Below are 72089 nucleotides of genomic sequence, written 5' to 3'. Positions count from 1 at the left end.
ATTTGATGCCCGACTCCGCCCTATCGAGCGAGGGAGCCTTAACTGCCGGGTTGATGTCGTGTTCCTCGGTAGCCGAGTGGGATGTCCGCTCGACCTTCGTCTCTTCTTGCTTTTCCTTATGAGTGTCGGAAACTCGACGCTAGGCCGAGCTGTCGAGATGTCAAGTTGGCTACTCTTCCTGCCGCTCGGGAAGGTATCTCGCCCGATCGGTCGCCTGCCCCCTGGGTGTTGACCACTTTAGCTTCCTATCATGTGGGCCCCCGTCTTACCACCGGATGACGTGCCTCCCCCTCAAGTCTACTCGAAGGAGATTGCAAGTCCGACTGACTGGACAAGTAGTCTAGTGGACGGCTGGCCGGTCGGCTAATAGCTGAGTGGGATCCCGCTCGGTCTCGGTATGACTGATCTTTCTCCCTCGGTCGGTGCTTCATGCCTTAGTACTTGGATATTTTGGATACCTTTCTTCACCGCTGTCAAAGGGACGCGAGCCGATTAGCTAATGTTGACGCCGTCCGCATCTCCTCATGATGTCCGCTCGGTCGATGATTTGATGTCCGACTCCGCCCTGTCGAGCGAGGGAGCTTTAACTACCAGGTTGATGTCGTGTTCCTGGGTAGCCGGGCGGGATGCCTGCTTGGCCTTCGTCTCTTCTCGCTTTACCTTATGAGCGTCGAAAACTCGACGCCAGGCCGAGTTGTCGAGATGCCGGGTCGGCTATGTTGGTTGCTACTCGGAAAGCCTAGAGGTTCCACTGTACAAAAATTTTGTACAAAGGTCTGAACCTTTTCCTAGCTACCATGTGTTCTTTTAAATTAAATTTTGGATCGCCTGCGGAACTTAACACGTTTGATCCAAAACTTAATCTATTTGTTCTTTTAGGTTTTGACTTGGATCTCCTGCGGAACTTAACACGTTCGACCCAAGTAACCTTAAGTTATTAATTTCATTAAATATTAATTTCCATAATCGGTTCCCAGTACTGACGTGGCGAGGCACATGGCCTTCTTGGATATGGGAGCAACCACCACCGACTAGACAAAACCTTTTATAGAAAGCTAATATTTAATTTCCTAAAATAACTTTAGGTTAACCGAAAAGAACAATCAAATCACAAGGAAAAGAAAAACAAAAGAACACTATATCGAAAACAAATTCGAAACTCTAGAATCGTATGCCTCTTGTATTTAGTATTATTTCCAAAAATAACTAGTATGATGCGGAAAGAAAAATTACTAGTTATACCTTTTAGAAAAACCTCTTGATCTTCTACCGTATTCCTCTTCTAACCTCGGACGTTGTGTGGGCAACGATCTTCCGAGATGAGAACCACCAAGCACCTTCTTCTTCCTTGCAAGTTTCGGCCATCAAAACTTCTTCTAGGATGAAGAGGTTCGGCCACCACCACCATGCTCCAAGGGATGCTAGAAACAAAGCTTTCTTTCTCTCCTTCTTCTTCTTCTTCTCTAAACTTGATCCGGCCACATATGAGTCTCCACAAGAAGGATGAGGTTCGGCCATCAAAGAGAAGAAAAGAGGAGAGGATGGCCGGCCACACCAAGGAAGAAAAAGAGAGAGGAAAAATAATAGAGTTAGTCTCAATGAAGGCACCTCTACCCTCTCTTTTATAATCCTTAGCCTTGGCAAATAAGGAAATTTAAATAAAAATTTCCTTAATTCTTTTTCTATTGATAAGGAAAATTTATTTAATTAAAAATAATTTTTTTCCTCATCAACAATGTGGCCGACCACTTTAAACCAAGCAAAGGAAATTTAATTCAATCAAGAATTAAAACTTTCCTAATTTGTTTCCGGAAATTTTATAAAAAATTTCTCTAATAATTTTCCTTTCATGATGGTCAATAAAAAGGAAATTTTATAAATTAAAATATTTCTTTTAAACATGTGGATAAAAAGAAAGTTATCTTTAAAAATTAAAATCTCTTCCAATCTACAAATAAGGAAAGATATCTAATCTTTTCTTAATCTTTGTAGAAGCTTTATAAAAGAGATATTTAATTTTTAAACTCTCTTTTAAATTATGAACATGATTAAAAGGAAAGTTTTTACCAAAATTAAAATCAACCTTTTAATCTACAAATAAGGAAAGAAATTTAACTCTTCTCTTAATCTTTTGTAGAATCTTATAAAATGAAAGATTTAAATTTTTAAACTCTCTTTTAAATCATGTTATCCATATAAGAAAAATTTTAAAAAATAAAATTCCTTTTTATTTTAATAGGGCCGGCCACCTAAGCTTGAGTTCAAGCTAGGGCCGGCCACATGAATTCACCCATGAACCATGGCCGACCCTAGCTTGGTCTCCAAGCTAGCTTGGCCGACCCCCTATAGGATGGGTAAGAAGGTGGGTATAGGTGGGTATAGTACTCTATAATTAAGAGGCTACGATAGGGACCGAGAGGAGGTGGTTTGGTCTCCGATAAAATTAAGCATCCGTGTTCCCCAACACACAACTTAATTTTATCAATAATAATTCATTCCACTAGAAAATTATTGCACCGATCCCAAATTACATTTTGGGCTCCTTCTTATTATGAGTGTGTTAGTCTCCCTGTGTTTAAGATAACAATGTCCACTAATTAAGTAAGTTCTGACAACTCACTTAATTAATATCTAGCTCAAGAGTAGTACCACTCAACTTCATCGTCATGTCGGACTAAGTCCACCTGCAGGGTTTAACATGACAATCCTTTTGAGCTCCTCTTGGGGACATTCTCAACCTAGTATCTCTAGGACACAGTTTCCTTCTATAATCAACAACACACACTATAAGTGATACCATTTCCCAACTTATCGGCTTATTGATTCATCGAACTAAATCTCACCCATTGATAAATTAAAGAAATAAATATCAAATATATGTGCTTGTTATTATATCAGGATTAAGAGCACACACTTCCATAATAACCGAGGTCTTTGTTTCTTTATAAAATCAGTATAAAAGAAACGACCTCAAATGGTCCTACTCAATACACTCTAAGTGTACTAGTGTAATTATACAGTCAAGATAAACTGATACCTAATTACACTACGACCTTCTAATGGTTTGTTCCTTTCCATTTTGGTCGTGAGCTACTGTTTATAATTTATAAGGTACTGATAACATGATCCTCTGTGTGTGACACCACACACCATGTTATCTACAATATAAATTAATTGAATAACTACATTTATCACAAATGTAGACATTTGACCAATGTGATTCTTATTTTTAGATAAATGTTTATACCAAAAGCTAGGCTTTTAGTATACACTCTAACAGGCTACTCTTCCTGCCGCTCGGGAAGGTATCTCGCCCGATCGGTCGCCTACCCCCTTGGTGTTGACCACTTTGGCTTCCTATCGCGCGAGCCCCGTCTTACCACCGGATCAAATAATATGTATGTGAATTCTATCATCAATAGAATCATAACAGGGGCACAATATTTTTTACATTCATGAGCATACAAATAGAATTCATTTATATATATATATATATATATTCTACTGTGGCACTACCTCATCTGAAAATAAAAAACCCTAAACCATTCGTCTCCCCTTTCCCTCTCAAAAACCTAAACTCTACAAACCCTCCTCCTTCAAGCTCCCTCACGCTACCCTTGGCCATCTTCACCAATCAAATCCCTTGGTGCCAACTTGCCTCACCTTGCCTGCCTACGACTATTTATCTGCATGTACATGTCCATATTTTACTATTTATCTTTTAACTCTCTACTTATACCTCGTCTTAGGATTTAGGGTTTAGCACATTGTAGCAGCTACTAAATCGTAGCTATTACAATGTGTTGATCACACCACGTTATAACAACTATAACATTCTGGTCACACCACATTGTACCAGCTACGATTTGGTAGCTGCTACAACGTGTTGGTCACACCGTGTTATAGCAACTATAATTTAGTAGTTGCTATAACATAGCATGACTAGCACATTCTAATCAAAACTAGTTGAATTATCATTTTATTGTTCAAAACTAACATTGTAACGTATCATTTTACATAATTAAATAGCATCTAGTGCATCAGCATCCCATAAAAGCTCTACTTCTCATGTATACTGTAAGAAAATACAATGGGAAAGCAACACCCCCTAGTTTAAGTCGTTCATAAAAGCACTAGAACCAAATGATCAGTAGTTGGAGCTGCTGAGTAGAAGTACGCCAGACATACCACATATTACAAACATCAGAGGCCTTGTACAAAATATGTTTGACAATTGGGACTATGATGCTAAGTGTTTCATCTTTCAAAATCAGAAAATTAGATTCACAATAAAAGATGTTGCACAGATTCTAGGACTTCCAAGATCATGGCGATAAAGTTCCTTTGCATTTGGATGTCGACTCCACCCCATTTTACTGTTAACATTATATGGATTGGGAGTATTCAAAGAAGGTAGTAGAGAGTAAGCTGATCAACATCAACAAACAACAAGAACCATCTCTTGAATATGATACTTTATTTTGTCAACTTGTTATTTTATATTTTTTATATGTGCTTTATTTACTACTACTAGCAATACATCTAGACTACCAATAAAATCACTACTTAATTATATAGATGACTTTGAAAATATAGGTAGATATCATTGGTATAAGGCTATATATGACTATATGACCCCATAGATGGAGGCCATAGGTGTGATGCTCTCTCAAAGGCTCAAGCCACAGGGGCTTGAGGGAAATCAAACTCCAATGTTAAAAGGATTTGCACACCTACTTGCTGTAAGTTATTAAATTTTACTGTAACTTCATTGATTTAAAATTTATAACCGTACTTATTGTATTACATGTTTAAATGTATGAACATGTTAGAATCATACACCACACAAGAATATTGCCCTTCTAAGAATATGCTGATGGAATTGGACAATCTCACGTGTATCTACAATAAAGATGATGATTTCCCAACTACCTTCATAAAAAATAATAGTAACTTTGGTTCCATTATATTTAGAGAAATATCTACAAGCAATTGATTTCCTAGAAGATGTGGAAGAACAAATTGATGATCAAATTGCACAACACTTTGGCATTATTAAAGCTTTTTCTGAGAAAACAGAGGATGTTCAAGAGCATGTAACAGATGATGTTTAGGAGCATGTAATAAAGGATGTTCAGGAGCAAGCTATAGAGGATGTCCAAGAGCAAGCTACAGAGGATGTTTAGGAGTAAGTAGACTGTCAATACTGCAAAGTAAAAAATGATTAACTTGCTGCTATGCAAACTATGGTTGCTAAGTTGAGCAAGAGTATCGAACAAAAGGATACAAAAATAATGGAACTATCTGCATTACTGGATAGGAATGCCAGTAATGTTAAAACTAGCAATGGTGAAAAGGATAGAATTTTAGCTGTAAAAGACAAAATCATAGCTCAACAAGAAAATAAAATTACAGAGCTTAAATTAAGCTACAAAGAAAGGTATTAGAAGAGGCAAGGGCAACCCTTACCCGGATAAAGAGGTCATAGAGCCTAATCCACTAACACATACAAGAAGGAAGAGGTGTGCTAGAAATAGTATTGGGCTACTATCAACTCTTAAATTTCCTTTAGCTATCAAGAGAAAGAGAACTGATAGAAAACAAATAACCAAGGAGGAAGGGAAAGACAAGGCGATTATTTAGGATGACGTTGTAGAAGCTCCTATCCCATCAAACATAGCTACCATAGTTTCATCAAACAAAGAAGCCACAATGTCATCAAATCAGAGGCTTGTTGAAATTCAGAAGGTCAAAACCAAAATATTGAAGATACGGTTGATTGTAATTAATTTTTGTCATTATTAATCCTTAATGACATGTTTGCGTATATATTTGTTCAACAAGCAAAGACATATTTAAGAAGAATAAAGATGATGTGGTAACAAATATATTATTGAATCTCAGCCAATTAAAATGAGTTGGTTGGTAGCATAGTTACATAAGTATGTAAAACAATGATGATTAATTTTGTTGAAGTCTCATATAGTGTATAAAACAAGAATAAAACTATTTTTATCTTTTTCATATTGTATTGACAATAATACATTTGAATGTTAAATTTCACTATCAACTCGAAAAGATATTTGAATGTAATTTTTGTTAGTTGCTATAAATGTAGAAGTTGTGAATATTATTCAATAATATTAATAACTTATAAATTGTTCTTATGTTTTTATTGGTTTATGTAGAGCTACAACACTTCCAGTATGATTCAACTCTATTTTCTCATTAGAAATAGAAGATTTAATGACAATTTTTGATTGGACTTAGTACACCTATGATGATTTCATAAATGCATATTTTATAATTATAGTAAATGAAGCCATAACCTCTGACACACCATATTACCCATCCATATTTTGTGGTGTTGAGTTTATTGTAAGTATTTGACAACCTGTACTAATCTTATTTATTTTTTTTTCATGTATTTAGTCCACTAAAAATGGATCTTGTTTACATAGGAAATGTTTGAGATGATGGATGCCAACGCATTACAACAAACTATTCAAACTAATGAATATAACACTATTAGATATATCTTTTGTCCTTTTAATAACAAAGATGATCATTGGCATCTAGTAGTCATAGACATGGAAGAAGGTTTATTTATACATTATAACTCTCTCAGTGACACAGAAAATACACTTCTATGTTTAAGACTACTGTAAGTATTGAGTTATATATATTCTTTTTTTCTTTACATTAAGCTTTCGATATGTATTGATTACTAATGTTATTTACATGTAGATGGAGTTTTCTAAGAGTTTCAACACCTTATACTTTGAGATGTGGCATCAAGGTTTACCACCTATTTCCTCAAGAGAGTTTCAAACAATTCAAGTAAAGGGTCTCACACAAAGCAAATCGCATGTAGTTGTTTATTTATCATATTCTTAATTGCAATTGATTCTTACAAATAAATATATTTTATCTTGCAGGTTAGATTGTATTTTTTTTGTGATGCACTATGCCAATAGTGTTGGTGCAGCGGAGGCCGGCAAGAGGGGGGGAGGGGGTAAATTGCTGTAAACAAAAATAAAACTACCCTCCTCGTTCTTTCAACTCAATTAATGCAATAGTAAAATAAAGGCAGAAATAAAAGCAGAAATCGAATTTAACCTGGTTACAACCAAGAGAGTTGTTAATCTAGGGCAGTAAGAAAGCACACTAAGAAAATTCTCCTTTGCTGAAGGCGGAGAAGCCTTTTACACTCTAATGGCTCAGAACTACTGCTAGGAAATGCTTACAGAGTTGAATGTAGAAGTTGTTATTAATTCCTAACTCCAGGGGTCCTTTTATAGCCCCTGGAAATTCTATCCCGAAGCTCCAAGGCGCCTCCATTAAGGGTCTAAGGCGTCTCCAAGCTGGGTCAGCGGATAAAATTTTATCCGCGCACGAACGGTCTGTTTGACCAGGTTGAAGGCGCCTTAAACAAGGTTGAAGGCGCCTTCAACTAGATTGAAGGCGCCTTCAAGTTGTTGAAGGCGCCTTCAACTAGATTGAAGGCGCCTTCAAGTTGTTGAAGGCGCCTTGAGTAGTGATTCCAGCACTGCTTCTTTCCGGCTTTGGCTTCCGATGCTCTGATCTTTTGGGTGATTGCGGCCAACCGGAATAGGGCTCACCCGAACCCAATTCCCGGCCTTCTCCTTGAGCAGCCTTCCGTCCTGGCTTAACGTCCCTCGAACGCCGTGCAAGCTCATCACGCCCATCAGAGTACTCTTCCGCAGCTCTCTCGTCCTTCGGACGCACCGAGCCCGTCGGCTCCTTTCCCGTGCCGTCCTTCTCGCTAGCTGCGTCTTCCGCTCGACTTCCTGCACTCCTAAGCTCCTGCACACTCAGACACAGGGATCAAACACAGCAGGACCTAACCAACTTGGTTGATCACATCAAAACACCTACGGGGACCAACAAATAGTTTAATGTGTTAGAGGTCATCTGAATTCCAACACACTGAAATGAAGGCTTATAGATTTAGGATTGTACATAAAATTATGACAGACAAAAATTAGCTAGAGCAAGTGAGATGTTGTGGTCTATGTAAAATTCAAATTATATATTTATTTTAAAAATATATGTGATATAATGTTATAGTTATGATATAGTGTTCACATGATGTTGATTTTGTTGTATCAAATTTTAAGTCTGTATTGGTTAAATCATATTGTAGCAGCTACAAGACTATAGCTGCTACAAAGTAAAGTCTGTGTTGTAGCAGCTACGAACTCGTAACTGCTACAAAGTGGTTATGATTAAATCATATTGTAGTAGCTATGAACCCTTTGTTGGGACCTTGACGTCCGCTAGAGGGGGGGGGGGGGTGAATAGCGTCTCACCCAAATCGATCGCTTCCTATAATGTTAGTTCACAGCGAAAATACAAAAACAAATACTAACAAGAGAAAGCAAACCTAACATGTTGATTTAACGTGGTTCGGAGATAAAGCTCCTACTCCACAGCTGCTTGTAAGGTGGACGATCCTGATCCGTCGGTGGATGATTTCCCGGAAAACCTCCGGCTAGCTCAAGCTCCTTGTCGGTGGAGAAACCTCGCCACAAACACTTGAATACAAGCACACCAATCACACGAAGGCTTGAGAGACTCTAATAGGCTTTAACCAAGTTTATTTCGTCAACCATGCCTAAGCACCCGAGCTCTATTAAATAGAGCTCGAGAGGAAAATACTAAGTTATTTTCCCGCTATCAGTCGACTGCTACAGTATACCAGTCGACTGCTACAGTATACCAGCCGACTGCTACAGTGTATCAGTCGACTGCTTCAGTGACCGGTCGACTGCTACATTGCTACTACAGTGTCACAACAGTGCTGCTACAGTGTCACTACAGTGCTACTACAGTGAACCCTAAAACCATAAGATTTCGCCCCGAGTACAATCACTCAGCACTCGTCCTCGCCCGACCAACCTAGACCTAGCTTTCTGGCCTCCTCCATCAGCCTCGCATCCCTCGGATGTCTCCCCATCCTTCATGTCTTGTCTTCTAGAGCTTCCTTTAGCCTTGTCCTTATTGTCGGGTCTTCCTTTGCCAAGAGGCTCCTCACCTCCGGAACTTCATCCATTGCCAAGTCATACTTGGACTTACGTTGCCAAGACTACATACTTGAACTTATACCACCAAGACTCATCCTTGGACTTTTACCCTCTGCCAAGATTACACTTGGACTTTCCTTATTGTACATGTATCCTGCACACTCACAATGCATATCAAATACAACAATAAACCTAACTTAAACTTTTTCCCAAACATCAAAACCTAGGGCACCTAGATTGCTCCAACACCCTTAGCTGCTATAACGTGAAGTTTGTGTTATAGCAGCTGTAGACCCGTAGCTGCTACAATGTGATCTTTGAAAATTGATAAATCTCGTTGTAGCAGCTATGAACCTATAACTGCTATAACATGGTCTTGATTAATTAAATTTCACTAACTCCTCTCGTTGCATTTAATGGGCTATAACTTTGGAAATGATGTTTCAATTCCCTAAATTAAATTCACCATCTCCTCCCTTGTATTTAATAGGCTATACCTATGAAATTGATGACATCACACCATTATAAAGATAACATCCAAAACCGATTACCCTTTATTATCCTAAACCCTTAAATTTCAGATAATGACTTCTCCTTCGCAAAACATGGCACATTTGGGAGGCAAGAAAATAACATGTTCTCTTGGTTCCATGATACTGGTCAATGATTCAGCATCTTCCTTTTCTTTGGGATTTTGAGAAAACTCTTCGCCATCCCTGACTTCTAAACAAGCGAAAACCTTACAGCAAAAGTAGGATTAAGCAGTGAGCTAGTTGAAGGGAGCCCTTGAAACACTGGAGGTGACCCAAGTAGCTTTGAAAGAGGCCATCGTTATGCTGGAAAGCAAGGATTACTAGGGGCTTACTTTATAAGATCGTAGGTCAGAAGGATCATTTTGTTGATCTTCCTTTTATTTTGTTGATGTTCATTTTGTTTTATTTTATTGATGTCTTATAACAACTATCTTCCATATTTTGATCATCTTATAGAATGTGGAATTTTTTACTTTTAAGTTTTAATGTTGAACGATGGGTTGATCTATCTTAGCCTTGTACAAACACATTATAGCAGCTACGGTTCCATAGCTGCTATAACACAAGTTTAACATTGTAGCAGCTACAAAACCGTAGCTGCTACAATGTAATTCATAGCTTGTACAAACACATTGTAGCAGCTACGGTTCTGTAGTTACTACAACGCATGTAATATATCGAAATATAATAAAGATTTAAATATAAGTCAAATATGACATAATTAGATTATTTTAAGGAAAATAAATATATTTTAATGGATGATTTATCAGAAAATAACTTTATACGAATTTATGGAATTTACTAAATTTTTTTAAGATTTTAAATAAGACATTTTAGGTTTTATGGGGATAAATGGATAGAGCTTAGAAAAGCCTATTTAGAATATATATTTAATGTGGGAGTTGATTGAAAAATAAACCTAAGTTTATTCTATTAAAACCTAAGTTGATGGTTCTCTACTGTGAATCTCTCCGCAACGCTCCCCTCCACCCCGTCGCACGCCGCAATCTGGCTGCAGTTCATGCCCAAGCACCGGCGCAGTGCCTCCGACCAAGTGAGAAGCCAATGTCGGCGGCTCTTTTCTCTTCCCCCTCGTCATATACTCGCTACTACCTTCTTCCCATGTGCATCTGAGCGTGATCCTTGCCCTTGACCGTCGGTGCTACCTCCTTTTCTCGATGCTTGCTTGCCCTTCCTCGCCGTGAGCCTCCTTCTCTACTCGTTGCCATCATTACCAACTGTGAACAAGCTACCCCTCTACGTCTCTTTCCTCGCGTGCTCGAGGCATGGTGCCACCACGCGATGTTGTCATCATCGAACCTTGCTGTTGCGTAGCCATTGACGTTGCCTCCTCATTTTTGTGCTATCGTCTATGCTTAACGCCGCTGCCTCCATGAGTCACCAGCCGACGTCGCTATGTCCGAGAAGGTCACAATCCACCATCGCAGGCAAACCAATGTTGTTCTAGTCGCCGCCACATCCTTTGTCGTGGCTGTCGCCGACCTCTCGGTTCACTTCCCACGCCAGTTACGACCGACCGTTGCCCTTGTTTCGGCGATGGCGTAGAGGTAACAACACTTTAATTACACTATGCTGATTTAGTAATTAGGATTAGCTAATCAATTAATATTTGATTAATTAAATATAAGAAATTAATGAATAGTTAGTTGATTTAACTATGTTAAGTTTAATAATAAGATTAATTCATCGGTAAGGATTGATTAATTAATTAATTAATAGACAATTAATCAATAAATAGGTTGATTATTGGGTTACTTCTTAGTATACCTTACATGTAGAGATTTGAGCTAGAGACATGCTCTTGGATTTGAAGACGATTGGGCTTCATTTTCGATACATGTAGGATTCGAGTTCAATGCAGACCCTTGACTTGAAGAAAGGACGGTCTACGATAAAGGTGGGTAGTTTTGATCATAGTTCATGTTTGTTTACTGCTATGTTTGATGAGGTTATAGTTACTGGCTTATCTTATATCTGTCATATATCACTCCTGAGTTTAATACCTTATTGTTTATCCTTACATGTTGATCTATTGTCGATAGCTATGCAGTTATGTTTGGCATTCATGATTGTATTTATAAATATGCAAGATATTATCATACCATAGTGTAGGACGTTGGATATTTTGTTAAACTCCTTGGTAGATTATTTGAGTTTGTACGTATTGTTAGGATGATCACATTGAACATAGGATATCGAGCATCTTGCTAAACATTTATTTGTTATTTTATACCGTTGTGTAGGATATTGAGTATTTTAATAGCCACTTGTTGTTATTTAGGCCTACAACTTATGTTTGTGAATTTATAATATAGTATGGTTATACATTTAGGCTTGTGCCTATAGGTCACTGATATTATGTGTAGAATAGTTGTATACTGGTGTGAGGACATATACTTTAGTGAAATTATACCGACCTATACTTCATGGAAATCACTTCCTAGTAGAAGGGTAGCGTATTTCACTAGGCTTTTCCCTTTTAGATCAACCCATAGGATTTCTTGATCTCGATTTATTGCTTATTATATGTGTGATGATATCATGTAATTAGTTGAGATATTAATAGTAGATAACTAGTATTCTTTTGATGAGATTGGTTTACTAGTGTTTTGGGAGTTTGATTGTCTATTTTTGGCCTATATATTAGTAGGATTACATCGTAGTATAGGATACCGAGTATCTAAGTACACCCTTACTTGTTATATATGCTTATGTCTCTACGTTAGTAAGATAATACCATAATGTAGTATTTCGAGTATCTTACTAGACCTTTAATTAGTATATCCTGTTGACCATTATCTCCCATTCATGGTTGAGAGAGTCGTCAACGATCATGATATATACTACAGCCCACGAGACCATTCGTGGTAGCGAGTTGCATGCAATCCGTAGCTAGACAGCTACGTATATACCCTGTCTGCCCATGAGATCATTCGTGGTAGTAGGTTCGCCTACAGATAGTGATGATTTACTTATCTTGTCTGCCCACGAGATCATTCTGTTGGTTGCTACTCGGAAAACCCAATGGCTCCACTGTACAAAAATTTCGTACGTGATCTGAACCTTTCCTAGCTACCATGTGTTCTTTTAAGTTAAACTTGTATCTCCTGCGGAACTTAACACGTTTGATTCCAAGTTTAACTTATATGTTCTTTTAGGTTTAGATTTGGATCTCCTGCAGAACTTAACACGTTTGATCCAAATCACCTAGGTTATAAATTCAATTAAATATTAGTTTCCAAAATTAGCTTCCAGTGCTGCATGGCGAGGCACTTGGCCTTCTTGGATATGGGAGCAACCACCACCGACTAGACAAAGCCTTTTAAGGAAAGTTAATATTTAATTTCATTATATAACTCTAGGTTAACCAAAAGGAACAATCAAATCACAAGGAAAAAAGAAAAAGAACACAACATCGAAATTAAATTCGAAAAATAAGAATCGAATGCCTCTTGTATTTGGTATTTATGCAAAGAAAAATTAACTAGTATGATGCGGAAATTAAATACTAGTTATACCTCTTCCTTGTATGCTAAAAACCTCGAGATCTTCTGTCGTATCCCTCGCCTCCTCTTGGACGTCGTGTGGGCAACGATCCTCCAAGACGAACACCACCCGGAGAGCTTCTCCTCCTTCTCTAGAATTCGGCCACCACCACCACAAAGGAGCAAAAGAGAGCAAAGGGAAGAGAGGGAGAGGGGCCGACCACTTGATGATCTCCAACAACACAATATCAATTGTTATATTTTTCAAGGCCTCCCCTTCCCCCCCTTTTTATATTAGTTTCCCAACGGAAAATTATGGAAAGAGTTTTATAAAAAATTAGACTCATTCCTATTTCCTTTTAATTTTTTCTTTTTCTTTCCTTTTAATTAATCAATCCTAGATTGATTTATTAATTAAACAACTATTTGTTGATGTTTAATTATTTGACCGGGCCCTTGCTTGGGCACCAAGCAAGGTGGCCGACCACTTATTAAAAGGGAAAGAAAGAAAATTTTTTTATAAAATTTAAAAGAAGAAATCTTCTAATAAAATTTTACAAACTCTTTTTTTTTCTAATGTGGATATTAAAAGGAAAGTTTTAAAATTTAAAACCAAGTTTTAAAATTTAAAACATCTCTAATAATATTTCTTTTTTTTTTAAAAGAAAGTTTTATAAATTTTACAACTCTCTTTTAAAACCTTGTGGCCTAATTTAAATTAGAAAAATTTTATAAATTTTTAAAATCTCTCTTTTTACAAATTGTAAATATCTGAGGAAATTTAAAAATTCAAAAACAACTTTCCTAATTTAAATATTGCGATCGGCCGTTTTGCCCAAGGCAAGGGCCGACCACTTCTAGAGAATATGTGGCCGACCATTGCTTGGTCACCAAGCAATGAACCGGCTCCTTCTTGGACACCAAGATAGATTTTTCTTTGGATGGACTTGAGGCTTTATTGAGGCTACAACAGGGACCTAGAGGAGAAATTGGTTTTGACCTTCCGATGAGCTTGAGTATCCCGTGCTCGCCCCGAACACACAACTCAAGTTCATCGATAATAACTCATTCCACTAGAGAGTTATTACCGCACTACCGCACCAATCCCAAATTACATTATGGGCTCCTTTTTATCATGAGTGTGTTAGTCTCCTTGTGTTTAATATTACGAATGCCCACTAATTAAGTGAGTTACTGACAACTCATTTAATTAATATCTAGCTCCAAGAGTAGTACCACCCAACTTTATTGTCATGTTGGACTAGGTCCACCTGCAGGGTTTAACATGACAATCCTTATGAGCTCCTCTTGGAGACATTCTCAACCTAGATAACTAGGACACAGATTCCTTCTATAATCAACAACACATACTATAAGTAATATCATTTCCCAACTTATCGGGCATATTGATTTATCGAGCTAAACCTCACCCTTTGATAAGTCAAAGAAATAAATATTAAATATACATGTTTGTTATTATATTAGGATTAAGAGCACACACTTCCATAATAACTAAGGTCTAGTTCTTTTACTAAGTCAGTATAAAAAGAACTTACCTAAATGATCCTACTCAATACACTTAAAGTGTATCAGTGTAATTTATTAGTCAAGATAAACTAATACTTAATTACACTACGTTTATTATGATGGTTTGTTCCTTTCCATCTTAGTCGTGAGCAACTGTTTATAATTTATAGAGAACCGACAACATGATCTTCTAAGTGTGATTCCACACTCCATGTTATCTATTATATAAATTAATTGAACAATTACATTTAACATATAAATGTAAACATTTGACCAATGTGATTCTTTATTTCAAAATAAATGTGTACAAAAGCTAAACTTTTAAGTATACACTCCAACAATCTCCCACTTATACTAAAAGTCTAAGCTGCCATATCTGTTGCCATACATCTGATTCTCATCCCCTCCACATGCCGATCAAAAGCTTTCGCCGGAAGGGCCTTAGTGAAAGGATCTGCCAGGTTATCTGCTGATGCTATCTTGGCGACGACAACTTCTCCTCGCTTGACGATGTCTCGTATCAGGTGGTACTTGCGCTCTATATGTTTACTTGCCTTATGGGCTCGTGGTTCCTTCGAGTTTGCAACTGCTCCACTATTATCACAATAAATTGTGACGATCTGGGCAAACCAGGAATCACATCTAAGTCCATTAGAAAGTTCCTGAGCCATACAGCTTCTTTGGCTGTCTCAAAGGCTGCCACATACTCAGCTTCCATGGTTGAGTCTGAGACGCATTTCTGCTTAACACTCCTCCATGCAATGGCTCCACCTCCTAAAGTAAACACATAACATGATGTAGACTTACTGTTGTCCCTATTTGATTGGAAGTCCGAATCCGTGTAACCCACAGGGAGTAAATCGTCTGCTTGGTAAACTAGTATATAATCTCTAGTCCTTCTCAGGTACTTTAATATATGCTTTACTGCAGTCCAATGTCCTTGTCCAGGGTTACTTTGATATCTGCTAACCATGCCCACGGCAAAATAGATATCAGGTCTCGTACACAACATTGCATACATAAGGCTTCCTACAGCCGAAACATAAGGAACTGCCTTCATGTCCTCAATCTCCTTTGATGTTTTTGGAGACATCTTTTTAGATAAGGCTACTCCATGCCTAAAAGGTAAGAAACCTTTCTTGGAGTTTTGCATGCTAAAACGAGCAAGGATTGTATCTATATATAAAGCTTGAGATAGGCATAACATTCTTTTCTTGCGATCCTTTATAACTTTGATCCCAAGGATGTGTGCACATTCTCCTAAGTCCTTCATATCAAATTGTTTGGACAACCATACCCTTACGTCCGATAATACCTTGACATTGTTGCCAATTAACAAAATATCATCTACGTATAGTACAAGAAATACCACCATGTTTCCGTTACACTTCTTGTATACACAATACTCATCCGGACACTGAATAAATCCATATGACTGGATTACTTCATTAAACCGGATGTTCCAAGATCTTGAAGCTTGCTTCAGTCCATAAATGGACCGATTAAGCTTGCACACTAGATGCTCTTTGCCCTTTTCAATGAACCCTTCTGGTTGCTTCATATGGATGTTTTCTTCAAGACTTCCATTAAGGAAAGCTGTCTTGACATCCATTTGCCAAATCTCATAATCCATATGAGCGGCAATGGATAAGAGTATCCGGATAGACTTAAGCATAGCTACCGGTGAAAATGTCTCCTTATAATCGATTCTCTCTTTCTGAGTGTGCCCCTTCACAACAAGCCTTGCTTTGAAGGTTTCTACCTTCCCATCTGTCCCTCTTTTCCTTTTATAGATCCACTTGCATCCAATGGCTTTTACACCATCAGGTGGTTCTACAAGCTCCCAAACCTTATTAGAATACATAGATTCTATTTCGGAATTCATTGCCTTTTGCCAAGATATTGCATCTATATCTTGGAGTGCTTCATCATATGTCCGGGGATCTGGTTCATGTTTACCTGGGATCAAGTCCGAAGACTCATCCAAAAACATGAATCTCTCGGGCTGCCTTACAACCCTCCCACTTCGACGAGGCACCGTCTGTGGTTGTGTATCATGTGTGACACGTGTTGTAGTCTCTTGTGATACTTCATCTTGTACTATTGGTACTGAAGTAGACGTGTGCTCTTTAAGTTCTTCTAGAACAATTTTACTACTAGGTTTGTGATCCATTATATAGTCTTCTTCTAAAAACTGGGCATTGGTGCTAACAATGACCTTCTGGTCTTTAGGACTATAAAATAAACCGCCTTTCGTTCCTCTGGGATACCTCACAAACATACGAACTTCTGTACGAGATTCTAACTTATCAGCATCTTGTTTCAGCACATGTGCTGGACTACCCCAAATCCGAATATGTCTTAAACTGGGCTTCCGCCCATTCCATAATTCTGTGGGAATAGAAGATACTAATTTAGAAGGTACTAAGTTCAGAATGTGCGCTGCTGTTTCCAGAGCGTATCCCTAAAACAAATTTGGTAATTCTGAATAACTCATCATCGATCTAACCATCTCCATAATAGTCCTATTCCTTCGTTCTGCCACACCATTCTGTTGGGGTGTACCAAGTGCGGATAATTGGGATTGAATCCCGACCTCTGATAAGTAATTCCTAAACTCTCCTAAGAGGTATTCACCACCACGATCAGACCGTAGTGTCTTGATACTTTTACTTAGACGTTTCTCCACATCAGCCTTGTACTCCTTGAACTTATCAAAGCACTCAGACTTGCGGCGCGTTAGGTAAATGTATCCATATCTTGAATAATCGTCTATAAAAGAGACAAAATATTCAAAGCCACCTCTAGCCTGGATAGACATAGGACCACACAAATCAGAATGAACCAATTCTAACGCTTCTTTGGCTCTATACCTCTTGGCCTTAAAAGGTCTCTTGGTCATCTTACCTTCCAAGCAGGATTCACACGTTGGAAAGTTTTCCAACTCTAATGGACCCAAGAGTCCATCGGCTACAAGCTTTTGAATCCTACTTAAGTTAATATGACCAAGCCTTAGATGCCAAAGATGTGTTTGGTTCATTTCTGAAGGTTCTTTTCTCTTATTAGAGTTAGAAGATGTGTTATTAATTTCCATATTTTATTTTGTGCGAGAAATTAGATTTAAAGTATATAAATTGCCAACCAATGCACCAGAACAGATAATCACTTTATTTCTCTTTATAACCACATTGTTACTAAAGGAAATTGAATATCCATCCAAATACAGTTTAGAAACTGAAATTAAATTCTTTCTAAAATTGGGTATATAAAGACAATTCTTTAAAACCAATTTCCTATTCCTATCAAATGATAAGTAGATGTCTCCCACTGCAACAGCCGCCACCTTAGTAGCATTGCCCATGTAGACAGTTATCTCTCTATCGAATAGTCGTCGGGTTTCCTGGAACCCCTGCAAAGAATTGCATACATGATCAGTGGCTCCCGTATCTACACACCAGGTGCTGGTAGATAACACCGCTAAACATGTTTCAACTACTAGAGTATGAGATATACCTTTATTGTTCTGTTTCCTACGAGGACAGTCCGCCTTCCAATGTCCAGTCTGCTTGCAAATAAAGCACTTGCCCTTCGGCTTCTTTATTCCATCTTTTTGTCCTGCACCTTGAGGTTTATTCACCTTCTTTGCTGAGCCATTTTGTTTCTTCTTCTTCTTGCCTTTCGGCTTAGAAGTAGAACCATTTTCAGCATAGTGAATTTGAGAATGTTGACGAAACAACCCTTCGGCTGCCTGAAGTTCTGTCAGAAGTTCCGCCAATGAATACATCCTTTTATTCATATTATAGTTCAGGCGAAAATGCTCAAAACTTCTGGGCAGCGTTTGGAGGATGATATCGACCTGGGTTTCCCCATCAATTTCCCCTCCAAGAACTTGTATTTCGTTTAAGTAAGCCATCATCTTGAGAATATGATCCCTCACGGGAGTCCCCTCAGTCATGGTGGCTGTCATCAGTTTTCTCATTGCCTCTTGCCTAGCAGCCCGATTCTGATGTCCGAAGAGTTCCTTGAGATTGTTCATTATATCATAGGCTGTTGGTAAGTCCTGATGCTGATGTTGCAATACATTTGACATCGAAGCCAAGATGTAACACTGCACCATCTCATCATCTTTTACCCATTTACTATGATGCTGAATCTCCTCTGGGGTAGAATCATTGCTAGGTGTTTCTGGGCATTCCTCTGATAGTACAAACTTATAGCCCTCATCAGTTAAAACAATGTCCAGGTTTCTTTTCCAATCTATATAGTTGGGACCAGTAAGTCTGTTTTCTTTTAGAATAATGGCCAGTGGGTTGAAAGTCATCCTAAGAATCACAAAATAAATTTTGGTCAGAACTCTAAATTTAGAATAATATTGATTCCTCAAACAATACTATTTTAAATTAACCAACACCTTAAAACACCGTGAATTTTGTATGCCACAATAGTGTGGACGTATACAAATTCAACATTTGTAAAAGGAGGGTATATCCCATTAATTTTATTATCTTGTCAACCTAACTTTTTGACAAATAAAATTAATAGTTGGTTTCCTTCGGTCACACAAATAATAGCAGTGACTCCGATGGGGAGGATACTATTAGACGTGCCTAAGTGTATACCATTACTTGACACTAAGTCCATTAATAAGATTGTGCCCCTTCCGATGGGGAAGATCACACGCTCTTAATTAATTTCATATAGTCATCCGAAATGGAAGTTTGATCTAGTGATCCGCAAAAAACTCATCCGATATGGAGGAAGGCACTTAGAGCCAACGCGCAAGTTTGTTTGCATCACTTACAAACTAGTAATGGAGACCGTGGAATTCACTAAAATAAATTCCTCTCCCACTTAGTTATTTAAAGTGAGGAATTTTGATGATGCTAGCCTACTAAACATGTACACTAACATTCACACACAGCACAATACAAAAGCAATAAATAGAAAAACTAATTTTCAACTATTATGGCTTTTATCTATTGTTGTCCTCCGTGTGTCGTCATCCCTAGCTGCTGCCATCTTTGGCCATGGCCACCGGGTCTAGTTGTCGCATCCATCTTGCTCCTTGTTCCATTGTGTCACTCTGATTCTCAAAAGGTTCCACGCCTTGCAAGATTCGATCCGCGACATAAATAGAATTTTATATTTTTCGATCCTATATTCCTCGAAGGAATGTACATGTAAACTAGATCGAACATAAAATAAAATTTACATCCATCGATCCTATATTCCATAAAAGGAATGTACATGTATCTAGATCAAAAAATAAAATCTTAATAAAACTAAATACAGCTCCTGCTGTATTTTATAATACAATCATGCACACATAATAAATGCCCTTGACATGTCCAAGGGTCCAATCACACACATAATAACTATAAGCCATAATAGTTGGATCCTGCATCCACAAAGTTAGCACATCCTACTATTAACCTGCCTAAATTATGTATGACATGTGCATAATTAAACTAATACCAAATACACAAAGGCAAAACCCTAGCTCTGATACCAATTGTTGGTTGCTACTCGGAAAACCCAATGGCTCCACTGTACAAAAATTTTGTACGTGATCTGAACCTTTCCTAGCTACCATGTGTTCTTTTAAGTTAAACTTGTATCTCCTGCGGAACTTAACACGTTTGATTCCAAGTTTAACTTATATGTTCTTTTAGGTTTAGATTTGGATCTCCTGCGGAACTTAACACGTTTGATCCAAATCACCTAGGTTATAAATTTAATTAAATATTAGTTTCCAAAATTAGCTTCGAGTGCTGCATGGTGAGGTACTTGGCCTTCTTGGATATGGGAGCAACCACCACCGACTAGACAAAGCCTTTTAAGGAAAGTTAATATTTAATTTCCTTATATAACTCTAGGTTAACCAAAAGGAACAATCAAATCACAAGGAAAAAAGAAAAAGAACACAACATCGAAATTAAATTCGAAAAACAAGAATCGAATGCCTCTTGTATTTGGTATTTATACAAAGAAAAATTAACTAGTATGATGCGGAAATTAAATACTAGTTATACCTCTTCCTTGTATGCTAAAAACCTCGAGATCTTCTGCCGTATCCCTCGCCTCCTCTTGGACGTCGTGTGGGCGACGATCCTCCAAGACGAACACCACCCGGAGAGCTTCTCCTCCTTCTCTAGAATTCGGCCACCACCACCACAAAGGAGCAAAAGAGAGCAAAGGGAAGAGAGGGAGAGGGGTCGGCCACTTGATGATCTCCAACAACACAATATCAATTGTTATATTTTTCAAGGCCTCCCCTTCCCCCCTTTTTATATTAGTTTCCCAACGGAAAATTATGGAAAGAGTTTTATAAAAAAATTAGACTCATTCCTATTTCCTTTTAATTTTTTCTTTTTCTTTCCTTTTAATTAATCAATTCTAGATTGATTTATTAATTAAACAACTATTTGTTGATGTTTAATTATTTGACCGGCCCCTTGCTTGGGCACCAAGCAAGGTGGCCGGCCACTTATTAAAAGGGAAAGAAAGAATTTTTTTTTATAAAATTTAAAAGAAGAAAACTTCTAATAAAATTTTACAAATTTTTTTTTTCTAATGTGGATATTAAAAGGAAAGTTTTAAAATTTAAAACAAAGTTTTAAAATTTAAAACATCTCTAATAATATTTCTTTTTTTTTAAAGAAAGTTTTATAAATTTTACAACTCTCTTTTAAAACCTTGTGACCTAATTTAAATTAGGAAAATTTTATAAATTTTTAAAATATCTCTTTTTACAAATTGTAAATATCTGAGGAAATTTAAAAATTCAAAAACAACCTTCCTAATTTAAATATTGCGGTCGGCCGTCTTGCCCAAGGCAAGGGCCGGCCACTTCTAGAGAATATGTGGCCGGCCATTGCTTGGTCACCAAGCAATGAACCAGCCCCTTCTTGGACACCAAGATAGACTTTTCTTTGGATGGACTTGAGGCTTTATTGAGGCTACAACAGGGACCTAGAGGAGAAATTGATTTTGGCCTTCCGATGAGCTTGAGTATCCCGTGCTCGCCCCGAACACACAACTCAAGTTCATCGATAATAACTCATTCCACTAGAGAGTTATTACCGCACTACCGCACCAATCCCAAATTACATTATGGGCTCCTTCTTATCATGAGTGTGTTAGTTGTAACGCCCGCCCTCCCTGCTAACCCTAAGGGACGGGGCTACGATACTCTACGTACGTACTACAGCGGAAGACTTAAAATTTATTTTTCTTAACTTAATTAAAACCGAACTACACTAACATGGTTTCATAACATGATAACGAAATAAATAAAAACTTAGTATCAAGTCACTCATATTGTATTACATTTCACAAAACCAAAGCATAGTTCTTAAAGGTTTTAAAGCAGGTTCTTAATTAGTTGCCTAGCCACCGCCACACACATCTTTGTTGCCCCTCCTGCTGCTCCTTTAACTCATCCAGCTTTTTCCTTTATCTGTGGTATAAGGAAAGTAAGCTATGAGCACTCATGGCTCAGTAAGTTCTTTTCCTACTCACTAAAGCCAACAATCAGCACATAATCAAGAATGTATCAACAAGTCATAATCTCAGCTAATCATGGCATAACATAGCATTCTATTCAAGCTTATCATGCATCATAATATAATCACAACTAGTCATGGCATATCAAACATCATCATGGCCGAAACATATACATAGTGCATTGCATAAAACATAGCTAGACATAGCATAACAAACAAGTATCATGGTATATCAAAGCATGGCCGAAACATGTATATCAAAGCATCATAACTATGGACGAATATGTACATCAAGGTATCATCAAATCCATGGCCGAAATCTATATATATCAGGCATCAACATATCCATGGCCGAAACATGTCTATAAGGTATAGCATGAACATAACATAAACATACCTTATCATGGCATATCATAATCAAGAGCATAGCATGAAACATAGCATAATCAAAAGGTGTATGCAATATGATTTTGGAAAACATGTATCCGAAAAACATGTGTATGTCTCATGATCTTTAAAACCATTCTCTTTTATATGTATATATACTTGAAAATAATCTCAACATAAGGGGGATCCCGGCTATGTACCACTTACATATTGCGCGCAACCTTGTAGGTCCAAGGTAGCAAGTCTTGAACCCTACGAGGCAAACATACTAGGCCCTTAGTCCTAGGGGCACTTAGGAGCCCATCCCTAACGAGGTCCTTAGTCCCCGGGGCGCTTATGGAGCCCACCCTTGGTACAAGCCACTCACACATAAAGTAAAGTACATGTCATACATATCATGTATCATAAAAGCATGCATCACTTAGGCACACATCATAAAAGTATGCATCACTTAGGCATACATCATATCATAAAGGTATGCATCACTTAGGCATACATCATGTCATAAAGGTATGCATCACTTAGGCATACATCATATCATAAAGGTACGTATCACTTAGGCATACATCATGTCATAACAATATGCATCACTTAGGCATAGATCATAAAAACATGCATATCTTAAGCATAAAGCATATCATCAAGCATGCATATTTTATCCACATAGCTTATCATAAAAGCATACATATTTTAAGCACAAAGCATATCATATCATAAAAGCATGCATATCATATCATAAGTCATAAATCACAAGCGTACATATTAAGCATAAGGGTGTATCTTGTGATTATCCTATCATAGAAAACATGGTATCATATTTATCTTGGTTCTAAGCTTCCTAAACCCTTGTGGCTGAAACCCCTTTAGAGCTCAATTTAGGCTAAACACAACATCCAAGCATGTGGTACCTAAATTATCATCATAACATTTTCATAGGAAGCATTATAAACATGATTAACTTAGTTTCTAAGTTCTTCAAGTCCCTAATTTCATGTGGCCGAAACCTTAAGGTGTGAAACAAGGTTCCATATGACATAAAAACATAGACAACTTGAAATCATATCTATAACATTTTTACCAAGAAATAAGGTAAACACATTTGACATATTTGAATTAGTTCCTAAGTTCTTTAAGCCCTTAACATATGACATGGCCGAAATTTAACAAGTTCTCATTAGGGCTACAAACAAGCATACAAGCATGTGAACTTGGACTAACATTATGTATAAATTCATACAAAGCATCATACAATAGTTATGGCCGAAACATACCCTAGCATCATTTTAGGTCATAAAACAACATATAGCAATTGATCCTTGGCTTTCTACTTATCACATTTCATGTAGGGTGACATGAGCATATTTAATTTAAGTCCTAGGGTCCCTAGGGTGTCTAACCCTCCATGGCCGAGACTTACAATAGTCCTTTTAGATCATGGAAAATTATACAAGCATGTGACACAATCAATAGGTTATCATATTTTCATAAGAAGCATTTTAACACCTTTGGTTTAAATTCTAAGGCCTCTAGGTCATTTAAACCCTACTTGGCCGAAACTCATCAGTGCTTAAACTTGCTTCAATAACATAAAAAAAACATGTGAAGTCATACGAGTTTCATAGCATGTGTAAAGACAAGCCTAATGAGTATACATATGAATTGTGTCTTAGGCTTTCTAGGTTTCTTTTTCTCTTTTTCTTTTATTTTTTTCCCATGGCCGAAACCTACCATTCTTTAGCTAGGTTTTTAAGTGGCCTAAAGCATGAAAAATCTAAGTAAGTTTCATGGCAAAAGTTACTAAGAAACATATATACAAATTGGTTCATGAGTAAACTAGGACCCCTTGTGGTCATACATGATATATGTTATGCTACTAATTTTTCCACACCCTAATTAAGCATGAGGGCATTAAACAACTTTCATATCTAAACAGCACAGAGGTCTTGAGCATTTTAAAATTTTTTTTAAGCTTTCTAAGCTATCCATCTCATCATGGCCGAAAAACCCTAAGAAGGAGTTCATGAAATTCTAGCAATATTCAAGCATACAAATCCTTTAAGATCTTTGTATTCTATAGCATGAGCATGGTTATTTAAATTTAAAGGCCTTTCTAATCCTAAACCCTTCCTTGGCTGAAACATATGAGTGGGTTTTCTTTTAGTTTCAAATATCTTCTAAGGAAGAAAAACCAATACATAATCCTTAATATTTCATAGGGAGTACCTTGTACTAGTTGGGTAAAACAATAAATTTCCCTAGCCTCTTAAGAATATTTTTGGACGAAATTCTAGGGTTCAGTACTCCTCTGATCAAGCATCATATAGGTATAAAAGCATGAAGAAGAACCCCTCTACATAGCATAGAAAAATCTATCATATAGTGAAGACTAGTTAAACATCATTAGATTTTGAAAGCTCTTCTTGGCCGAATTTTCTCAAACTTGTTTCTAGGTTTTAAAATCTTCATAAAATCTGAAAAGTACATAAAACGCCTTGTACCACAGGTGAGGGGAAGCTTACATCCTTTTCGCTTGTGGATCTAAGGTATGGTGAAGAAGAAATAGTCTCTTCTTCTAGTTCCTTTCCCTTGATTCCTTTGCTAAGTCCTCCTTGTATCTTAGGCTTTCTTAGGGACAAACTTGGCTTTGGGGTGAAAGATGGAGGAGAGGGAACTGTGGTGTTCTCGGTGAGGGAGAGGATGAGTGAAAGAAAAATGAGAGAAAAATAATTTTCTCTTTTCTTACTCCCTTTTATGTTAAGGGGGAAGAGGTAGCAAACTTGATTTTTGCTTTCCTTTTCCCTTAGCCTTTTTCTCTATTTTTATTTTATTTATCTTATTTTCTATTTATTCTCACCATTCATGATAAAATAAGGGGGAATGAATCCCCTTAACTCCTCTTTAAAATTTTGGCAAGATCAAAGAGGAAGAGGGAGAGAAAGGGAGGAAGGCAAGTTGCCTTTCTCTTGCTCTTTTCTTGTTTTCTTTTGGCTATCTTTTATTCTCACCTTTATCATGAGTTTCCCTCCTTTTCTATCAATATCTTCTCTCTATCCCAATTGGTTTCTACTAATTAATTCTATGAATTATAATATAAGAGGTTCAAGGTTCAATCCTTGACCATCACTTCTTTTTATTTCATTTTATTTCTTTTTACTTCAACTCACTTCTTATTATTTTTCTAAGGCAAATTCATCATTCTCATATTTATTCTTAAAAGCTTAGTGGGTGTTACATTAGTCTCCCTGTGTTTAATATTACGAATGTCCACTAATTAAGTGAGTTACTGACAACTCATTTAATTAATATCTAGCTCCAAGAGTAGTACCACCCAACTTTATTGTCATGTTGGACTAGGTCCACCTGCAGGGTTTAACATGGCAATCCTTATGAGCTCCTCTTGGGGACATTCTCAACCTAGATAACTAGGACACAGATTCCTTCTATAATCAACAACACATACTATAAGTAATATCATTTCCCAACTTATCGGGCATATTGATTTATCGAGCTAAACCTCACCCTTTGATAAGTCAAAGAAATAAATATTAAATATACATGCTTGTTATTATATTAGGATTAAGAGCACACACTTCCATAATAACTAAGGTCTAGTTCTTTTACTAAGTCAGTATAAAAAGAACTTACCTAAATGATCCTACTCAATACACTTAAAGTGTATCAATGTAATTTATTAGTCAAGATAAACTAATACTTAATTACACTACGTCTATTCTGATGGTTTGTTTCTTTCCATCTTAGTCGTGAGCAACTGTTTATAATTTATAGAGAACCGACAACATGATCTTCTAAGTGTGACTTCACACTCTATGTTATCTACTATATAAATTAATTGAACAATTACATTTAACAAATAAATGTAAACATTTGACCAATGTGATTCTTTATTTCAAAATAAATGTGTACAAAAGCTAAACTTTTAAGTATACACTCCAACACATTCGTGGTAATGAATTCACTTGCAGACAGTGACTATTTATTTATCCTGATTGCCCACGAGACCATCTGTGATAGAGAGTTCTCCTACAGTCAGTGCTTATTATATACTTGTTGTATGTCGATCATATATTTATTCATGCAGGTTGGGATGTATTGTATGTACTCCCGATTTGTTGGTTATACTTGGTTGAGTAGGTTAGTGAAGTACTATGTTATTTATTATACTTTTAGTTAGTTGATGATTATGTTGGGACACCTACATTAGTTAGTAAGTATTTTACCTAAGACTGCATCCTTTGATCTTCTATCAGTATATTATTCATGCACTATCTTCTTCTACCCACTGAGTGGTTGTACTCACTACCTTTATTTTTCCCTTGACTTTTAGGTTAGCAGATAGAGGAGGTGTTGTGTCACTCAGAGGTCCTGGCTGCCAACCCCTCTCGAGTTGGATTTATGTTGAGTTACTTCATTTTATTGTTTTCATTGCTTATAGTTATAGTTCTTTCCGTATTGAATTTTTTAATGTTTCACATGTACATGCATACATATACACATTATCATTTGTGACTTGGTGTTGTTATATTACATCGGTATTTTTATATTGGCTTGAATTGGTTCGATATCGTATTTTCTATATTATCACTAGGGGGTACCATCCGATTTAGCGGACAAATATACCCTTAGGGTGTGACAATTTTATTGGTATCAGAGCATGATTCAAGTTCAAATGATGGGTTTTATGTTTTTAGAATTTTGATCTCGTTTAGATTTATGATTTTTCTAGTTTGGGACAAAACAAGCTGAAGGACATCTCTGAGTTATAGGAAGTAAGGTATACCTCTGATGATTATCTTATCTTCTATGCTCACTATCTTGTTAGGTTATGGTTAGACACTCTCCAATTTAGTTGGATTGTGTATCTATTTCTATATCTGTCTAGTAGGTATTCATTGACTAGGTGTACCATGATGACACTTAGTCAATCAACCCTATTTGTAATTGTGGTCAAGGTCGACCATGGAAGCGACTAGTGATCTGTTGAGGACTCAACCTTGATGAAGGGAATGTTATTTCTCTAGTAGTGCCGACTGATATCGAGTAGGAAAGCAAGGGTCAATCTTTTAACAACCTAGTGGAGATCAAGGAACACAATCTCAGGTCTTCCCTTGTTATTATCGGTTTGGTAAAGGACAAGGAATATATACCTATACTCATAGTTAGTAGAGGATCGATGCATCTTAGCATGGGGACTTTGATTATGAATTGTTTGTACTTGGTTAGCTAACCTAGAAAATACCTCTAGTATGTGATCTGCACTGATACGAGAAAAGTATAGAGCTAACTGCTTAATACTTATGAGATACATCTGGGTACATTACTGGACCTGATGCGAAGAAGGATATAGACCATATATCATTGTTGGCTTAGTCAGTAAAGGATCGATTTACGTTGTTTCATAGAGTTTCAGACCTTGGGTAGGTTGTGCCTGGTTAGGTAACTTGGAGGACACATTTGGAGACATGATTTGTACAAATATAGACAAGGTGGAATTAACTGCATACCATCTATGGAATCAGGCTGCACTTGATGGAAAATGCAGAAGATGATATTTGGGGAACAATGCATCACTTGGTTTTATTTCAGGATGCCTTGTAGAGGCAATACTTTCCCGCTCCATAGTGTAATGGATTTCAAGGTGATGGTTAGTCAACTCGCCTAACACTTTTCTATAGGAGACTTTGACTCATGGATCGGTCATGCATGGTGGATAACCTTGATGGCACATTGGAACTTACGACTCACAATGATACAGAGGATGTGGTGTTTAGCTATTTAACACATGAGATTGGACCATAGTTGAGTGGAAATTTACGATGATGGTCTTCGAGTGGAAGAAAGTTGATTAACAGTTATTTCGACTGGCCATCTAGTGTTAGTGCTCCTTTGTAGTGGGATGGATTACAAGATAATGGTTAGTTAATCCAACTAACATTGTCTCCATCAACTAGTTCAAGAACTTGAACACATGATTATTTACCCAAGGTCTTGAAGTCTATATTGTATTAGATTAGTCGACACTTTGTTGGCATATGTTGGAGAATATTTTTGGGATAAGATTAGTAGAGTTTTTATACTTATATTGTATGGATTAGCCGCATCTTTACCACTTGGAGATGGATGATTATCAATCAGGAAGTCTAGGGATGCCCCTTGGACTTCAGTAGTCATGCACTTGTAGGTGGATAACTTTATTTTGCTCTATCATTATTTAGGAAGCGATCAAATTTGATTGATGTTGAGGATGATGTGAGACATTGATGGATATTATGAGATCAGATTTATTGATCTACCGATTTTTGATGGTTTATTAGTGGATATGGACTTAATGGTCTATCATTAGGTATTTGTCGTTGATTATAGCATAAGGAGTGACACGGGGTGATATTTATAGATTTGATAATTTGTTGTTGGTGATCAGATTATAAATCCGTTGCCAATGATATTATAGTTGAGTGTGTCTGGGTGCGAATTTGATGAACTTTAGACTAAATATCTTCAGTACACGCTTATGTTGTTTGTAACGCCCACCCTTCTTACCCAAGGGCGGCGCTATGATCTTATACTACTTACGTACATGCTTTAGTTATACTATAACAGCGGAAAATTTTAAATCATTCCTTTTATTTAAATAAGCATGATATCACATATTCTGATTAGTTCGAATGTGCATATATTGATCATATAACTAAAAATATTAATTTGTCCGAATCGTTCTTGCCGAGCCACCACCACACACATCACTATCTGCTCCTCCTGCTGCTCCGTCGTTCCGAATATCCGTCCCCCATATCTGCGGTACAAGGAAAGTAAGCTATGAGCACTCATGGCTCAGTAAGTTCCTTTCCTACTCACTAAAACCGAATTCATATCATTGCATATCAATATCATGCGAGGTATCATAAGCATATGACATACAAGGGTATCATATTCATATTCATATCATAATATCACATGACATTATATCTATTTATCAGATAATTTAAGCACATATGTAGGCAATGCATCATGAATTTGAAAACTTATACTTATAAGTACTTGAAATTAATATCATCATTAGAGGGGATCCCGGTTTGTACCACATACATAATGCGCGCGCTTCATAGGTAGGTCCAAGGTAGCAAGTCTTGAACCCTACCATGCATACATACTAGGCCCGAGTCTTACTCCATCGACCTAGGGCATTCAGAGGCCCATTACTGACGAGGTCCGAGTCTTACTCCATCGACCTAGGGCACTCAGAAGCCCATTACTGACGAGGCCCGAGTCTTACTCCATCGACCCTGGGGCGTTTACGGAGCCCACCCTTGGTACAAACCATACAAAAATAACTTATCATGCATAACTATCATATCATGTCCCTAACAATCTTTCATGCATTTCTTTTTTCATTTCTTTTCATTATGTATAGCATTTCCTATGCTATAACATATCATGGCATATTACATAATATAATTTCATTTCTTCTCATTATGTATAGCATTTCCTATGCTATAACATATCATGGCATGTTACGTAACATAATTTCATTTCTTCTCATTATGTATAGCATTTCCTATGCTATAACATATCATGGCATATTACGTAACATAATTTCATTTCTTCTAATTATGTATAGCATTTCCTATGCTATAACATATCATAGCATATTACATAACATAATTTCATTTCTTCTCATTATGTATAGCATTTCCTATGCTATAACATATCATGGCATATTACATAACATAATTTCATTTCTTCTCATTATGTATAGCATTTCCTAGGTTTCTTTCCCTTTTTCTTTTATTTTCCTTCATGGCCGAAACCTACCAGTCCTTAAGCTAGGTTTCTTAAGTGGCCTAAAGCATGGAAAGCCTAAGTAAATATCATGGCAAAAGTTACTAAGAACATCATACACAAAATTGGATCATAAACAAGCTAGGACTCTTGTGATCTTACATGTCTTATATCATGTAACTAATTTTCTACATTCCAATTAAACATGAGAGCATTAATCAACTTTCATATCATAATATCACAGAGGTCTTGAGCATATTAATATTTTTTTTTAGGCTAATCTAAGCTATCCCTTTTATCATGGCCGAAAAACCCTAAAAAGAGTTCATGAGTTTCTAGCAATAGGAAATCCTTTGAGAAACTTTATATCCTATCATATGAGCATGTTTATTTAAATTTTGAAGGTCTTCCTAACCCTTAACCTTTCTGGTCCGAAACATACAAGTGAGTTTTCTTTTGGTTCCAATTAATTTCCAAGCAAGAAATCCATAGAAAGGTCCTTAGCATTTCATAGAAGGAACCTTGCACTAGTTTGGTTAGACAATAATCTTCCTAACCTCTTTAAAATATTTTGGTTGAAATCCTAGGGTTAGATACTCCTCTGATCATACATCATATCAGTATAAAATCATGGAAAAGAATCCTTCTACATAGCATAGAAAATCTTATCATGAAATGAGGTCTTGTTTAAATCATCCTAGATTTGAAAACCTTTTCTTTAGCCGATTTTTTCTTAAATTCTTTCCTAGGTTTTCTAATCCTTATAAATCCGAAAATCACATAAGCCTTGTACCACAGGTGAGGGGAAGCTTACCTTCTTTGCTTAAGTTTCCTAGAGTTGAGAACTTGCTTGTGGACCTTTCTTCCTTGCTTGCTTTGCTCGGCACCAATGGAGGAAGAAGTGGCTAGGTCTTTTGGTGGAGAGGAGGAGGAAGAAGAGACTTCTTCCTCTTGTGTTGCTCGGCAACAACAAGAAAGAAAAGAGGGAGAGAGTGAGGAGGAAGAAGAGGTTTCTTCCTCTTGTGTTGCTCGGCAACAAGAAGAAGAAAAGAGGGAGAGAGTGAGTTCTCGGCACTAATGGAGGAGAGGAGGAGAATGAGTTGAGGATGAAGTTGAAGTCACCCCTCCATGCCTATTTATACTAAAATGAGGGGAGGAAAACTTGACTTGATTCATCCTCCTTATTTATTTCTCCTCTTTAATGATAAGAATATTCTAGAGAAATGATTCTTGAGTTCTCTCTTTTCTTTCCTTTAATTTCTCTCTTTTCTTTCCTTTAATTAAAATTCCTATCTCTCCTCTTACAATATCCTCTCCTATCACACTTGGTTAACATATGCATGCATCCACAAGAGAACCAAGGATCAAAACTTGGTTATGTATATTTTTACTTCCTTTTCCTTTTAATTAAAAAGAATCCTTTCTTATTCTTAACTACTTAGTCATTTCTCTCCTTATCAATAATTCTCCTATCCCATTTGATATCCTATACATGTTCCTTACAAGAGATCCAAGGTTCAATCTCTCTTCTAACATTTTATTTTCTTTTGTACATAATAATTCATATATTACAATATTATGCATTATGCATAAATATTTCATACATGTATATATTATCTCATATTTCTTCCTTTTGTCTACATTAATTCCATCCATTATAAATCATGCATAGATGATTTATATTCTCAACTTTATTTTCTTTCATAAAGTTTTAATCATCTAAATCCTTCCCATCTTAATATTTAACTTAGAATATCTACACCTTCTTTTCACTACATTCGTACTCTCATTACCCTTACTTTCTTATCTAGGCTTTCTAGGGGTGTTACATTGTTTACTCTAGTTGATTGGATGATTGACTCTATGTACTGTGTTGGATTAAGGGACGAAGAAGGATGCATGGTTAAAATGGTCTAGCAGGTTCAAATGACTTAACACCAAGACCATTAGGAATAAATATCCCTAGTGATAATAGAGGATTTATTCTTTCGAGTGTCACTCGTTGGGGAGCATCGGTCTTCTTTGTTGAGAAGAAGGATGAATCGTTGATAATGTTTAGCAAGATGAGACAACTTAATATAGAGACCATCTAAAGGATTTGTTTGATCAAATCAAGGAAGCATAGGTATACTCTAAGATCACATTAAGATTTGGCTGACATCAGTGTAGAGTAAAAGTTACAGACGTATAGAAGATGATGTTCTGCATACGGTTCGAACATTATGACTTTTGGTGATGTCATTTGGGCTTACTAATTTTCTAACCAGCTGCATGGATTTGGCCAACCTAGTATCCTTGGAGTGTTTAGATCAATTTGTTATCATTCATAGAGGATATCTTGATATTCAAGATCAAAGGAGAAGTATATACAAAACATTACGAAAGGAGTGTTGATATGCGAAGTTCAGTAAATACACATTTTAGCTATCTTCCGTGGGACTTCTTGGATATGGGGTTCTGGCAAAGACATTTTCGTGTATCCTCAAAATGGTAGAAAGCTATTACTAGCTAGGAAGTTAGATCACTTATGGGTGCCTAGGGTTATTTAGTCACCTTTTTATTGCACACAACAAGGAAGCCCGAGTTAGTAAACATCACCCCATATTTTACAATGATGAACGGTATTCAAGACTGTCAATAAATTTTCACGCGATAAAGAGGAGACTCTCCATTTTCGAGGAAGATTGTGTATTCCCGAGACACATCCGATTATAGAAGACCTACATCGAGAAACATATCGATCATGATTTATGGGTCGTTGGGGGATACCCATATGTATCAAGACCTAAAGTGCCCCTACTAGTGGGATAGTAGGAAGAAAGATATTGTGGACTTTAGAGTCCAATGCTTTGTGTGTCAACAAGTGAAGACAGAATATCATAGTAGCATTGTAGAAGGGTAGTGGGCCCCTAACCCACTAAGAGTATCAGAGATCAATAGACTTGTTTTGGATGAGTTTGGTACATTAGAGGGTGCATGATTCGATTTTGGTGATCGTTGATCGATTAACCAAGTTTAACCAGTTTCTATTAACTCTCTAGACAGACTCTTTGGATTACTTGGTGGACCTTCCAACGAGTTATGTGTACAAAACTTCATTTGTGAATAATTTTTGACGAAGAGACGGACGGAGCACACCATTCATTAACTGGAAGACTTACTTCAAGCATGCAAGATGGACATAAAAGGCAACTAAAAGATCATTTATACCTAGTGGATTTGACCCACAATAGTTAGCTAGATAATAAAGTGGGTGTACCTGTAGCAGGTGGGCTCATAACCTCCAAAGTAATCATTCTCCACCTGGAAATAGATCATCAAATAATATAAGGAAACTCTTATTTTCTAATAGTTAGGACCTCCTATGCTATGAGAATGGACTAGTATAGGGATGTATTGCATAGTTGTTACCTTTAAATAAAGATATCGTAGTAGAAAATTTAGGGATCAAATTTTTATTAGTGAGGGAGAATATAATATACCAAAATATAATAAAGATTTAAATATAAGTCAAATGTGACATAATTAGATTATTTTAAGGGAAATAAATATATTTTAATAGATCATTTATCATAAAATAACTTTATACGAATTTATGAAATTTACTGAATTTTTTTAGGATTTTAAATAAGACATTTTAGATTTTATGGGATAAATGGATAGAGCTTAGAAAAGCCTATTTAGAATATATATTTAATGTGGGAATTGATTGAAAAATAAACCTAAGTTTATGCTATTAAAACCTAAGTTGATAGTTCTCTACTATGGATCTCGCCACGACACTCCCCTCCACCCCATCTCACGCTGTGATCTGGCTGCAGCTTATGCCCGAGCACCAACATAGTGCCTCTGACCAGGTGAGAAGCCAACGCGGTGGCTCTTTTCTCTTCCTGCTCGTTGTATACTCGTCGCTACCTTCTTCCTCTTCCCATGGGCATCTGAGCGCGATCCTTGCCCATGATCGTCGGCACTGCCTCCTTTTTTGGCGACTGCTTGCCCTTCCCCTCCGTGAGCCTCCTCCATTGGTTGCCATCATTACTGGCTGCAAGCAAGCTACCCCTTTGCATCTCTTTCCTCGCGTGCTCGAGGCGTGGTGCCGCCATGCGATGTTGTCACCATTGAACCTTGATGTTGAGCAGCCACTGACGTTGCCTCCTCTTCTATGTGCTATTGTCTATGCTTAATGCCACCGCCTCCATGAGTCACCACCCGACATCACCATGTCCGAGAAGGTCGTGATCCACCATCGCAGGAAGAACAATGCTGCCCTAGTCACCGCCACCTCCTTTGTTGTGGCTGCCGCCGACCACTCGGTTCACTTCCCATGTCAGTTTCGACCGATCGTCGCCCTTGTTTCGATGATGGCGTAGAGGTAACAACATTTTAATTACACTATGTAGATTTAGTAATTAGGATTAGTTAATCAATTAATATTTGATTAATTAAATATAAGAAACTAATGAACTGTTAGTCGATTTAGCTATGTTAAGTTTAATAATCAGATTATTTGATCGGTAAGGATTGATTAATTAAGTAGTAGACAATTAATCAATAAATAGGTTGATTATTGGGTTACTTCTTAGTATACCTTACATGTAGAGATTCGAGCTAGAGATAGACATGCTCTTGGATTTGAAGACGATTGGAATTTGTTTTCGATACATGTAGGATTCGAGTTTGATGTAGACCCTTGACTTGAAGAAAGGACGATCAACGATAAAGGTGGGTAGTTTTGACCATAATTCATGATTGTTTACTACCATGTTTGATGAGGTTACAGTTACTCGCTTACCTTATGTCTATCCTATATCACTCCTGAGTTTGATACCTTATTGTTTATCCTTATATGTTGATCTATTATTGATAGTTATGCAGTTATGTTTGACATTCATAATTATCTTTATAGATATGCATGATATTATCATACTATAGTGTAGGATGCTGGATATTCTGCTAAACCCCTTGGTAGATGATTTGAGTTTATACTTATTTTTATGACGATCACACTGAACATAGGATATCGAGCATCTTACTAAACATTTATTTGTTATTTCATGCCGTAGTATAGGATATTGAGTATTCTAATAGACACTTGTTGTTATTTATGCCTACAGCTTATGTTTATGAATTTATAGTATAGTATGATTATATAGTTAGGCTTGTGCCTATAATATTATGTGTAGAATAGTTATATATATATTGGAGCGAGGACATATACGTTAGTGAAATTATATTGACCTATACTTCATGGAAATCACTCCCTGACAGAGGGGTAGCGTATTTCACTAGGTTTTTCTCTTTTAGATCAACCCATAGGATTTATTAATCTCGATCTATTGTTTATTATATGTGTGATGATATCATGTAATTAGTTGAGATATTAATATTAGATGACTAGTATTCTCTTGATGAGATTGGTTGACTAGTGTTTTGGGAACCTGATTGTCTATTTTCGGCCTATATAATAGTAAGATTATATCGTAGTATAGGATATCGAGTATCCAAGTACACCCTTACTTGTTATATATGCTTATGCCTCTACGTTAGTAAGATAATACCACAATGTAGTATTTCGAGTATCTTACTAGACCCTTGATTAGTATATCCTGTCGACCATTGTCTCCCATTTATGCTTGAGAGAGTCATCAACGATCATAATATATACGATTGCCCACGAGACCATTCATGGTAGCGAGTCGCATGTAGTCCATAGCTAGACAGCTCTGTATATACCCTGTTTGCCCACGAAATCATTCATGGTAGTGAGTTCGCCTGCAGATAGTGAGGACTTACTTATCCTGTCTGCCCACGAGATCATTCATGGTCGTGAATTCGCCTACAGGCATTGATTATTTGTTTATCCTGGCTACCCACGAGACCATCCGTGGTAGAGCGTGTTGGAACCCCAAGGTGTTTTGATGTGATCAAACAAATTAAGTTAGGTTCTATTTTGTCTAACCCTTGTATCTAAGTGTGCAGGAGCTTAGGAACACAGGAAGTCGAGCGGAAGACGCGGCTAACAAGAAGGACGACACGGGGAGAGAGCCGACGGGCTCGGTGCGTCCGAAGGACGAGGTGACCACGGAAGAGTACATCGGTGGACAAGAAGAATGTACACGACGTTCGAGCGATGAGAAACCGAGAAGGAAGGCTGCTCGAAGAGAAGGCCGGAACTTGGGTTCGAGTGAGCCCTATTCCGGATGGCCGAGATCACCCAGGCTACTGGAGCCAGAGTTGAAGACCCGGACCGAGACGAGCTGAACCAGAGCAGCGGTCCCAGACAAAGAAAGTCAACTTTTGTTAACCTTAGGGCTCCGGGCGCCCGGATCGAAGTTTTTGACCGGATCGAAGTTTTTGACCGGATCGAGTTGAACTCGATCTGAATGTTGGGGGATAAAGTTTTATCCCCCCCAGGGCGCCCGGAACCCTTCGGGGCACCCCGACTAGTGCTATAAATATAGCACTGATCTGCACAATTTATTCAATCAACTTGTAATCCATTTTCTCTGTGCTTTACTATTCATTTATGCTGTCAATGCTGTAAGAGGCTACTCCGCCCAGAGGAGATCATCAGATAGTACGCCATCCTTTCCTTGGATTAGAAATCCTCTGATTACAAATCAAGTAAACCCTCTGTGTCTGAGTTTGTTTTTAATTAGCCTCTTTTATTTGAAGTTACAAGTTTTATTATTAAGTTGAAAATCCGAGAAAGGTGTAATTTATTTTTTCAGGGCAATTCATCCCTCCCCTCTTGCTGGCCTCCAAAGGGACCAACAAGTGGTATCAGAGCAAAACACTTCAGGAGGACTAACCGTCGATCGAAGCAACGAGATGACCGGACCAAGCATTGTTCCACAAAAATTCGAGGGGGACTTCGCACACTGGAAGCATCGTATGGAAGTATTCCTGAAAACTGATTTCGAAATTCGATTAATTATAAAGTATGACTTTGTAGCTCCGACGAATCAGAATGGAGAAGAAAAAGAAGAGAGTTAGTGGACAAAGAAGGAGCAGAATGATTCCGTAGCGAACAACCGTGCGGAATATCACCTGCTGAGCGTGTTCCCGCCTCAAGAAGTAAACCGCATCGGAAGCTACTTGTCGGCCAAAGAACTCTGGGATAAGTTCCTGGAACTCCACGAAGGAACATCCGAAGCCAAGCTAGCAAGGAGAGATATCCTTCGGAACAGACTGACGAACATTCGTCTAGAAAAAGGCGAGAAGGTAGCCGATCTACACGCAAAGGAAAGGAATTGATTACTGGTCTCGAGAACCTCAGTGAAACGATAATAAACTGGGACACCATACGCTATGCACTCAATGCATTTCCCAGAACTCCAGAATGGACATCAATTGTCGACACCTACTATATTTCAAAAGACTTGGAAGTAAGTACTTTAGAAGAATTGTTCTCTACTCTTGAATTACATGAAATCAGGTGTGCAGGGACAACAAAGGAATCAAGCCAGATGATCACACTAAACGCAACCAAGAAGGATGGACCCGAGTCAGATTCAGAAGAGGATCAGGAAGCATATATGGTAAGAAATTTTAAAAAGTTTTTTAGATCTATAAATTTAAAGAAATATAGAACAAAAAGAATCCAAGAAATAGAAGAAGGATGCATTGCTACCAGTGTCAAAAGGAAGGGCACTTAAAAGAAGACTGCCCAGAACTAAAGAAGGACAAAGTCAAGATACCCAAGAAGCACAAGAATCTAAAAGCAACTTGGGACGATAGTTCATCATCTGAGTTCGAGATTCAAGAATATGTCGGGATAGCACTGATGGCAAGCTATGAAGGGCAAAGTACATCAGAACCCAACATCGATGAAGGGGGAGGGACGTCAGATGAATGCAGTGAAGCAAGGGGAGAATCAGGCTTCAAGTCTGATATGGTAAGTGAGGTATGCCTCTTACATCCTGATCAACTTTACTTTGGTATTAAAGTTATGACAAAATCCATGTATAAATTAGAAAATAAAAATACCAAATTAAAAAAAAAAAATAGAAACAAAAAGAATTTTGGCAAAATCATGTCTAATAGAGGATTTTGATAAATTGAAACTTGAAAATGAAAAATTAAAAGAAGAAATAGAAAGATTGAGAAAGTCTAACGGTTCAAATATTTCCGCTTTTAAAAATTATAGAGGATTAAACTGGTACTATAGGTTTCACCAAAATCAAATCAGAAAAATATCAAAAGCCTATATACCTAGAAAATATTTAATTAACCATGTAGGAAGGAACCTCTATTAGGTTCCAAAAACTTGTTTAACTTAAAAATTAAAATTAGACTTGGCATTTTCAGCAAGAGAATTAAACATGTAATTTCTTTATGCGGCTTTGTCTAGAAAGTGGTTGTTGCTCCAATAACCAAGAAGGTCTAGTGTCTCGCTACTGCCTAGAAGCCAAGTATCGAAATGAAAAGTTTAATTGACTAACTGAAAAGGCATTAATTTAAATGACTTAATGCTTTAAAAAAGTTATTTAATTTGTTTTAGAAAACATTTTCAAAAATATTCATGTTTAAAAAAAAATATTATTTTTGGAAATTAGAAATTTTTTTCTTCCTATGTCTTTTACTTAGAAATTTTGAAAGTTTTCCATTGCATAAAAATTATTTTTAAGTTTTTGCTTAGAAATTTTTTAAAATTTTTAACCTAAATTTTTTTTAAAAAAAAACTTAAATATTATGTTTTCAAAAACATTGAAAATTTTTTCCTATTGCAATTTGCCTTAGAATTTTTTTTATGAATTTTTTTTTTAGGAATTTGATTACTTAATTTTTTTTTTTTTTTGCCGATCCTTAAAATTTTTTTTAAGAAAGTGTTTAAAATTTTATTACTTAGAAACTTTTTAACAAAGTTAAAATTTTCACCTTAGACTTGTTTAGAAACCCCAATTTTTTATGTGATCAAAGGGGGAGAAGTATGTTAAGTTTAGGGGGAGGTATAATAATTTTTTGAAAATTATTAGCAAATTAATTGTTTTTATTATATTTATTTACCCTAACTTAACTTGGGTTGTTCACATCAAAAAGGGAGAGATTGTTGGAACCCCAATGTATTTTGATGTGATCAAACAAGTTAAGTTAGATCCTATTTTGTCTAACCCTTGTGTCTAAGTGTGCAGGAGCTTAGGAACACAGGAAGTCGAGTGGAAGATGCGGCTAACGAGAAGGACGACACGGGGAGAGAGCCGACGGACTCGGTGCGTCCGAGGGACGAGGTGACCGCGGAAGAGTACACCGGTGGACGAGAAGAACGCACGCGACGTTCGAGGGATGAGAAACCGGGAAGGAAGGCTGCTCGAGAAGAAGCCAGAACTTGGATTCGGGTGAACCCTATTCCGGATGGGCGAGATCACCCAAGTTAGCAGAGCCGGAGTTGAAGACCCGGAATGAGACGAGCTGAACTAGAGCAGCCGTTCCAGACGAAGAAAGTCAACTTTTATTGACCTTAGGGCTCCGGGCGCCTGGAACCATTCAGGGCGCTCGGAACAGCCCAGGGCACCCAGAACTCTTCCGATCGCCCGGATCGATGTTTTCGACCGGATCGAGTCAAACTCGATCTGAACGTTGGGGGATAAAGTTTTATCCCCCCAGGGCACCCGGAACCCTTCGGGGTGCACCGACCAGTGCTATAAATATAGCACTGATCTGCACAATTTATTCAATCAACTTGTAATCCATTTTCTCTGTGCTTTACTATTCTTTTGTGCTATCAACGCTGTAAGAGGCTACTCCGCCCAGAGGAGATCATTAGATAGTACGTCATCCTTTCCTTGGATTAGAAATCCTCTGATTGCAAATCAAGTAAACCCTCTGTGTCTGAGTTTGTTTTTAATTAGTCTCTTTTATTTGAAGTTACAAGTTTTATTATTAAGTTGAAAATCCGAGAAAGGTGTAATTTATTTTTTCAGGGCAATTCACCCCTCCCTCTTGCCGGCCTCCAAAGGGACCAATAAAGCGTTCTCCTACAGTCAGTGCTTATTATATACTTGTTGTATGTCGATCATGTATTTGTTCATGCAGGTTGGGATGTACTGTATATACTCCCGATTTGTTGGTTATACTTGGTTGAGCAGGTTAGTGAAGTGCTATGTTATTTATTATACTTTTGGTTAGCTGGTGATTATGTTGGAACACCTACATTAGTTAGTAAGTATTTTACCTGAGACTGCATCCTTTGATCTCCTGTCAGTATATTATTCATACATTATTTTCTTCTATCCACTGAGTGGTTGTACTCACTATCCTTTACTTTTCCCTTGACTTTCAGGTTAGCAGATAGAGGAGGTGTTGTGTCGCTCAGAGGTCCTGGCTGGCATTCCCACTCGAGTTGAATTTATGTTGAGTTGCTTCGTTTTATTGTTTCTGTTGCTTATAGTTATAGTTCTTTCTGTTCTGGATTTTTTAGTGTTTCACATGTACATGCATACACTCATTGTCATTTGTGGCTTGGTGTTGTTATATTACATCGGTATTTTTTAAATTGGCTTGAATTGATTTGATATTGTAGTTCCTATATTGTTACTAGGGGGTACCGTCCGGTTTAGCGGATAAGTATACCCCTCGAGGTGTGAAAACATAAGTTTGACGTTGTAGTAGTTATGAAATCATAACTGCTATAATGTGGTTCGTAACTTGTACAAACACTTTATACCAGCTATGGTTCCGTAGTTTAATGTTGTAGTAGTTACGAAATTGTAGCTACTATAACATGGTTTGCATCTTGTACAAACACATTGTAACAACTATGGTTTCGTAGTTGCTACAACACAAGTTTGATGTTATAGTAGTTACAAAACCGTAGCTGCTGCAACATAATTCATAGCCTTGTATAAACTGAAAATATAAGTAGTAAACCACAACCACAGAAGTAGAGAACAAATATTTGAAAGAACCATCAAGATCAAATAATGAAATAAATGACACTAAGTGTAACTTAGATAATATGCATTAGGATCTAGTTCCAATTGATTATAGTTAATGGAAGACAACCACTAATTACAACAGATTATAGTTAACTGTTTGAATTTGATCAACTAATACACACAACATTGAAAGCATTATGTATCTTCAAAAGATGTAGAACTAGAGTATGTTGTTAAAACCTATAACAATAAAGATAATTATTAACTAAAATTCTAAATCAATAAACTATTATAATTAAATAAAATAAAACTTTGATAGTACTAGCTATAGATGCTAACTCTTCTTCATATGTATCATCATCGTTGTTATGTTGATTATTTATACCTGATTTGCCAATCGACACATCGTCACATTTAGAAAATTTCCTAAAATTACTTAATTTGTAAATAAAATTATCACACAAATGCATAATTTATCGACACATAACCTTGTTGTAAAATTAGACAGTTGCACTTGTCATGTGGCACACCTAGATGTCTGCATTCACGACATAGCCTGGACTTTAATGTCGACTTCTCCTTTGATGATTTTAATCTCTTTGTTTTTACTAAAGAATGATCAATAATACCATAGGCTTCATCCATAGATTTCTTCCTTTGACTTTCATCACTACATGCTCTACTAATGTTTTTTTACATGTTCTACTAATGTTTTTTTACATGTTCTACTAATGTTCATCTCTTTAATTTTATTGTAAATACAATCGAATTATTCATCCAAGAAGCTTGTCCCCTCATCAGTCAAAGATGCGTCATCAATTAATATTGAAACTTTATAGGATAACCTCGAGTGTCTTGATATCAAAAAATAAAATTCGTCGTCAAATAATAAACCTGTAAGTGCACAGGCATCGTCAAATAATAAAATTTATATAAGTCAATCCTACGAGGACTGAGGATCAAATGCTAATTGGTTTCACACTTCGAATTTATCTAGATAGAATCGATTTTATCGTTTGATTTGAGATTTTCAACTAAGATGTGAAAATAAAAGAAAAGAAAGATAACCGAGAAAGTCTTGAATTCAGAGGATGTTCTAGACCGTTGGTTTCATTGTAATGGTGAATGTTGTGATATAAATTCGCCCATTTCTAGTTCTCCACTTATATGTTTACAGGACAATCTATATTACTATTCAATACCATCCTGTGATGATGTATCTGAGTACTTCTCCTACCAGTAACCAAGAATACCATCAAGTGAAGAAGTAACTTAGAGAGTCCGAGTTTTCAGTAGAGTACCTCCTGTCACAATGCCTCTTAGGATTTACGTCTCTAGATTACGTAAGTCACTTCCATAACATATGATTAGGGAAAGTTTCATTAGGCCAAGTGATAGACTCATCCATACATAGAATTGTTCTCCCTTAGGAGGTTACGTTCCATAGAGAAGGATAGTTACCTTAGATACTTAACATTAAATAAGCATCCTAAAGCCATGCCGAGTTATATTAGAGAACACACTCAAAATAGGTAGCAATCTATGCATCTATTCAATAAAAATTCAAGTTCATACTCAGATATAGACACACAACAATGTATCTAGTTCAGAAATTAGATCTATGCATATAGAAATATAATCTAAATAGATAAATTCATGTTCATAGAGAAAGCCTACTTCAAGCATTTCATCAATAGAACAAGTGTCATACAAGCTTCATTAAACAAGAAAATTGGCAATTCAATAGAGTTTATATCATCCACACATTATAATTACTTCCTATGTATAATACAAATCTACTCCATAATTGAAAGAAATACAATCCAAGAGCTCAAAATCATAGAAACTTTAGAAACCCTAAGGAAGGGGAGAAGAAACTTATCCTTTGATGTCAAGTGAAGCCCTTCGATGTAGATCTTGAAGTGTCGATGAGGATGGAGCAGTAAGACTGCCTCGGATCGTCCAGATGACATCTTTGGATGCAAGGATTTGACATAGAGGGTCTCCACCCATCTTAGAACTTTCCTCCCTCTCCAAGGAGATAAAGTGCCCCTTATATAGAGGTGAGGGCAAAAGGTGGTCGTGCCCTTGGCATGCCCAAACTTGTCTTTGGTGTCTGGTTGTGCCATTTGACATAGCCGGAGCCAAATTGGCTCTAGCTAAATAGCTTGGTCGTGCCATTAGGCATAGCCAAAGCTATCTCTGGCTTCTTGGTCGTGCCTATTGGCACGGTTAGAGCAAAGGTTGCTCTGTTTCACCTTCTAGGCCATGCTATTTGGCACGACTAGTTCTTTAAATCTGTATTTTCTGATTTTGTGGAGACATGGTTGTTGTGCCTCAGGGGATGACATAGTCCATTTCTACTTTGAAAATCTGCAAGAGTTGGCTCCTGTCCATACTTTGAGATATGGTCGTGTCTAGTCTGGTGCTAATTCTTCTTCCTGGTCATGCCATTTGACACGGCCAATGACTTTTCTGGTTCCTTAGTCGTGCTATTTGGCATGACCTCTTTCAGGGGCTCCTCCTGGTCGTGCCTCAGGGCATGGCTAGGTATAATTTAACTCTAAAAGTCTTCTTTTGTGTCTTTTGAATCCTTTACCGCTCCAAATTGCTTCTGAAAATGAAAACAAACACTGAGCAGATATCTAAACGTAAAATAGTAATTATGCTAAAATTAACATGATTAAGAGTGTGAATGCATAGATCATAGGTAAAGAATACAGTAAGATGTGCTTAAACAATACAAAATAACATATATAATCTACGCATATCGAAATGTCATCGATCTCAAATTTGCTACAGCTACATAATATGTAGTCTCTTTGTTTATCATGTGCAAGGACCCTTGGTTTGGAGGAAGGACAACTTTAAAATTTCATTACATAGTAAACTACTAATTCAACTCCTATAGATGTTTGTTACATATAATAATCATAACTTTCACTCATTTGACTTTGAAACTCCACTCATTTATTTTTCAAGTACACCTTAACTATTTAAGTTTCCATTGGTTAGTTTGTCTTAATCGTATGATGCTCATTCATATTAATATGGTAAGCAACTTAACTCATTGCATTTTGTGTCTCAATGCCCTATTGAAATGGGTGATAAAATTTATCAATGAGTTCTTATTTAAGACATATCTCTTAAAAAATGAATGTAAGCCTTCAGATCTTTGACTATTTGACGTTCCAACACAAAATACATGGCTAAAATATGTTTGCACCCGCTTGTATTACAATTTGTACATTAATGACAATCAATCAATTTTCTCAAAGTTAGCACACTTGATAACCTTTTCCCATGAATCTAATTTATCTGTTGTAGACTTTCCAATAACATTTTTTATGCTTTAATAGTAGTCACAAAAAAATTAAAAGGTTCAATTTATCTAGAAATTTGGTAAGTACATGCCATAACGATATTGATGCACTGCCTGAGGAAAAACTTGGGCAATGACTTTCGTCATAGCAAGATCCTAATCAGCGATGATCACATTTGGTGCACCTTTAAGCATGGCTTGTATAAAGTTGTTAAGCAGCTAAACAAAAGACTCAGTTTTCTCATCACTTATAAGACGCAACCAAAAGCAATTATCTGCTCATGATGATTAATGCTACAAATGGTGCAAAAATAGACCCTTATTTGTTGGTGTTATATATTATATCAAATATAACTACATCATCAAATACATTGTATGCCATCTTTAATATATGATCCACCCAAAAATACCTACTAAATCTATTATCTGAATCAGTCTCGTAGTCAAAGGAAAAAGATGAATTCTTCTTTTTCTCATATGAAAATAACTCGATCAATGTTTCTGCATCAATACCCTTTTGTTCATCCCTTAGTTCTTTCTCAAAATTTCTAATATCTCTTTCTATGCAACCTGCCCTCTAAGGCCCTCCAAACTCTATCTCTAATAATCATATTTATTGATAAGTTGGTACATTATCCTCTGAAAACTCTTGAGTCAATGCTTTCTTTACTATCAAAATATTACAATGTGAGCATAGCAAATACACCTTTGAAGGAGTCAAGAGTGAATGATTATGGTTTTCCATGAAGTTAGTGACAACCTAATTAGATCCAGTTTGTTTATTGACAATTGAAATCTTTGATATACAACCAGTTCTAACTTCACCACGTGCTCTTTCCTTTTTTCATTGATCCTCGTTTGCCTATTTATTTTGTTGATCATCTGTATCACCTTCTTTAAAGCATATAAATGTTTTCCAAACAACTTCATTTATCCTCTTATTTTTCTTACCACTGTTCATCGTTGCGTTAAATTTGGCTTCTCGTGCATATTGGTTATAGAGTGAAAATGCATCCTCTAGTAATAAGAATTTCATCCCAATTTTTGGCTTTTGATCATCTGTAACTTGAGGAATGTATAGCTGCCCCTCACCGCCATTTTCTTCCATTGCTAGGAAATGTCATATTTTTCAATTATCTAAAATTCTAAACTAGGTCTTGTTGCAACACAAAGATTCAAGCTTGTACACCAGAAGTAGATATTCTGAACTAGCTTTAAGCATTACATGATAATAGGTAACTCAACAATAACATATCTCATATATTGATTAGAACGTACTGGTCATTGCTTTTCCTTTGTATTTTCTTATGGTATGCACGAGAAGTAGAGCTTCTGTGAGATGTTGATGTACTAGATGTCATTTAATTCTATAAAATGATATATTACAATGTTAGTTTTGAACAATAAAATGATAATTTAGCTAGTTTTGATCAGAACGTGCTGGTGTGACCAGAATAATGTAGCAGCTATGATTTGGTAGATGCTACAACGTGGTGTGACTAAAATATTGTAGTAGCTATAATTTGATAGTTGCTACAACGTGGCGTGACCAGAATGTTGAAGTATCTACGATTTGGTAGTTTCTACAACGTGGTGTGACCAAAATATTATAGCAATTACCAAATCATAGTTGCTATAGCTTGGTGTGATAAACACATTGTAGATGCTACAACGTTCTTATTTTAGGATTTAACATGTTGTAGTAGCTACGATTTGGTAGCTTCTATAATGTGATGAACCTTAACCCCTACGATGAGACAGGAGTAGAGAGTTAAAAGATAGACAGTAGAATATGGATGTGCACATGTAGATGAATAGTCGCAGGCAAGCGAGGCAAGGCAAGTCGGCACCGAGGGAGTTGATCGATGAAAACGGTGAAGGGTGGCTAGAGGGAGCTCGAAGGAGGCGGGTTCATAGCGTCTAGGCTTTTTAGAGGGAAACGGAAGATGAAGGTTTTTATTTTTATTTTTTGGGAGGATGGTGTTACAGTAGGAAAAAAAATGATGGGACACTACTACAGTGAAATATATATAGAGGTGTTACAATAGGAAAAAAAATGATGAGACACTGCTACAGTGAAATATATATATATATATATATATATATATATAAAATGAACATAGATGAACTTTATCAAACCGAAGAATACACTTGTTCACAAACATCCAATTCATTTACAACCTTATTCATAAGGGATCATCTCCTATGTAGCTCATATATATATATATATATATATATATATATAGTAAGTGGATATATTGTATTACTTCTTTATTTATTCTAATTCGATTTCTTATTTCTCACTATTTTAGCATTTATAGGTGTGAGCAATATTAGTCTTACATTGATGTAATTTTCACTAATGTAATTGTAGTAGAACAATTAGGATGGTAAATGAGTCAAGTCGCGTTAAATTTTTGGATATTCAAACTTATTTGATAAGGTAATCGAGCCAAGTTAAGGTAACTCGTGCCTAAAATGAATCAAGCTATTAAAATAATTGTTCAAGTTTGACTTAGTTTTTTTTTTATGAGTTTGAACTTAGTTCAAACTTGACTTAAACTTGGTTCATTTAGATGTCATTGAACTCTCAATTCAAATTTATTTGATTATTTAAAACTTTTATATTTAAATCTTATTTGCTTGGTTATTGAGTTTGATAATACAAATTTATTTGTTCATTTTAAAAGTTTATTTATTTATTTAACATGTTAATAAAAATTTTATTAATAAATATTCATGAATATTAACAAGCTGATCACATATGTGTTCAAGTTTTTTCGTTTAGTTTAACGAATTGTTCAAACTTATTCATATGATCATTGTATTAAATGAACATAAATAAATTTTTATTTAGTCGAATACCAAACTTATTCCGAATGTTCAATTCATTTAATGTCCTAAGAATAATTTTTGCCTCATGAAAATTTAATTCTTAGTATATATATTTTAACAAATTTTAAAGTAAAGAAAAAGTACACTATTTATGTTTGATGTTTTAGGAATAAACTCTTGGTAGGCCGTTACATCAATAACATCATGACATCGATTGTCATGACTTGAAGTCTCCCTTATCGTTAGATGAAGTGTGGACTACTTATCATAATTAGACGATCGAGTTTACGATTTTACTTAGCACCAAATGTAGGACCATGTAATATGGCACTATACATCATAATCACATGATTGATTCAAACTCAAGCTGGACACCAAAATGAGCATCAACCATAAAATAATCAGGCACTTAAACAATTAGTTTCAATAAAGAATTATATGTAATTACAAACTGATGAATGCTAAAGGAAAATTCTAAGAAAGTGGAAATAACAAAATGACAAACTCTACTAATTTGGTAGCAATAACTTTATCGAGACAGCCCAAATTTTAAAATGATGTTTTCTCACGAATCTATGTGGATTAACATATATCAAAGAGTACTAAAAATATTCTATAATTTAATTTTTTTATACTAAACTTAGTTTCTAAGAGTTTGAGAGAGAATATGAGCGAGCCCTTGTCACTATTTACTTTATCGTTTAAAAAAAGAAAAAAAATCCCCTCGGATTTACTGTACAATTATTAGGCTCTACACGTGATTAATTAAATATCTTAGAAGTCCGTGCTTTCTAATTTATCGTAGTCACCGATAAAAAATTTTAATCGGATAAAATATATATAAAACAAAAGTATGGTTATTGAACCTTACAATTTATAGACTACGATAACAATGAGAGGCGTGACCTCTCTTCTACCCTTCTCTAAACCTACCCATTGATTAATTAATTTATTAATTATTCTATTTTTTAATAATAATAATAATAATAATAATAATAAGCTGTCCACCGCCTCCTCCTCACGTGCCAACCTTCATATAAGATTTTTGGAACCTTCTGCTCTTCCTTTCCCCTTTTTCCCCCTCATCCCATGTGCCCTCTCTCTTTCTCGCATTACTACTTCCTAATCACTGATAATTGCCACCTTAAACTGATTTTTATAATTAAAGCCTTGCATATAAACAATTAAAGACTAATTAAAAAACTTCACTTGGCTTTTGACCATGTTGATGCTTTGAAGCATCCTTTTCCTTCAAAAATGTTAGATGTGGCTGATTGAAAGGGTCTCTCTTATTTTTTTTATTATATAAAAAAAGACATTATAAATTTTAAAAATATTAAAAGAGTGTCTTATCCTAATTATTCTTTCTAAAATTATTAAATTTAATTAACAAAGTTAAAATAATTTTAGCTAATACTTGAACAAATAGTAAGTAGGGCATAATTTTTTTAAAATTATTTTTTCTGTCATGGTGGAAATTATGAGCAGTGGTCCATCCTAAATTTAGCAGTCCCTGGCTCTTTCTTTCGGATCAAGGGCCCCACCCGACGTCCGGTTGTGCTTTAATTATTCGGCGTTACCGTTGTCAAACCCATGCGATCGCAAGCAGACAAAATCTCCTGCGAATCTAATATTAAAAAAGCCTTCTTTTTTTTTTATTGTGGCAGTTTTGTAATAAAAGAGTAGGAGCAAGGGCGCTTGTGAGACGGAAATACGCTGCGCCATTTAATTTGCTGTCTCTGTGTCGCTCTCTTCTCTTGGTCTGCACACTCCCCTGAAGCAGCTTGGTGTTGGGGTTGCTGTCATCTCCATGGTCTCTGTGCTGCAGTAGCAAACCCTAGATTTGTTTATTTATTCCTTTTGTTTATTGTGGATCTTTAGCTTCTCCGCGATCTCAAGTCCCAAGGCGAACGCCCGTTTCATCTCCTTTCCCTTTCTTTGATTAAGTGCGTAGATGAGGCGGCGGCGGAAGGCTTCTTCGTCCGCGGGCGGAGCGGAGCACCACCCCCATTCGCGCCGCCGGATGCGCGGTCGGGATCTGTTCTTCTGCTTCGGCTCCCAGCCGTCCTCGAAGTCCGTCCTCAGTCCCGGCCGCGGACGCGAGGCCTCGGCGGGGCCGTCGCTCTCCTCCTCGCTCAGCCGACGACTCCGCAGTAGCGGGAGCGTCAAGGGCGGCCAGTCGCCGATGTTTCCCTCGGTGGTCGGGGGGAGACGGAAAGGCGTCGCCTTTGAGGCCGCCGAACCCTCCTCGCCCAAGGTCACCTGCATCGGCCAGGTCCGCGTCAAGAGCAAGAAGAAGGCTGCCGCCGCCGCTGCGGCCGCTGCTGCCGCCGCCGCCAAGGGCAAGGGCGTCGCAATGCGGTCGCGGTCGATGAGGGGCAGCGAGATCGAGGCCAGCTTCCGGCGGACGGAGGGGATCGGCGGGGTGCGCGAGTGCCTTCCGATCAGGAGCCAGAGGTGGGCCTACCAGCTTCCTGTGAGCATTTGCGAGGCGCTGCGGGCGATCGGGTCGGAGTTCAATTGCTTCTCCCCCTGCAGCGGAAGATCCCTGTGTTCCTCTTTGCAGTCCGGCAAAGGGAAGGAAGCCGAAAAGAGGTCGAATTCCTGTGGCGCCGTGTTGACACGGTGGCTGATGGTGGCTCCCGACCGCAACGACGGGAAGAGAAGGGAGATGGTTAGCATGGTAGTCGATAACCGGAAGCAAAGGGAGACGACGACGCTAGTGAAAGAGCGCATAGACGGTGAAGATTTGGAGCTGGAGATGAGGGAAGAGGTGGTGATGGTGTTGGAGAAAGGGAAAATTAAAGAAGAGGAGGAAGCTAGGGTTAGCATTTGCATTCCCCCCAAGAATGCTCTACTTCTGATGAGATGTCGATCCGATCCGGTGCAGATGGCCGCACTGGCGAGCCGGTTCTGGGAGTCGCCAGCGATGCAGGTGCGCGTGGAAGAGGGCGACGGGAAAGGGAAGGAAGATGGTGCAGATGGAGCATCAGAGGGAGAAAAGAGGGATTTTGAAGTTGCTAAAGAGGAGCTGAAATCTGAAAGTGATCAAGTTGCGATTTTGATAGCAGAAGAGGCAAAAGAAGAGACGATGCCACTCGTTCCTGATGAATCGAAGCCAAGCAAAGATGAAGATCGATCGAGAACTCAGGAAGAACTAGCTGTAACTGATGCAGAGAAAGCAGAGATCGAAATTAAGACTCCCTTGGAGGATAAGAAAGCAAAAGGAAGGGAAGATGTAAAAGGAAAGAGAGACGGTAGCTGTTCATCTGCGATGGAAAAGGAAGAGAGGAGATCCAATAGGCATTCTTCCAGATCGAAGGAGATGAGCAAGAGACGCAGTTCGGCTTCGAGAGAGAGGGACAGGCGGCGGCATAGCTTCTCCACTGACAGGGAGGTGGGGAGGTCGACCTGCAGCAGTGACAAGGAAACAAGGAGAGCAAGTTTCTCCGGCGAAGCCAAGGGGAGGTGGAGTTTCTCCATTGAGAAGGAAGATAAGATGGCTAAAGAAGAATTCTCAGCCAAAGAGAAAGGAACAACTAACAAGGTTGTGGCTCAAAATTCTCCTCGTGCCGAAGAAAAAGAGGACTACAGTGAAGTAATTGATCGAGATGGAGGGGAAAGGGCAGTAGGATCGGAGACTGGAGAGAAGAAAGAGCCGGAGAAGAAGAGCATGGCGTTGCCTGAGTGCCTTCTCCTAATGATGTATGAGCCAAAGTTATCCATGGAGGTTTCCAAAGAAACTTGGGTTTGCAGCAACGACTTCCTACAATGGCAGCTTCACCACCCTAATTATCGTCCTCGGCACCCTTCTAAAGCCACCGCTGCTATTGGCAACATGACTGATACCTCCACAAGTGCTGCTGCGGCGGCAGGCAGCAACAATGACACAAGAAGCACTACACTGAATGAAGCAAAGAATGACGAGGTAAACAATGGGATCAATAGTGACAGAAGCATGGGGAACAAGGAAGGTGTTATTTCGATCCTGGAGATACCTCAGCTGCATCCACCACCATCTCCTCCTCCACCGGCAACACCCTCAGCTCCAGAGGCAGAGAAGAAGTTGAGAGGCAATGCGGTTGCAGTGCCCACTCCGGTGCCACCTTCTGTGTATGGGCCACTAGTGCTAACGCGATGCAAGTCAGAGCCAATGAGGCCATCGGCGAAGCTGACACCGGATGCCTGCTTTTGGAAGGATCGACATCGGCCAATCGGATCCACCGAAATTGGATTCTGAGTTGATCTACCAATCTGATTTTAGGCAAGCTATGCAAAACTGTATTATCCACTGCTTGTAATGTCGATCACATTATGTGGTATTGTTGTTATGTAGCTTGTACAATAACAATAGCAAGGGAAACCTTTGTCATGACTGAATCTCTCCATGCAAATTTTGTGATCTTGTCCTTTTATTTTTCACTCATGATCATCAACTCAAGATGAAATTCCTGCAAAGTGTTACCTTGATCATCCTGCCTGCCACTTCTCAGTGGTAAAAAGAAGGCAAAGAGGTGGAAAGCTTATGTATGATTGGAGAGCGACCTGAAAATCATTTCTCATCTCTGCCATGGCCATCCATGTTTTCTGCTCAGGTTCATCACCTTTGGGCTGTGAAAGCTTATCACTGTCATCTCCTTTTTCTTACGTCCCGTCTTTTTTGTGCACCGCAGCATGTTAATGGCACAGATGGAGCAAAAGAAAACATGGAGAAATTGAGCTGAAGCTAAAGTATGTAACTTTTACAGTCCACTGAGCAAAAGATATACCAATCTTTTTAGATTTCTTGTTGCGATGCCGACAATGCATTTAGACTTTACAACAGCCAGGTCTTTCCATTGCACGGCTTTGTGTTAAGCAACATCAGCTCAGCTTTGATAAGCCATGGCAGATGTTCTCCCAGCCATTATGACCAAAAGATAAGACAACAGCTATGCTTCATGAATTTAGAATGAAAGCTGTACTAAATTTCACAAAATAGACAACATTATATGCCTCTCTGGCCCCTTTTGTCCCTCATAAGACTACAATACGTACATTTACGTACATTTATATGTTTATCAGTAGTGTAACTGTTGAAGAAATTTTTGTCTGCAAAACAGTGACTAGCATTCTGAAATAGCAAAAAGATCCATCAGATGTCAACTTCTCAAGCTCCTGTATTAAAGAGACCCCAGTCATGGACTTTGAAATTTGTGACTGCGAGTTTGAAGACTTCGGCCAAAGGTAGACATCCAGCTTGGGCAGCGGGTACAGTTGGACCAGCACCCACAACGTTTGCACTTTCGCTCAGTGGGCTAAAATCACAAGGCATAAGATAAAAAGAATTTCAGATGCAATGTAATTGCCAAAGAGTTTAAAAATATTAATTACAAATTTTAACCATTAAAAGATAGACTCACATCATTTCGCTATAATTGCACAATTTTTTTATTGAAAATTTCTTTTATTTAGTTGGTTGTTTAATTTAAATTACCCTTTTTCATAAAAAAAATAATATAGATGGTCTCTTTACTATTCTTAGTTTATCAATCATTCATCCAAAAAATAGAAGAAATAGATACCCTTCTTTATTTTATTTTTTTATACATCCTAGTATTGTTACTTATCAATAATTGTAGATTAACATAATGAAAGAAAACTCCGCTGATATTATGAAATATGAGAGATATAAATTCTAGCTACAAAGGTATTAAAATCAAAATAGAAGATGAACTTAGATGTAGGAGAACTAACTTGAACAATCTAATCTAATAGAAAAGAATGAAAATGAAATATTTGTTAAAAAATGGACTATTAGACAAAAGATGAAATGAAAGAAAAATTAGAAAACTTGACGTAGTAAGATAATTAACTTCACCTACACTAGATGGCACATGAAAATGCATTAAATTTTGGACAAAAGTCAAAAGAACACCTTGTTTTTTTCAAATCATCAAAAGGGCGCCCCATTTTAATTTTAATTTCTTTTTATCAAAATGACACTTCACCCCATTATTCAGCCATGTACATACCACAAATGCCCTCTAGTACTATTTCGCATTATTCTCTCTTGCCTAAATCTTGAGTCGATCAAGTGTGTCGTAATTGTTATACATATTGTAGGAACTACGATTTCGTAACTGTTATAACGTATATTAAACCTGTTCAAAAATATTCATGTTATAATATTCACGTTGTAGCAACTACAAAATCGTAGCTACTATAATATGTATAACAGCTACGGTTTCATAAATGCTACAACGCATATGATCGATTCAAAATTTAGACGGGAGATAATAATGGAAACAATTATTGAAGGGTAGTTGGGGTGGAATACCCTTTTGATAAAAAATCAAAGTGGAACGTCCCTTTGCTAAAAAATCAAAGTGGGCAGCCCCTTTAATAAAAAATCAAAGTGAGGCGCACCGCTTCGATGATTTGGAGAAAAAAACACCTTTTAATTTTTACCCTTAAAATTTCCATACATGCACATTATATGAAGACAAACAATACAAAATTGTCATGCATAGTGAGAGTTATTTTTCCCATGAAAGCCCTTATCATACTCACATCAAAACATCACATGAGTCATTTCAAAGTTACATGGATAGACTAAATATCCCTTTTGGTCACAAGGAAATGTTTGATTCTTATCCAGCTATGCTCCTATATTGATGAGAAAATTTCCAAAAAAAAATGTATGTAGGCAGTATACAATAGATTTATTGTTAAGATGTCTGTGCCCATTTATAGTAATTTTTTGAGTCACAAAACTCATCAGCCAATTGCTTGCTTTTATCCATTAAACTAAGAAATTTACTATGTGCATATGAGAACCATGTCAACTTTAGAAGAATTGCATAACTAATTGATTGCTATAATCTTGATGCATCCAATAGACTAACCATAACCTGTCCACCTTTATCAATACAATTAAATTTAACTTTGTATAAACACTTGGTAAAGCACGAAAACCTTTTTTGAACACCTGGCACAATATTGAGTCATTTTGTGTAACCACTCTCACTAAGCTATTAAGCTTCTCTTGTAGACTCACTCTAAATAAACTATTCTAAATTGTAGAATCCATCCAAGAGTGAAAAGCTTATCAAAATGTCATCTGAAAGAAAGCTCTTCAAGTGATACACAAGATTTTTCAAGGATAGCAATAAATCTTCAAATTCTTTAAGAACTTGCACTCCATTATTATTTGGGTGATATTAAACATTTTTTTAGAAAATAATTTCTCCCTTGAAGTTTCAGCAGAGTGGCTAGGGGGAGGTTAAACAAATTTGAATTTTTGAAATAAAGAACAAGGATCCAGGAAGGGAGACTTCAAATGCAAACAGCAAAAATATGAAAAAATTACTATGAGAAATTCTTTGCGGGTATATTTAGGCTTTTGATGTTATACGTACAACAGGAGGTTGAGTTGACAACTTGAGTATAATAGGGAGTAAATATTTGAAGTTGATTGTGAACAATTCTAAATGCAGGCTTGGATGTAGCAATGCCAGCCAATTTGGTGTCCAGATAACTATACATCGTTGTATATCATTGAGCTTGCCTATCTTGTCTTGTTGTGCTTACTTGTATATTCTTATGTTTTTGCTTTGGCAGTGTTTACGATATCGTTACATCCTGCTCGCATACAATTACCACTTCCTTTCAAATAGCATGCATAACTAATGTTGTCATATTTTGGAAAAGATCCATATAGCCAAGTAGCCAACTTCAAATAGTTGAGACATATGGCGTATTATTTTTACCTTAGTAACTTAGGAAATGATTGATGGAAAAGGAATGAGTAAAGAAAAGTAAAATAAAAATGGTACTAAAACTTACTTTATTAATAAGGGCTCATATGCAGTAATTAGCACATCAGTTGTCACTTCCCTAAGACGCAAATTTGCTAGATATACCTGCAAGAAACAACTTGAATATTCAAGTCTCCCTATACCTAGCTAAGACATTAGATGCAAAAGTGAACTTACTCGAACCAAATTCTGTGCCTCCCTCCCTTGCCTTCCCTTAGCAATGGCCTATAATAATATTATAAATATCTCACAAGACTAATAACAAAAAAAGAAAAGAAAGATAGGAAAAGATGAACAAAAAATAAATCAGAGAACAATATAGTTATAATCAGAGAAGGAAAATTGCGTAAATGTACGATGTTAACAGAAATCAATTATGATATGCATCTCTTAGTTGTCTGGGTCTGGGAATAAAGCTAATGCAGTAAAGGCCTACAGTCAATTCAAGGATCTCATCTTTCAATAAATATCATATGATATATATACTGTAATTGCATTTGCAAGTTCAAATTAAGTTGAAACTGACTAATGTATTGATTGTTTGTCAATCATTCAATTGCTGAAATAGTCAATTTACAGCTGATGACAAGTTCAGCAAGCAGTAAATGAATAGAACATATTAAAAGAATATACAGAAAACATGTGATAAACATAATCTATGGTATTGGAATAATCTCCACGATAGTTAATCTAATAACTGAATCTAAACAAGGACAGAAGTTATGATTAAAACTAGTTTATATTCAATGTTGACACTAATTTCAATATGACCTTGAAAGATAATGGAATAAATAAATGTGCTATAAAGTTGTTAAAGAGCTAAAAGAATAGTGACGATAGAGGCGTATTGAGAATCTATTAATTCTCATTATTTCCAAATAGGGTTTCAAATCATGTATTTATGTTTATGCATTGTTACACTATCTAAGATTTAGACACATGAGTAGGGTATACCTGCTGGACAAGTCCCTGTTTTTTTTACAAGTCAGAATCGCAGACAAGACAAAAAAAAGTCACATTTAAACAGTTAATAACCACAATGTTTAAGTATTTTTCTTTTAAGCATGTAGTAAAAATCCATATCCCAAGAAACGGTACCCCAGTTAACATCAAGAGTAGCTTACCATTTGAGCAACTGCAATTGAAGCTATTGCAGGACCATTGGTGCTGGTTAAACCAATAGCCTCAAGAGTACCAGACTGCTCAAGGACCTGTGTCAAGAGCCATGGAGGAAAACTATAATAAACAGTTTATTCTTCTTAGATTCTGAAAATATATATATATATATATATATATTTTAAAAAATGTATTTTAAATCTGATAATACTGCCTAGTATGGGCAAGTACATACCAATAAAATGGATTAGTTTGCAACTTGAATGCTTAGCTATGGTTTTATGTTAACAAAAATAATAATGGATAGCAAAACACTGGATGAAGAGTAATTTACCATAGAATCCTCTGCATCTTGTTCTCCTGCAATGTCACGTAGAAACCAAACTGCACTTTCATTATCTCCAACCTCATGCTTAATATCTAACAATTCAAAAATAAGGCTCTCATCCCGGTTGGGATCTGCAAACACTTCCTTCAAATTTCAAAAAAATGGATACTCCAATCTTAAACTCAAATTTGAAAAATCTGAGACTTAATTTGGTAACTAGCAAAATTTGGGTACCTGATGATCGGGCACTTCTCGAAGGTTGCTCACATCCTGATGAGCCAAAAGCAGCCATCAATGCATAATCATTGCAAAGTGAATTTTAATCCTTGCCTAATAATAAAGTTACCTGAAACCTCAGAGGAAAACAGCTAGAAATTGAACCCCCAAATAAAGGATGCACAACACAATCTTCTCCACTCATATTGCTACTGCTTCTCAAGTGCTTCCCTTTCCCAATGGTCTAAAAATCCAAAACTGCAGAAATATGCATAAAGCAAGTGAGTTGCCCTATTAATATATGATAAACAGTAAGTTGGAAGAAATTTCAACCAAAAACACTCTTGAGGGCCATCAAAGCTCAAGTTCATCGTTAAATCCAAGTAAAAAGGCACAACATCCATCTGCATATAATTATGTTCATGGAAGGTTGAAGTTTTAAACTATTTCCTTTAATCAAATAAGGAATTGACGGGCAATTATACCAAAAAATCATTCTCCCTATGGTTCTTGGACAAGCTTTGACATCTTTTACTTGCAGTTATAAAATTTGTCTTCCCTGTTGCTTTATCAATCCTTTTATCCAAGAATCTCAAGTATGTTTCTCAGTCAACTTAAACTAAATGGCATGGTATTTTCAACATATAACATTGTCAATAGAAAATAGTTCATGGACTTTTAACATCAAAATCATCAATCAGTACCATTATTTCAAGTGTCAATCAGCAGCCGGCACGACAACATGTTTTTCCAACTGCCAACAAATACCTAGACTATATTAGCATGGCTAAGCGTCATTATGTCGCTCATGCTGATGCATTTTCAGTGTTGTAGACCAAAATAAGGCCTATTTCAGCCCACTCTTTGGAACTGACCGAGGAATAAAAACATTTTCTCTCCATCACTCTTCCTTTAATTTCATCTTCAGGTCATAGGAGAAGATGAAACACAATAAAAGGAGAGTGGAGGGGAACTACCAAGTGCACGCTTCAATTTCATCTTCTAATCAGGGAAGGAAATGAAACACTATAGCAGTAGAGTGAAGCTCGAGAGCCACCAACCGAGTAATAATAATAGCAAAGCAAAGTGACACTGGAATCAGGGAAACTAAGATGCATATGTATCATGTAGCTACGCATGCTTTCAATCGTATTCAAGTGCAACTTCTAGAGGTTACTAAGATATATTTATAGACATGTGGAGAAGCATTTCCAATACCAAATATCCGGAAGTATTACTTATGATCATTCTAAAAGTATAAATCAAGACAATTATGGGTTACTCACACTAGGATGTTATAAAAATCACTGCTCTAATCTGATAGGCAACGGTCTTTCAAGATGGTAAGCTATACTTGCTAGTTGCTAGCTGATAGTTTGTTATATTTTTGCAACTTGTTGCTCTAAAATTTTTGTTTAATTGACTTTCAATTTGCAATTGGCTTATACTTGGAGTAACTAGTTAAGTGGATTATAAGATTAAAAATTACTTGAGTTGATTTAAACTTGATGAGAATTAGCACAACATGGAACCACACCAATATTGTTCCAGCTGAAGAACAAAATATGGAATGAAACTTTAATCCTTGGTTTCGACAATATGCATAGTTCTTTTATCCAGATCAATTCACAAGAATCCAACAATTGTTTGACTGATATTTTCATGCATTTTATAGGCCAAAGAGCACACATTCAACCAATATAATATCTTAGACATGACAACAAAGACATGGCATCAAACGTCAATCGATATCATCGGCATGACTGCAACATATCATTTCACTGCTGAACAATAACAATACTATTTTGGCATGGGTAAATGTCATTGTGTTGCTCATGCCAACATAGTTTCAAGGAATTAGTGCTATCTTAGACTGACCAAGACAAGAAGATTCCCTTTGTGTGACTCATCCTTTAATTTCAGCACTGGAAGAGATTAAAAACTATGAAAGATTAGGGAGGGAAAGGGGGGAAGCACCAACAAAGATAAATGATGCAAAAGTTAAAAGGAAAAAAAAAAAGAAAAAAAAGAGAGATATTCAATAGTTTGGCCTGTTTTTTAAAAATATTGAAAAATACATGACTAAGAACTTGGACATGTTATCAATACAATCATTAACTAGAGAGATAGGTTGTTTCATACATGTTCTTTCTATATATTTAGATTTAATTAGATATATTGCACTATTGAAAATGATTGACTAATAAACCACATATGCATTTATTGGATCTTATAATATATAGTACTTTTTCTATGACACTAACCATGAGCATCATGCTCATAACCCGTCGTTATTGTCCCTCCATGAACTTCATGGTGCCATATTGTGAGCATGTTGTGTGGCCACCAAGTGTGATGGAAGCCCCTCCCTTTCCACAAGAGGTATTAGCACTTCAACAAAAATTCCTTTTACCATTAACTCTATAGAATGTGTTTTTTATCTTTGTTAAAATCTACTCATAAATTCTAATTAAATTGAAATTTTCCTTTAATTACAACCACAAGCACCATGTTTATAACCCCTGTCATTATTGTCCCTCCATGAACTCCATGGTGCCATATTGTGAGCCTGTATGGGATATGTGATGTTCGCCAAGTGTGATGGATTCCCCTCCCTTTCAACAAGAGGTATTTGATAGACCGCGTATGGCGTACTACACAGTTACAATTTACATTAATACCGAACCCCTCTACACTAATATAGTATAAAGATGACTCGGATCATCTCTTACAAGGAATGTAGAGTGATAAACTTAGGAACCAATGTTATTGCTTTTGGGGTTTTATGTTGTAACTGGGGGATTTGGATTTTGAGTTATAAGACTACTAATTAAAAGACAATGTGAGTAATCAAAACCTATTCTAACTTAAATTACAATTGCACGTGAATTAAAAGCAACATCAAGAAAACATCTAATGAAACAAAACCTAGATCATGTAGCAAAACCTAAACTAATCTAACCTAATTGCATTCAAGTGAAGGGCACAAACATAATGGACTCAACATTAACAAAGCAATGCAAACAAACTAACTAAAGGAATTACCAAACTAAAGTCTAAGAAACATTTCATCGAACAACTTGCAAGCATCATCTAAATCGAATAAAATTCATGAACTCTTAAGCATGAAACATTCCATCGAACAACTTGTAAGCATCATCCAAAATTAATCAACATAAACTCATTCAAACAACCAATGCATCGAAGACACAATCACACATCAAACAATCAACCCAACACAAAAGATATCAACCAAAGCTGTCGGGAATCGGAAGATGAAGCTGCTGCTCGGATGTGGAAAATTCCAGCTCGGATCTAATAGCGGAGGTGATGAAGCACTGTGGAGGTGGCCTGAGATTCGGATAGGCGTGCGGATGAAGTAGGGGTCCGCCCCTTGCTTCTCCGATGAGGATGATGTGGGGAGCTCCGGTTGATAGCGTTCGGTGGAGGAGAGGTAGGGAAGAGGAGGAAGGCTAGGTAGGGAAGCCCCTGGTGGATGAGGCGATTGGCGACGACCGGAGGGATTCCTCGGTGTGCCGTCGATGGAGATGGGAGCAAGGTGCTGGCGGAAGAAGGTGAAGCCGTCAAAATGGAATAGGGATTCCTTGCTTCTCATCCGGGTCTTGGATCCGGGTTTGGGCAGTCTTGAGTTGTGGATCCGGACTTGGCTTTTTGGATCCAAATTAGGGATGAGGTTTGACTCTCTTCGTGGGCTGGGTTTCCCTCTTGGATTGGGCTCCCTTAGGATCTTGGTTGCCTCCATTAGGAAGTGAACCCATTGATTGGGTTGGATGGATCCAATCTCGCCAAGTGATTTGATTGGATTGGATAAACCATCTTTCCTAAGTTGAACCAAACTCAAATTGGACCCAGCTTCATTTGAACCGACCTCGTTCTTGATCCCTACAAAACCAAATTAATACCATAAATATAGAAAGAATTAAGCCTCAAAATAAATTCGAACTTATAAAATATAATATGAATCAATTTTTAACTATACCAGATGATGTAAATGTCAAGTACACCGCTAAAATAAAATGTCAAAATATTAATTATCAAATTCTCCTATATTTATTCTTACGTGTTTTAGATAAGTAAATAAAACTAAGAAAAAAAAAGAAAGCTCATCTCCTTAATTATTGTTGGGTATTATAAGGTTACACGTGAAAAAAAAGAAAAGATATTTATATTAGTATGAAATATTTTGAATAAAGTTTAAAAATAAAATAATAAGAACTTAGGTCTAAAATGAACAACAATATATTATTATGGAGATATCTAAAGTCCTTCGGCTCCAATAATTGGTATTAGAGACTGAACTACCAGAAGGTCTAACTACCGACTATACACAAAAGTTATGGTCTAATAGAGTCATGTGAGTAGAATATTGACTTCGAAAAAAAAAAGTGAGACCCCCGTATCTGGATCAAGAAGACCAAACACCATGCAAGAAGTTCTGGTGGATTAGGCAAAGAAGTTCTAGTTGCAGTTAGACAAAGAAGACCTAGTAAGTCAATTAGATTGAGGGACAAGGAAGTCCTAGTTGATCAGATGGATCAATGTGCAGGAAGACCTAGTAGATCGGTTGGACCGAAGGGCAGAAAAACATAATGGGTCAAGGATCAGACGTCAAACGGATAAGCTTTTTGCTTGAGATGACATGTGGTCTTTCATTTGAGAGGGGGATTGTTAAGGTTGGAAACAAAGTCCTACATTAAAAATATATGGAAAACATCATCGGTTAATAAAGGAAAAATATCTCCATTGATATGAGGTCTTTTGGTTAAAATCTAAAAAATAAAACTATGAGGACTTAAGCCTAAAGTGGAGAATATCATACCATTATGAAGATATCTAAATTCTTTCAGTCATAACAATTATTCTCTAGTGATACCTAGAAGATATTAAAAGGTAATTACATAGAACCATCAAATTTATAAAGATCAAAATATTCATGAATCCAAATCTTATACTAGCCAACAAGCATAGTGATATCAAACTACTTGAGTAGACTAAGTATGAAAAGAGCCTCACAAGGTAATATTTCATCTCTCGCTCTCAAAAACATATGTGAAAATGGAATTCCACTAGAAGGCCTTGTTCATTTTCTATTCTCTACCACTATAACATACACAACTCAAATGAATCAAAATTATTTATAAAGATTTGAAAAGGGAATCAAAGAGAACTAAGTGAAGTGAGTAAAATGGGAAAGAGAAACAGAATTAATAAGTTAGTAAGAGTATTGAAAGAATAACCCAATTACTTAACCAAATGATTTCAAAAATTATCATTGTTTCAACTAACACTAATACATTTCCAATTCCATAAATCTATTTCAAGGAAAAAAACCCTTCAAAATTCAGACTCAGACTAAATCTTAAGAAATTCTTGCATATCAGTGTTGGAACACTCCGAGGCTAGGGGTGAATAGCTCATCTTACTCACTTGCTTTCTTCATTGATGTTGTTGTAGCGGATAAATTTGAAGCAAAACTCCCCAATGCTAACACAAAAGATTTACTTAGTATCCACCTCAAAAAAAGATAACTAATCCAAGGATCGAGACTTGAGTACACTTTCCACTATGAAAATACTTTTTCTCAGAACAATCCGGAGTTGGAGAAACCTCGTATAAGCTCACACAATAATACAACTCAAAACAAGAAGTAAATGTACATAAAACACTAAAAACCTCTTCTTGTTTGATCTCTTGTAGCTTGTAATCTCATTCGTTAGTCACTATTCAAAAGGCTAGTAGTCACCCGTGATTTACCTCCTCCGTGTTGGCCCTGGGACTGGTTGGCGAGGCGCTGGGGGCGAGCGTAGTTGCCTTTTGCCGCCTTCTTGTAGCTTGTAATCACCTTTTGAATCTTAGAAGTGCAACAACACTTGTCTTCAAGAAGCTTTAAGAACTGGTGACAATGATGAAGAAGAATTGGTGAAGAGTTACTTGTGTTTGAACTTGTCGTCGCCTTTATATATGTGATTTTAGGGCTTCCAATCGATGGGACCTACTCCCAATCCAATCGATCTCAACCGTCCAAACCTTGCAACCTGCGCAACGGTCATATCCCAATCAATTAGAGAGGCTTTGATCGATCAACTATCGATTCAGAGCGCCTCTGTGCTCTTTGTGAGAGACGCGGAATCGATTGGCCAATCGATCTCATTCTCTTCGCAATTTCTTATGCCTCAATCAACCAACTGATCGATTTAAGCATCCCAACTGATCGATTGGGAATGTTTCTATGCTCGTGAGAATGACTCCCAATCGATCGACTGATCTATTGGTTGCCCTTGCTGACGGGGACTCTCCCAATCAATTGATTAATTGATTAGGCTCTGGTTCAATTGATCACCAGATCGATTGACCAATCCTAACTTGCTAAACTCAAGTCTAGGGTTCCCTTGCCCAACATCTAGTCAACCGTGACATGTTGGGACTTCCTTGTACCTAGCATCCAGTCAACTTTTGATTTGTTGGGACTTCATCACCATGTGTCTGATCAATCTTTTGACTCACTTGAATTTTTCTCCTCATGCCAAGTGTCTGTTCAACTTTGACCCACTTGGACTTCCAAATGCCAGGTGTTCAGTCAACCTTGACCCACCTAGGATTTCCTCATGTCTGGCTTCACTCACTAGGGCTTTTCAACACCTGACTTAACTCACCAGGATTTCCCTCTACCTAGCTTCACTCACTAGGACTTTTCACCTGCCTTCACTCACTAGGATTTCTCATCACCTAGCTTTACTTACTAAGATTTTTCCAACTACCTGGCTTCACTCACTAGAACTTTCACACCAAGTGTCTGATCAACACTGATCCACTTGGATTTTCTGCCAACTTTCCCATTAGACTTTTCTTTGTTTAACTTCTAGTTAGGACTTTCTAGTCAAATATCTGGTCAACCTTGACCTACTTAACTTATGGTCAAACTTTAACCATCAATCTCTATATAGACAATTGCACCTATAATCTCCATATATTGTCAAACATCAAAACTCAAACGTCAAGACTCAAACTTGAGTTAACTCAAGCTTAGTCAACTTGGTCAACTTTGACCCAGGGGAAATTGCACCAAGAATCTTCCCCTTTTTGATGTTTAATAATATATTTAAGTTAGGCTAATCCCATAGCCTCAACTTCTTCTTCATGCCAAAGCATGAATGAAGGTTTTCTCCATTTTCCTCCTTTCCAAGAGTATTTCCTCCTTTGGGCAATAGGGTAACCTTCCTCTTTGGATAATGAAGGTCTAACTTAAACCCTACATTCTCCCCTTTTGGGGCACATCAAAAACTCTCCCTCTAAAGAGTTATCCACATCTTGGCTATAACCTCATTTGTTGTTCACAACATCACAATAAAAGTCTCATACCCTTCATTGTCTCGAAATGCTCATCCTAAAGCATACACAATAAGGAAGGTTTACAACCTTCCATTATTTCGTTAAAAATAAATTTATGTCTTTAAAGGGTAACTCCCCTCAAAACATGTTGTAACCTTCTGTCATTGCATCAACAATGACTTAGAATTCCTAAACCTTTAGGAAACTCAAAAAAAGTTTTGATGTTTACAAATCAATATTGAATGTAAACCTCATCTTAAACTCCAACTTAGCCTTCTTTAACCAATTTTCTCTTGTTTTCATCAAGAAACTATCCTTAAATATTCATAAATGAGTTTCATAAAGTTAAGGATGGTTAATATGATTAAATGCGTCTTAATGGACAGAAATTTGACCATCAGAGCCAAAATCAGCTTTTCTAATCGATTAAAGTTAGGACTTAATCGATTGAAACCTTTTAATTGATCGATTCAGCAAGGCTCTGTTCGTAGAAAAGCACTTTAATCGATCAATCGATCAATCAAGTCATGGGTTAATCGATTAATAGATCGATTCCGGGAGCTTCTTTTCATAGAAAACTCATTTCAATTGATCAACAGATTGATTTCGAGAGCTTTTGCTCATGGAAAACTCATTTCAATCGACCAGATGATCAATTGAACTCCTCTAATTGATCTACTGATCAATTGGTTTTCTAATTATTCTAAAATCAACTTTTTGCCAAATTTCAGAAATGCCTAAATAATTCTACAATTTTCTAAAAATCATAAAATTTTGCGTAAAAATTATTTAAGTCATGTATTATCATGGAAAATTAGTTTTCTAAGAAAATAACCTCTATTTTCAAATATTGACACAAAACTCAAAACTATTGAAAACCTCAATGTTTCTTTCTAATTTATGTTTAACTATACAATGGTGAGCACCATCAAAAGGTAGCCTTCACCAAGATTTTTCCAAGTATATTTGAAATCATTTTCAAAACTAATTTCCAACCATGTTTCTTAGGCTAAATGCACATGACTTGTACACTATCTTTCCCAGTGATTAGATAACACATAATCTATGTGTTTTGATAAACTCAAAACTTAAAAAAGATGCACTAAATTAACATCTTGAGTTTTATTCATCCTCCTAACATCTCACTAGTACTTAATGTACAATAAAATACATACAAGTCACCTTATAGTATTTATGAGATGTAGTTATTATTTTTTCCCTAATCTAAGGGTTCATACATATCTATTTAGGTATTTAAATTATGATCATCCACCTATGATGTCATTTGATAACTAATGTCATTGTCCTTAATTACAAGGAATTAAAATTAATGTATGATGATTTATAACGTATATCAAAATGAATACTTTTCAAAAGAAAATATACTATAGCTACATGATATAGGTATGCCATGACATGTGTATTTTTTTTATAATAATATGAATACAAATATGATGTTATGGTATATGATGGGCAGACAATCATGACAATTTAGCATAAAGAATATACCTAGATTTTCATCTAATTTTTTTCCCTTAATCTAATTTGCCAAGATAAACCTTATTTTGCCCTTATTTTCTCAAGAAAATATCAAAATCCCAACTTGACATTTCTTTGATTTATCCTATTTGTGTCAATTTTAATTAAGTCTAATTTATCAAATTTTGACACATTTTACTCTCCTGAAGAGTAACATTTAAACCTTCTCATTTTCAAGGAATACAACTACCTTGAAAATATCCTCCAAGTGTTAACTGCTGGAGTTGCAAGGTTGCAAACATAGTTCCACATTGAAAACACATAGGAAATATCATGGGTTTATAAGAGAAAGATATCTCCATTTGGCACGAGGCCTTTTGGGGAGAGCCCAAGAGCAAAATCATGAGGGCTTAGGCTCAAAGTGGACAATATCATGCAATTGTGGAGATATCTAAATTCTTTTCGATCCTACAATTGGTATCAGAGCCTAGACTGCCAGAAGGTTTAACCGCCGACTATGCACAAGAGCTATGATCTGATTGAACAATGTGGGTACAATATTGACCTCGAACAAAGAAAGTGGGGGCTCCTATGTTCGGATCAAGAGGACCAGACACTAAGCAGGAAGTCCTAGTTGCGGCTAAGCAAGGAAGTCCTAGTAGGTCGGGTGGACCGAGGCGCATGAAGACCTGGTGGGTCGAGGATCGGACGTGGGAAGCCTGTGGTCCTTTGTTTGAGGGGGGGGGGATTGTTGGGGTTGCAAGGTTGCAAACATAGTCCCACATTAAAAACACATGGGAAAGATCATGGGTTTATAAGAGAAAGATATCTCCATTTGGCATGAGGCCTTTTGGGGAGAGCCCAAGAGCAAAACCATGAGGGCTTAGGCCCAAAGTGGACAATATCATGTAATTGTAGAGATATCTAAATTCTTTTCGATCCTACATCAACTTCTTCAAGATTGGCTTAACTACCCTTCAAATTAGAGTTGACACTCTCTAAACCCTTCTAGGGTGTAGAGAATACACTCTTAGGCATCTAAAATCTATTGATGTTCCTTGGGTGTGCTAAATACTCACTAGGGATAACTTCTCTAGTTACCTTCCTAATGACCTTTCTAAGCTTTTTAGAAGCCTTGGTCATACTAGATTCCTCTAGGTCAACTCTAGGGATAACTTTCCTTATGACCTTCTTAGTGACTCTCTTAGGCTTCTTTGAAGCCTTAGTCACGTTGGTCTTTTCAAGGTTAATTTTAAGGATAACCTCCCTTGAAACCTTAGCTTGACCCCCTAGACCTAGGATTAATTCTATAGTTATATGGAACTTTATGATAAGAAGGCACATGCTTCTTGGTTTTAGTTTTGTAACCCAAACCTCTCCTACCATTAAATGGTTCTTGTCTATCTATCCCTAGATTTTTATCCTTAGACCCTCAGACACTATTTGTCATTTTCTTAAGGCCTTTTCTAATTTATCAAGTCTTGACCTTAAGATTTAATTTGCTCTCCTTAAGTCCTCAAATTTAGATGTTTTATTAAAACCTTGAGTTTTCTTTTTCTTAGGCATATATCTAAAATCCTTAGAGTTCTGCCTAAATTATTTTCTAAGTTCCTATCCTTAGGAAGAGTTGTTCTGACATGATATGATGCATATTTTTCCTTAATTCTATTATGCTTCCTATTTCATAATAAATAATATTAAAATGATAAAGATTAGACCTAACATGCTTTTTATCATGGCTCAAAGGAATTACATCAATAAATGATGCCTTGAGTTTGCTCTTAAGAGCTCCTCCTTGAGTTGAGCTTCCTCCTTTGACCTTAGTCAGATTCTTCCCCTTTGGATATTGGCTCCGATAATATCTATTTTATTTGCATGAGATGCACACGATATGCTCCTTGCTCCTTCGTACTATGGGGCCAACTTCCTTGAGCTTCTCCTTGCCCTTAGGTGCCAATTGATCATTCTTCTTGGTCAAATTGGGGCACTTGCTTTTATAGCACTCACTTTTATTACACTCAAAGCAAATGATATGATCTTTATTTTTGCAACTTGAAATTTTTATACCTTCATTGCTTGTAGGGTTGACACTTTCTTCTCTTGATCCAGATGTAAAGACTTCTTTTTAATCCAGCATTGATGATCTACACTCTCCATCAATCCTTGAGGTGGATGCCTCTTCATATTCATCCTCAGAAGTTGAGCATTCCTCAACCTCTGAATCCTCATGCACATTAAACAAGGAGTATGCTCCTTTGCCTTTGTCCTTGTGCTCTCTTGAGGATGTATCTTCTTAAATTTATTCTCTTTTAGAAGATGAGCATCTCTCAACCTCCAAATCTTCTTCTTCATGATCCAATGATCAGTCTTCCTCTTTGGATTCTTTTCTATTTGGCATAGTAAAGGGATCTTCATGAATCTTTGCCAACTTGCTCCAAAGCTCCTTGGCACCTTCATATTCTCCTATCTTGCTTAAGATGTTGCTAGGTAATAATTTGACAAATAATTTGATCACTTTATCATTGGCCTCACATCTTTAAATTTGATTCTTGCTCCATTTGCTTTTTTGATAATTTTGCTTTTGCTATCCCTTGGAGCTTCAAAGCCTTCAATTAGAGTAAATCATTGCTCTATCTCAACCATTAAGAAATTCTCGATCCTTGATTTCCAAAAATCGAAGCTCATCAATGTGAATGATGGAGGCATCCTTGTGTCAACTTCGAGTCCATCTCAAAAATCCATCTTGAAGTTGAGCTTGTTGATGAAGTCTTTGACTTTGTTGATTTTAGGCTTCACCTTCTTCTTCCTCTAGCTCTTTGCCCTTTCCGGCAATGAGTCCGGTGAAGAGAGATCTCACTCTGATACCACTTGTTAGAACACTCCAGAGTTAGAGAGGGGGGGGGTGAATAGCTCATCTTGCTCACTTGCTTTCTTCATTGATGTTGTTGCAACGGATAAACTTGAAGAAAAACTCCCCAATGCTAACATAAAGGATTTACTTGGTATTCACCTCAAGATAAGGTGACTAATCCAAGGATCCACATATTCTCTACTATGAAAACACTCATTCTAGGAATAATCTGGAGGTGGAGAAACCTTGTACAAGCTCACGCAATAATACAACTCAAAACAAGAAGTAAATGTATATAAATACACTAAAAACCTCTTCTTACTTGATCTCTTGTAACTTGTAATCACCTCTTGAATCTTGGAAGTACAACAACACTTGTCTCCAAGAAGCTTTAAGAACTGGCGACAATGGTAGATAAGAATCAGTGAAAAGTTACTTACGTTTGAACTTGTTGTCGACTTTATATCTACGCTTTCAGAGCTCCCAATCGATTGGGCCAATCGATTGCCATGTCAGATCCAGTCGATCCTAGCCATCCAAAGCTCACAACCTGTGCAACAGTCATATCCCAATCGATTGGGGAAGCTTTGATCGATCAACTGATCGATTCAGAGTGCCTCTCTGCTTTTTGCGAGAGACTCAGAATCGATTGGCCAATCGATCTCATTCTCTTTGCGATTTCTTCTATCCGAATCAATCAACTGATCGATTTGAGCATCCCTTGATCATTTGGGAATGTTTCTGTGCTCGCGAGAATAGCTCCCAATCAATCAACTAATCGATTGGGATGCCCTTCCTCACGAGACTCTCCCAATTGATTGATCGATTAGGCTCTAGTTCAATTGATTACCTGATCGATTAACCAAGCCTAACTTACTAAACTTGAGTCTAGGGCTCCCTTACCCAACATCTAGTCAACTGTGACCTGTTGGTACTTCCTTTTGCCTAACATCCGGTTAACCTTGACTTGTTAGGACTTCGTCACCAAATCTGGTCAATCCTTTGACCCACTTAGACTTTTCTCCTCATGCCAAGTGTCTGGTCAACCTTGACCCACTTAGATTTATCATCTCGTGCCAAGTGTCTAGTCCTCCATAACCCACTTAGACTTCCAAACACTAGATGTCCAGTCAACCTTGATTCACCTGAATTTCACTCACCAAGGCTTTTCACCACCTGACTTCACTCACCAAGATTTCCCTCTGCATAGCTTCACTCATTAGAATTTTTCACTTGGTTTCACTCACTAGGATTTCTCATCACCTAGCTTCACTCACTAGGATTTTTCAACTACGTGGCTTCACTCACCAAAACTTTCCACACTAAGTGTTCGATCAACACTGACCTACTTAGATTTTTATCTTTTGCCAACCTTCCCATTGGACTTGCCCTTTCTTAAACTCTAGTTAGGATTTCTCAGTAAAATATCCAATCAACCTTGACCTACTTATATCTGGTCAAACTTTGATCATCAATCTCCATATGAATAATTGCACCTGCAATCTCTATATATTGTCAAACATCAAGACTTAACTTGAGCCAACTTAAACTTAGTCAGCCTAGTCAACCTTGACCCAGGAGAAATTGCACCAACAATCAGAACTTAAGAAAACAAATTCAGCAAAACCCAATGAATTAAGTCACCACAAGTTTTAGAATTTCATAAATCTGGACAACGTAATCAGATTCAAAGAAGTTCAGTTTTCCAAAGATCAACTACCAATTCCATCTCCAAGATCTTTTGCATTTTGGAAATCCAGAATCCTAGTCCGAAATTTCAGAATTGAGGCTAGTTTTCTAGAATTTGCTACTTCATACTCTAATTTCAAAAACTATGAATTCACTGAAGTTCCAACTTAAGTCCTGAAGAACTTTTAGTACTGTAATGGATAAAACTTCAAATGGAAGCATTTGTTGATCGATAACTGTAATAAAATTTGGCACAGTAGTTACATCAATTTCATATTATTCCTTGTTGATTTTACATAATTGTACTACTTCAACAACTCTTTCCCTTTTCTGCTCTTGTTTTGATTCTTCCCATTAGTAACCACATCAAATGTCAATAAGGATGCAATTTAGCTTCAAATAACTTCAAGCTGTCAAATTCATGCAATTGCAACATTTGATTATGTTTATCATCTATCTTGGATTTTAGGTTTGAAAGGCTTGAAGAGAAGTAAACACCAAATAACACTGAGAACTTAAGTGCTCTACCTAGATTTCTTACTGATTGAATTTACAACTTAAGTTTGGCACAGTTATCAAGCTGATACATCCATTTCAGTTTCTTCCTACAGATTCCTCAAAGATGCAGCAATTCAGCAACTCCTTAACAAATTCAGGTATCATCTTCATAGCCAGTTTAGCCCTCCACTTAGCTACAAAACATCCTCCCAATTTGGCAGAGGAGATCCTTTGGACCGCTTTTTGTAGTCCAGAGGATGGTCCCTTTGCATGCATTGGTGGGATCGATGGCCCCCACATACAAAATAGGTGGGGACCATCTATCCTCACCAATGCATGTAAAGGGACCATCCTCTGGACCGTAAAAGCAGTCCAGAGGATCCAACCTCCCAATTTGGCACAAATATAGATCAAGAACATTATTTCAAAGTGGTCTCATAAATTTAGAATTTTAAACAAGGCCACCAGATTCTAAGAAGTCCTAGATTAACTTCAGGAATTCAAATCTTTAAACTCAGCATCGTTTTGTCATTATTCAGATTTGTGCCATTCCTGATTTTCAATTATTGAGAAGCTGTGTATTTCTAAAATGTAGAATTCAACTTCAATATTGTGCTCTAATAATTTACAAACAGCCTTTCAAGTTGGCACAAAGATAACTCAATTTCAGAATTTCATATTCAAAGGAGTTCAGGTTTTTAAAGGAGAGAATGCCACTTGACAAAAAGAGAACACGAACTTCTCTTAGATTTTTTTTTATTGATCAAAAGCTTGCATTAAAAGATTGGCACGCCCATGTTGAAATTAATACATCACTCACAGTTTTCATTTCTGCAGGTTTTTGATTTTTTTTAAATGTCCATTAATACAGTGCATAATGGTAGGGTCTGATAAGGCCAAACAATCAAAAGTCAAGGAGAAATGGCAGCCTGTTAGAATGTATACTAAAAGCCTAACTTTTGTAAATATTTAATTGTTGAAATAAAAGAATCACATTGGTCAATATCTGTATTTATTTGTTAAATGTAATTGTTCAATTAATTTATATAGTAGACAACATGGAGTGTGATGTCACACTCAGAAGATCATGTTGTCGGTTCTCTATAAATTATAAACAAGTTGCTCACGACTAAAATGGAAAGGAACAAACCATCAGAATAGTCGTAGTGTAATTAAGTATTTGTTTATCTTGACTAATAAATTACATTGATACACTTTAAGTGTATTGAGTAGGACCATTTAGGTAAGTTCTTTTTGTACTGACTTAGTAAAAGAACTAGACCTTAGTTATTATAGAAGTGTGCGCTCTTAATCCTAATATAATAACAAGCACATATATTTAATATTTATTTCTTTGACTTATCAAAGGGTGAGGTTTAGCTCGATAAATCAATATGCCCGATAAGTTGGGAAATGATATTACTTAT

The 72089-nt window shown here is 36.8% G+C and overlaps 2 protein-coding genes across 2 annotated transcripts; one reads left to right on the top strand and one right to left on the bottom strand.

The window, feature by feature from the left end:
- Positions 1-49037: 49037 nt before the first annotated feature.
- Positions 49038-51708, top strand: LOC122041198. The gene is made up of 2 exons (XM_042600807.1): positions 49038-49149; positions 49284-51708. Exon 2 carries the CDS (start codon positions 49291-49293, stop codon positions 51574-51576), a length of 2286 nt encoding a protein of 761 aa, XP_042456741.1. The 5' UTR covers positions 49038-49149; positions 49284-49290; the 3' UTR covers positions 51577-51708.
- Positions 51709-52256: 548 nt separating this feature from the next.
- Positions 52257-60398, bottom strand: LOC122041200 (ran guanine nucleotide release factor-like). The gene is made up of 8 exons (XM_042600808.1): positions 60049-60398; positions 56926-57053; positions 56814-56849; positions 56586-56723; positions 56260-56346; positions 55313-55360; positions 55164-55240; positions 52257-52633 (listed from the first exon to the last, which is right to left on the bottom strand). Exons 2-8 carry the CDS (start codon positions 56998-57000, stop codon positions 52486-52488), a joined length of 609 nt encoding a protein of 202 aa, XP_042456742.1. The 5' UTR covers positions 57001-57053; positions 60049-60398; the 3' UTR covers positions 52257-52485.
- Positions 60399-72089: the final 11691 nt, after the last annotated feature.

The sequence above is a fragment of the Zingiber officinale genome, chromosome 2A (assembly GCF_018446385.1).
Source record: "Zingiber officinale cultivar Zhangliang chromosome 2A, Zo_v1.1, whole genome shotgun sequence".
In the NCBI taxonomy this organism is placed as follows: Eukaryota; Viridiplantae; Streptophyta; class Magnoliopsida; order Zingiberales; family Zingiberaceae; genus Zingiber; species Zingiber officinale.
Note: the sequence above shows the minus strand (reverse complement) of the source record. Positions and strands in the feature narration are given on the sequence as shown.

Bases quoted from the DNA above. Each gene is read 5' to 3' on its own strand.
- LOC122041200 (XM_042600808.1), bottom strand. From the start codon at position 57,000: ATGAGTGGAGAAGATTGTGTTGTGCATCCTTTATTTGGGGGTTCAATT. The intron at 56,347-56,585 runs GTAAATTACTCT...CTCTTGACACAG, and splicing joins AAGATGCAGAGGATTCTATG to GTCCTTGAGCAGTCTGGTAC. The intron at 55,361-56,259 runs GTAAGCTACTCT...ATATTATTATAG, and splicing joins CAATTGCAGTTGCTCAAATG to GCCATTGCTAAGGGAAGGCA.
- LOC122041198 (XM_042600807.1), top strand. From the start codon at position 49,291: ATGAGGCGGCGGCGGAAGGCTTCTTCGTCCGCGGGCGGAGCGGAGCAC.